At 42.7% G+C, this 60565-nt stretch overlaps 2 protein-coding genes across 5 annotated transcripts; both read right to left on the bottom strand.

The window, feature by feature from the left end:
* Positions 1-1908: 1908 nt before the first annotated feature.
* Positions 1909-9197, bottom strand: LOC141759993 (histamine N-methyltransferase-like). 3 transcript variants are annotated; one of them, XM_074622565.1, is made up of 7 exons: positions 9107-9197; positions 8853-8995; positions 6646-6704; positions 4923-5027; positions 4135-4265; positions 2752-2845; positions 1909-2648 (listed from the first exon to the last, which is right to left on the bottom strand). In XM_074622565.1, exons 2-7 carry the CDS (start codon positions 8984-8986, stop codon positions 2296-2298), a joined length of 876 nt encoding a protein of 291 aa, XP_074478666.1. In that variant the 5' UTR covers positions 8987-8995; positions 9107-9197; the 3' UTR covers positions 1909-2295. The 3 variants fall into 3 exon arrangements, with proteins under 3 accessions (XP_074478666.1, XP_074478667.1, XP_074478668.1); XM_074622566.1 differs by having other exon boundaries at positions 6646-6698; XM_074622567.1 differs by lacking the exon at positions 4923-5027 and having other exon boundaries at positions 1910-2648.
* Positions 9198-24927: 15730 nt separating this feature from the next.
* zcchc2 (zinc finger, CCHC domain containing 2) lies at positions 24928-59368 on the bottom strand. 2 transcript variants are annotated; one of them, XM_074622562.1, is made up of 14 exons: positions 57947-59368; positions 51955-52099; positions 51440-51510; positions 45714-45785; positions 44505-44605; positions 41409-41512; positions 40793-40852; positions 37821-37881; positions 36497-36617; positions 33068-33135; positions 32581-32657; positions 30565-30681; positions 28346-30088; positions 24928-25860 (listed from the first exon to the last, which is right to left on the bottom strand). In XM_074622562.1, the coding sequence occupies exons 1-14, from the start codon at positions 58718-58720 to the stop codon at positions 25799-25801; spliced, it is 3576 nt and encodes a 1191-aa protein (XP_074478663.1). In that variant the 5' UTR covers positions 58721-59368; the 3' UTR covers positions 24928-25798. The 2 variants fall into 2 exon arrangements, with proteins under 2 accessions (XP_074478663.1, XP_074478665.1); XM_074622564.1 differs by having other exon boundaries at positions 51440-51512; positions 51981-52099; positions 57947-59367.
* Between the last annotated feature and the right edge of the window lie 1197 nt (positions 59369-60565).

Below are 60565 nucleotides of genomic sequence, written 5' to 3'. Positions count from 1 at the left end.
GGGACTCTCCTCGGTCCCAGAGGAAAAGACTTGGTCTTTCTTTTTTCTTTTTTTTTTGGAGTTTTTTTTGGAGTTTTTCCACCAGGCAGGCACATCCCTCCACTCAGACTAGCCCCAGAGAGGGACTCTCTTTCGGGCCCCAGAGAGCCCTCACTCCGGTCCTCCGGTCCTCCGGTCCTACACTCACCTCACCCCCAGAGAGGGACTCTCCTCGGCCCCAGAGGAAAAGACTTGGTCTTTCTTTTTTTTTTTCTTCTTCTTTTTTTGGAGTTTTTCCACCAGGCAGGCTCATCCCTCCACTCAGCCTAGCCCCAGAGAGGGACTCTCTTTCGGGCCCCAGAGAGCCCTCACTCCGGTCCTCCGGTCCACCGGTCCTACACTCACCTCACCCCCAGAGAGGGACTCTCCTCGGCCCCAGAGGGCCCCCGCACCGGGCTCCGGTGCTCCGGTCCTACACTCACCTTACCCCCAGAGAGGGACTCTCCTCGGCCCCAGAGGAAAAGACTTGGTCTTTCTTTTTTTTTTTTTTCTTCTTTTTTTGGAGTTTTTCCACCAGGCAGGCTCATCCCTCCACTCAGCCTAGCCCCAGAGAGGGACTCTCTTTCGGGCCCCAGAGAGCCCTCACTCCGGTCCTCCGGTCCACCGGTCCTACACTCACCTCACCCCCAGAGAGGGACTCTCCTCGGCCCCAGAGGGCCCCCGCACCGGGCTCCGGTGCTCCGGTCCTACACTCACCTTACCCCCAGAGAGGGACTCTCCTCGGCCCCAGAGGAAAAGACTTGGTCTTCTTTTTTTTTTTTTTTTGGAGTTTTTTTTTTGGAGTTTTTTTCCTCTAGGCTCATCCCTCCACTCAGCCTAGCCTCAGAGAGGGACTCTCTTTCGGGCCCCAGAGAGCCCTCACTCCGGTCCTCCGGTCCTCAGTCCTACACTCACCTTAACCCCAGAGAGGGACTCTCCTCGGCCCCAGAGAGCCCCCAACACTCCGGTCCTCCAGGCTCATCCCTAGGGACTCTCTTCGGCCCCCTCATCGAGCCCTCATCACCCACAGACCTCCTGGGACTGGGGGTCTGGCCACCGGCCCCTGGCCTCATCCCCGCTCTCAGGCCAGAGTCTCGTGCCCCTGGTAGTCCACCACTCTCTCGTGCCCCTGGTAGTCCACCACTCTCTCGTGCCCCTGGTAGTCCTCCTCTCTCTCTCGTGCCCCTGGTAGTCCTCCTCTCTCTCTCGTGCCCCTGGTAGTCCACCTCTCTCCTCTCAAAGTCTATCAGTCGTCGTGCCCCTGGTAGTCCTCCTCTCTCTCTCTCGTGCCCCTGGTAGTCCGCCACTCTCTCGTGCCCCTGGTAGTCCGCCACTCTCTCGTGCCCCTGGTAGTCCGCCTCTCTCCTCTCAAAGTCTATCAGTCGTCGTGCCCCTGGTAGTATACCAGAGCACCAGGGTGATTTCCCACACTCAACCAAGCCCCAGATATGGACTCTCTTTAGCCCCAGAGAGCACCAGGGAAGGTCGGTGGGTACTTTTTTTTTTTTTTTTTTTTTTTCTTCCTTCTTACCTTTTAATCCACCGCTTACTTCGTGCTCCTGGTAGTCCACCTCCCTCCTCTCAAAGGTTCCTGGTCATCGTGCCCCTGGTAGTACACCAGAGTGCCAGGGAATGCCCTCGGCCGACAAAAGCTTGGATCAAGGGTTGACTTTCATTACCTGTAATCCATGTCTTCTGGTCAAGTGGTTCCCGACCAGGGATACATGTAGCCTTGGTACTTCTGCAGTTGATAAGGTGGATGTGGAAAGATTGTGGAGTGGTTCAGCTAATTTGAAAAAATAGAAATCTAGATTTGATTAAAAATGTGACCACATATTGGTGTTAAGAGAGAAAATAACAACCAATAGGATTACAAATTTACAATTACACTTTAATACAGTATACACTTTAAATTAATACCAGTAAATACATTTTATAGGGGGCGCATCTCTTTGATGATGTTGCACAGAAACCCGTTTACAAGAGGCTAAAACTGTGTCAGTCAGTCAAGGCTTTGATATAAAGATATAAAGTTTTATAAGGCACACAGTCTGTGGCAGTGATTTTATAAATAGCACCTGAATAGATTTTATTGACCATTTCTGTACACATACAGAGTAAATGAGGTGAATACAGACTAAAGAGACTGAATACTAGGCCTACTGCACATGGTAAACTTAATCTGAGCAACAAGAAAATACACTGTACTTTTGATCAAATGGCAGGGATACAAGAAGAGAAATCAGAATATATGAAAAATTTTTCCATAGCACATACTCAAGCATAAACAAGTATGCAGCTTGAATCAGCGTTAAAGAATAACCTGCCATCTTTTTCAGTGCTGCACTTGTTTCTGAGGAGGTCTAACATGCCTGCTCTGATCTCTGGGGTGAAGGACTGGTGGAAGTGATCTTTCATTGTGAAAAAATTCAGCAGCTGTTCTCCAGTCTGGCTGCTTGGATCGAAGCACTCAGGGATGTCGACGGTAATGGGAATGACGTGCTCCTCGTATTTCAGTCCCGGGCTCTTCAGGCAGGCGGCAACATCTACCGATGTGCAGTACTCTGTGATGCGACCAACGCACAGCTCCTCCTTGTAAGTCTTCCACAGGGTGTCCCAGCCAGAGTTAGCTGGATAGTAGATTAAAAAATACATTCATTCCAGAAAAAAGATATTGGCAATAATAATTACAATCAAGAGGGCTGGTAGCCTCACCACAGCATTACTACTGACCTGTTGAAACAATGATCATAAGCCTGCCATTGTTCTTCAGAAGGCTGTGGTAGAACTTGATAGTATCGGCGAGGTTATCCACATAGTAGATCATCTGTTAAGGAGAGAGTTGTGGGGAACCTTTAATTTGACCTTTTGGGTTGAAGCTTGCTCCAGTTTGAAGTGTTTTTGAATCACTGTAGTTGTGTAAAGGACTCTTATGTCAGATTATCAACCCTGTTTCCTACAAAATGATGGTCCCATAAAACCATAAAACCAGGATGCATTCTCAGTCATTTTGCAAGGGAAATGGGTTTTTTTCTCCCGAATTAAGGTCGCCGTTTTAAAAGGTCATATCGATAACATTTTTATGTAGACGAATCATTTAAAAAAAAAAAAAATACATCAACAGAGCTTTAAGATTGGTGCCAAATAAAAGTATGGTTTTTCCTAAAAAAAAATAATGATTATGAATTAATCATTTGAAAAATTTTGATGGGTCCAAAATCCATTTTTTGTTTATCCTTGAGGAAGATATCTGACGTTCGGTTCTCACTTGTAACAAGGCTTGTGAGCCAATAGTATAACGACGTTGGTGTCACATGATATCTCTGGGTCGTCAGCGATCCAGTTGCCAGTTTGTGTGGAAAAAGACGGAACAGCAGGAGACACGCAAAATTCACAAGTGGGATTATTTAGTGATGTATTTTCATCGCAGAACAAAACGTTTAAATCTCTTCAGCTTGTGTTAACCATAGACCTTATTCCAGACATCTAACTAAAAACCCATTGACTTCCAGACGAGGGAACCAGAAGTGCTAAAATGCTAACTCACTTCTGGGTTTTAGGACTCATTCCTTCGGCACTCTATGTAGGCCTCTACTTACCTGTTGCAAAATGACTTCATTACTCTACCACGTCTGTCCGTCACTCCACTCGACCATAAAATACGCAGGTTGTGCAATGAACTGGCAACCGCTTGTTGTGAAGTGAATTCAATGGAACGGGGGAGGGAGAAATCAACATCTGGTGGCTGAATGTTATCAATGTTATCAATAGCACCTTTAAACACATGGTTATCATTGTAAATTGAAACAAAACAAAACAACAAAAGTAAAAATCACATCATGGTTTGGCTTAAAATGACTACGTTTGAAACGTTAAGCTACGGACGTAATACGTTTCCCTCCAAACGTATTTCACGATGCAGTTTGATTGTATGGGAACGCAATTTTTAGGAGACAGGGCTGCAGTTTATACAGTATTTGTGCCTATTTATAGCACTGATCGCTCCCCAATGAATGAACATGCAAAGCCCACAGGCCAGAAAGTGAACCTAAAACATGATTGTCATTACATCATTTTTAAATTGAATGTCCAAGAAGCAAAGTCATGATACCGTACATGAACCATGTGTATGAGGTCGAATGTCTTCATGCCTCTGTTTGCTTTGACTTCCCTCTCATAGTTCTCACTTCTCATGAAATGCCAAGCAAATGGGATCTTCTGAAGGTTGGTGGTCTTTGCTACCAGAGCTATAAGTTGGACAAAAAACAGGGAAGGCAGAAAATAACATTGACATATATGTACTGTATACAGTGCATCAGAACATTTTATAAAACAAACCATGACCTAAACTCAGATTATGATCAGAAACAAAACCAATACAAAGTTTAGCTGCTAGCAATCCATTAAGAGCATGCAGTTCAACAATTTCCCCACAATTTCTAAGTGCTATCAGATCTGTTCCCACATTATGTGTGCTGATGTTTTTTCTCCCTTTTTACGCAATCACCAGGCAGTGTTAACATAGCCTAAGATATATATGTTCAAGCTGATTTTACAGTTACACCTGATTTTTTTTTTTTTTATTAGGAATATAAATCACAAATTCTGTGTAAATCTGTTTCATGAGTAGAAACTTTTGAAGCTTTTGAAAAAACAAAAGAAATGAAAAAATGCTGACAGACCTCATGGGTTTGTAAGTGATATGTGTGTCAGGTGTTAAATATGTAATTATGTTAAATGTGTTATTTTCCGACATATAAAACCTTAGTCATCTGACAAAAAGCAATGCTACTGCTAATAATAATAAAAATGTTTCACAAAAGATTCAGAAGAAAGATGATAAAAATAAAGAGAAAAATAGAAATGTAACAAAAACACTATGTGGCATTTTGAATTGTTGATACCTTTGAAGTCTGTGAGCTGAGCGCTGCCCTCCACAATGTCAGCTGTGATCAGGACAGCAGGGAATGTAGACTGCAGTAGAGCGAGCAACTGGACATCCAGCTCCCCTGGAAGACACCAGGAAGTCTTTAGACTTTAAACCTCAGTGTAGTGCTGCTTCAATGTGAAAACCTCATGCACCAAAATTGGAATATTGCAAACATTTCTTAAACATTCAAAACTAATTTTGGGTTGACCTGTCAGATATGAACAATGACTTCAATGTTGCCGCTGTGCAATAATCCATGTATGATCTTGATTGACCTTTAGTGGGGCACAGTCCAGACTACAAGAGCTTTGACCAAAGTGTCCTCCTAACCCATCACTGTCCCATCTCCTCGTCCCTAACTTATTATTAAAGGACAAATGTCCAAATCTGTCATCTTAAACAAATACCAGGACCCTTCAATGGGCTTCTAATGTGAGTGATGGGGGACAAAATCCACAGTCCTGTTTCTGTGTAAAATGGATTCAAACGATTATATTATATGCAGCCCGGTCTCACGGGAAGGCGAATAAATTTCACATTACACGGACGCATTTTAGCCTTTTTGCACGTCATTTATAACTTAGGTTCAGGCAAGAAAACCACTTAGTTAGAGTAAGGGAAAACGTCATGGTTGGGCTTAAAATAAGTAAATAAACTAATTAAAACACGTATGGAAACAACTAAGGAAAACACGTCACAAATGTCAATAAAAACCACGTGATAAAAAAATTAAATAAAAAAACGTCACAAAACAAAACAACGTCTCCAGCACGGGTCTCCTGGTTAAAAGTCTGGTGTTCACCATAAGTGGTCTTTTTCCCTTTTTATACTATGACACTAATTCTTACCGTAGCATTTATTCACGGATGCATTTACATTGCAGTCGTTACAGGATACATGGCGTACAAATGACATGCGTAAACTAAGAAAGGCGTACTTATTGCACGCTAAACGCCTTGTGCATTATCGTGGCATTTATACGCCTTTTTGTGTGAACGGGCTGGTGTATTATAAGTAAATATGAGGTTTCAGCAGTCTGACTCAGTCAAATCAAGTGGGTATCTCCAGAGTTACAGTGTTTTTAGTACATGTCCTCCTTGTGTTTGCCCAGATAGTGTTTCCTTACGAAACACAAAGAGGGAATTTTGTACTAAAAACACTGTAAGTTTGGGAGACAAGTAATTTGATTTGTTTAACTGAGACAGTCGAAGCCTCACATTAGGCTTCAGATAGACTTTTGAATATCATTTTGCACAGAAAAGGGACTGTGGATTTTGTTCCTCATTACTTATACTGGAAACACATAAGGAAATGATCTCTTCAGAGCCAGTATGAACAGAAGGAATGATTACAGCAATAAAAATGGTGTCAATGTTCATATGGGCAACTTTGATGAGTAGATAAACTGATTTATACATAGGGTATTTACTATATGTACATTTGCATAGTTCATGATTACAGTAAATCTGACTGGGGAAAAATTCAATCATTTTTAAAATCATGGAACAGTGTCTCCTCTGGTCTTTAAATAAAGCTGCTTCTTTAAACCCGTAAAAATCACACAATAATGCAATTTCTTGCACTCGTGGATCTTTCCCACTGCGCTACAATGAGTAACTACAATGAGTAACTACAATGAGTAACTGAGCCAAAACTACTTCAACAGGTGTTCATAGTTAATGTTTCTCATCACATACCTCCACCACTTCCAACACCAAGAACATCCAGGCTGCTTTTGCCTGCTCCAATTCTGCATCTAGACATGATAGATGATAGACAATACAATTGTTACTTGCAACTGAAACTGTAAACAAATGACAAGTTGAAATGGTAAAAAAAAAAAAATAGACAAATAATTACATTTGTATTACTCAATAGCACATAGCAAATATATGTGTTTCATTATGTTGTTGATTAATGCCAATTATTTGTCATTTTTTTGGTCTGATTGTTGAGAATTCGACTTTAAAGGTCTCATATTATACTCATTTCCAGGTTCATAGATGTATTTTAATGAACATGTTTACATGCTGCAATATTAAAAAAAAACTTTATTCTTCTCATATGTCAGCCTGAAAATGCCTGCCTAGAGGCTCTGTTTGACAGAAGCTGATTCACAGCCTGTCTCCTCCCACTCTGCTCTGATTGGTCAGCGTTTTCTGTCAATCAAACGTCCTCAACAACACAGTGTTGTTGAGGATGTCCCCCCCAGAGAGAGAGAGAGAGCTACCTGTTGGTCTGACTGCAAGGAGAGGGAAAAGAAGCAGGGAAGAGTTTATAAACTACTTTAAAGTTTATAAACCAGAAACTTCACCCAGCGCACGTTACCGGAGGAATCCGATCAGAAATCGGCGACAAATGATGAACATCTGCGGTCAAGACTCGAGGTTTTCCTGACGATTTCTCTCCGGTAAATAATGCTATTTATAGCTCTGTTAGTTAGCTCAGTGTTTACCTTATGCATCAACTCTGTAAACCATAAACACACACTCTGTTTTACGTGTGTCTTCACAGGTCCATCTGTGAGAAATGACCGACAGAATCATCCCAGAGGAGAAGAAAACATTAGCAGTGAGCAAATAGTTGTTTACATGGAGATACAGAGCTAACCCGTTAGCATGTGGCTACATGCTAATGGGTTAGCTACATGCTACCGCTATGAGACGGTGTGTAAACACAGCGAACATCAGGGTGGAAAATAGAAGATGTGAAACAGTAGTCAGTTCATTATTTCTGGTAAAAGACACCTGATAAATGTGTGGAAGATAAGAGTAATAGTGTTTTAGTTACAGTAGGAGCTGTCTCTGTGTTACCATGACTACAGACCACCGGAGCTTAGCTTACCAGAGCTGAAAGACTTTCTCCTGTACCATGTCAACATAACTGCAGGTGAGATCATTAAAAATGCTGTGTATAATTAATATTGTCATCTGTCTACTCAAATAAAGTTTGAGTGTGAAACAGAAATGTGTTGTGTTGCTTTCAGCCACTATTTACTACCTGTACTCTTCTACATGCATGACATCAAATATGTATAATATATAAATATCAGCTGTTTAAACAGTGTGATTACATAAAGCCTTTGTGAAAGAACATATTATATTTAGTTGATGGGAGTACATGAAGCCTGTTCTGCTGGTTCTTGCAGACTAACAGTAGGAGCTACTTTGGTCATAGCTAGGTTGCGGAGGACTGAGTGACGCTGTGTGGGGCGGGGTCAGCTAGCTTGACTTCTTTCTGGTTCCACCAACCCATGGCTTGCAATTCTCGTCAGAAGAGAAGGAAAAGCTGCTCAGTGATTTTCCACACCCATTTCCGGACAAACGGAGCAGGAGAAAAAGAGAGAGGATGTGTCTTTTATGATACTATGGTGACTTGTAGACACACTGGGGACAGATATTGATGTTTAAAAGACATGGAAAAGTGCATTTTGTATAATAGGTGACCTTTAAACAAAAAAAAAATCTAAAAACATTTTAAAACTGTAGTGTCTCACTCCTCCAATACCAGTAGTCTATAATATGATGTATTATTTACCTTACATGACTTTCAAATAAACTCCTGTGTATTTATGCACAACACATCCTTCCAATTAGAGACTAACACAGTGCAGTACCTTAAAATCTGTACAAGATTAAAATTCATCAAAGTCAAAAAGCCGTGAACAAAAAAATCATGCCAAAGTGGTAACAAAATTGAACGGTGTTGCCTGTTATTGTAGAACTATAATGCCAACTTTGTACCTGCAATAATCTCATCTCCCTTTGAAAGAAATATTTTCCAACTTTTGAGAGAAGTCATGAAGTGAGAACTCTAAATTATCTCTGTCTTCAAACTGCACAAAAAGACATAAAGAAAGCACCCACAAGTTGCAGTGTAGCCTTGCCAGCCTTTCTTCTTATACCTTTTTAATTCTCCTGGCAGGATGTTACGAAGACACTGGAGAATGGCCTTGTGCTCTCCTGACTGTTCCAGGTAGACCTGAAAGTTTTGGATGATACTGCCCTCATAACAAGTCTGCTTTGCTTCTACAGCCATGACTGATTCCTGCAATGCATTACAAAATCAAACAAATAGCAATGACTTAAGCATGAAAAAAAGCAACTATTCAGAAACTAACTTTAAATCAGTCGTACATTGTAAGTAGTCAACAGTTACCTTGAAGATGCGGGAGTAAGGACAGAGTGTTCTCTCACTCTTAAGAAGAGTTACTGTCCCCTCCCACTACCTGTCCTTACATGAACTTGTGTTGCATAACTCTTGAAAGAGATATCTGTACGGCTCTTTTCAGTCAGCCAGATTATTTGACTCGGCTCACCAAGAAGAGCCGGCTCTTTCGGCTCCCAAACGGCTCTTTGTTTTACCACTTGTCAAGTCAAGTCAATTTTATTTGTATAGCCCAAAATCACAAATCACAAATTGGCCTCGGGGGGCTTTACAATCTGTACAGGATACGACACTCTCTCTCCTTTACAGTACGACCCTCTCATCGGATAAGGAAAAACGTAAACAAAAAACCCTTTCAACAGGGAGAAAATAGAACGAAACCTCAGGAAGAGCAACAGAGGAGGGATCCCCCTTCCAGGATGGACAGACATGCAATAGATGTTGTGTCTACAGATTAACAACATCATGAAAATACAACATAGACAATCCATATGACAAAAACTATTACATATAATGTGAACATGTGTGAGAAGGTGGATCCAGGAGGATGTCAAGCAGCTTCCCGGCGTCGCCTAACAGATAGAGCCAAAGCAACACGACCTCCTCTCCACACCAACCAGATAGAGCCAGAGCAACACGACCTCCTCTCCACACCAACCAGATAGAGCCAAAGCAACACGACCTCCTCTCCACACCAACCAATGTTGAGTCTGGAAATCTCAAGCCTTGGGCCAAGAACGGCAGAGATCCCAGCTCAATATTCTTCAATGTTCAATTTTAATAGTGTCAGAAAGTCAACACAGGTTACTCAAATGAATCACATAATGCTGTACAAGTATTTTGCAAAAAGCAGAGTTTTCATCGTGTTTAATCTCAACAGACACAAACACAACCAAAACCCGAGCAGGTCCGGACACGTCTGTCCGGACTCAACTGCTCGCGGTCTTTAGATCATAACCTTATATACTTGGAACAAAGAACTCACCTCCTATTTTCCTGTCATCGTAAATTGTAGTATTCCTCAATTCTACTGGTCTCTGTCTTACTAATCAGCATATAACCTCTGCCATACATATGATCTTGGTACTCTGCCAGATTCCCTGTTTTGGGCCCCCTGCAGCTGCAAGGTTGCTTGGATCAGCATTACATCACTAGAGCTGTGAGCCGTTACAGTGGCCAGTGTGAGTATTACAGCACTGGGATCAATACAGCAGCACTATGATTGTATGCTGTTTCAGTAGTAAAAACAGTGTTATAGGATTAATACTTTTATCATTGTTTATCACATTTTTATATAGTTTAAAAGGGATTGCTTCCACACCAGATAGAGCCAGAGCAGCACGACCTCCTCTCCACACCAACCAGATAGAGCCAGAGCAACACGACCTCCTCTCCACGCCAAACAGATAGAGCCCGAGCAACATGACCTCCTCTCCACGCCAGATAGATAGAGCTAGAGCAACACAACCCCCTCTCCACCCCAGATAGATAGAGCCAGAGCAACACAACCTCCTCTCCACCCCAGATAGATAGAGCCAGATCAACACAACCTCTTCTCCACGCCAGATAGATAGAGCCAGAACAACACAGCCTCCTCTCCACGCCAGATAGATAGAGCCAGAGCAACACAACCTCCTCTCCATGCCAACCAGATAGAGCCCAAGCAACATGACCTCCTCTCCACGCCAGATAGGTAGAGCAAGAGCAACACAATCTCCTCTCCATGCCAGATAGATAGAACCAGAGAACACGACCTCCTCTCCACCATGGAACCTAGAGAGAGGACCTGATTTTTGTTTGAAATTAATTTTAAGTTGCTTAGTAATGTAAACGTATGTTACCCATGTCAATAAGCCTGCTTAGACTGAGGTAAATTGACAGAGACGCTAAATTTCCTGGAGGACGGAGGTCCAGGTCTGTCATGTGGATTGAGGCACCACCAGCCAGGAGAGGCAGAGAGACGTCACAGAACGGCTGATAGTCCAGCACAGAGAAGCCTGAGTAAAAAGAGAGAGAGGGGAGAGAGAGAGCGAGGCACACAGCAGTGCTGTGGGACATAGACAACAGAGGGTTATTAAGAGGCATTGGCTTAAAATTAATAATGTTCTCGTTGGCAGGACTACTAGGCTGAAATTATACATTGAGACTGAGAACGACCCACCAGCTAACTAATTGAAAATTAGGGCAAAAAGATGGGTTTTGAGTTTGGATTTAAAGACCTCCACAGAATCAGACTGTCCGATGTCTATAGGGAGGTTATTCCAGAGGAAAGAGGCTCAATAAGAAAAGGCCCTTTGGCCTGCTGACTTATTTTTTACTCTAAGGGACAGACAGGAGCCTTGTATTCCGAGAGCAACCTTTTATAATTCAGACAAATTTATCTCTCCTCCTCGTAAATTCGTGAGCTTGGTTTGATAGCTCAGGGCCTATGCCCTTTTCTATCCATAGGAGATCGTTGGAGGGAGGAGAGAGGAGATGGAGGAGGAGCCCAGTTGGTGCTGAGGCATAATGGCCCGGCCAGTTGAGGAGTTTTTTTTATTTTTTTTTATTAGTTTTTTTCTTTCTTTTGTTCCCCTTCCTCATAACAAAATAAAATAAAATGAAATATGGATAAAACAAAATGGAAAGAAAAATAAATAAAAAAAATAAAAAAATAATAAATAAACAAACAAATAAACAAAGAAATGAAGAAAGAAAACTTTAAAAACAAAAAAGTTAAAAAAGCCAACATAACTGGGCAAGATCAATATCATGTGACTGTGAGTGTGCTGCTTGAGAGGGGTGGGGGGGCTGGCTGTTAGTCAGGGTGCAAATCAAATTCAGGCAAGATTAACAAGAATAAGATAAAATAAAGTAAAATAAATATAAATAGGTAGATAGATAGAAGTAAAAGAATGGTGGCTAAAAGGATGGTGCTTCAAGATTCAAGATTCAAGATGTTTATTGTCACGCCGGTTGTACAGGTACAAACGTGTGAAATACTTTTCGCTAGGAAGCTCCATTAAATAATAAATTATATTACATTTACATTACAATTATAAAAGGAAATACTTTATACAAGGGCATATTAAGAACATATGTATTAACAATATATACAGTATATACAGTATAAGAAATATTTTTGTGTAAGAATGTGTCAAATTAATTATAGATTTAATCCACGATGACCTCCTTGGTCTTTGAGATGTTCAGGGAGAGGTGGTTGTTCTGACACCACTGTTCCAGGGTGGTCACCTCCTCCCTGTAAGCCATCTCGTCGCCATGGGAGATCAACCCCACAACTGCTGTGTCGTCCGCAAACTTCACGATGGTGTTTGAAGCTCTTGTTGCCACACAGTCGTGGGTGTAGCGGGAGTACAGGAGGGGGCTGAGAACGCAGCCCTGAGGCGCTCCTGTGCTTAGAGTCAGTGAAGTCGAGGTGAGGTTGTTGATTCTCACCACCTGGGGGCGTCCCGTCAGAAAGTCCAGGATCCAGTCACACAGTGGTGTGTTCAGGCCCAGATCCTTGAGCTTACTGACGAGCCTGGAGGGCACTATGGTGTTGAACGCTGAGCTGTAATCCACAAACAGCATCCTCACATAGGTATCCCTTCCTTCCAGGTGGGAGAGGGCGGTGTGTAGTACATGGGCGATGGCGTCCTCTGTGCCTCTGTTTGGGCGGTATGCAAATTGTAGGGGGTCGAGGGTGGGGGGAAGCATGGGGCAGATTAGGGATTTAACCAGTTTCTCAAAACACTTGCTGATTATGGGGGTGAGGGCTATGGGGCGCCAGTCGTTTAAGCTGGTTACTTTTTGTTGTTTGGGGATGGGGATGATGGTGGTGGATTTGAAGCAGGTGGGGACAGTCCGGAGAGATAGTGACAGGTTGAAAATTGTTGTGAAAACCCCCGCCAACTGGTGTGCGCAGGACTTCAGGACGCGTCCAGGAATGCCATCTGGGCCGGCCGCTTTGCGTGGGTTGATACGCAGGAGGGTCCGGCGAACATCAGCCTCTGTGATGGAGAGGGGACGGTCCTGTTCTGCAACAGTCATGGGGGAGGGGTGTGGAGGTGGTGGGCAATCCAGGTTTTCAGCTGAGGTGGGGGTAGAGGGAAGGGGGTTGTCAGTGTTGGATGGTAGTGGTTGTAAGGGGGGGTTCTGATTGTCTGCAGGGGTGGGGGTGGGGCAGGACATGACACAGGGTCTGACAGAGGAGTCAAACCTGGCATAAAAATGATTGAGTTTGTCTGGGAGGTTGGGTGCTGTGTCTGTGATCTGTTGTCTGGGTCCTTTAAAGTCTGTCATGGTTTGGAGTGCTTGCCACAAGTGCCTTGGGTTGTTGGAAGTGAGTTTGGACTCCACCCGTTGTCTGTAGTCTCTCTTTGCCTGTTTGATTACTGTCCTTAAAGAGTAACGTGAATGTTTGTAGTCGTCTGGTGAGCCTGAGGTGAAGGCTGTGTTCCGTGCATTGAGGGCTGCACGGACATCACAGTTTATCCAGGGCTTTTGATTTGTCTTTGTCTTTATGGTTTTTGTGGGGACTACTTCCTCCGTGCATGTCCTGATGAAGCTGGTGACTGTGTCTGTGAAGCCACTGATGCTGTCGTTTGCAGTCCTGAACATCTCCCAGTCCACGTGATCAAAACAATCCTGAAGGATGGCGTCTGATTGGTCTGACCAACAGTGAACGGTCCTGTAGGCGGGGGCTTCACGTTTCAGTCTCTGCCTATAGGCGGGGAGAAGGAGGATGGAGGAGTGATCCGATTTGCCGAAAGGTGGGCGGGGGAGGGCTTTATAGCTGTTTAATAGGGTGATGAATAAAAAAGATGATGTTTTAAAAGAGAATGATGGATAAAAATGTGGTGTGGTATGTGGTGTGTGAACTGTAACTAGAGTTAAATGTAATCATGGGTTAATATTGGTGGTGGTGGTGGGGGGGTTTGATAGTTATGGTGGTTTGTTTTGGAGTATTATGGAGAGGGGTGTGCTGGTGGCCCGTTGTCCTTCATGGATTAACTGTGTCATGGCAGGGTTATGGATGGCTCTCTGTAGATATCTCTGGGTGAGGATGGTGTTTCTTTCTTGGATGGGTTTGAGTCCGGACATACTGTGGATGTAGTGGGTGCTGATGTATTGAGGGAGTCGGTATGCCAGTTTTACTGCCTTGTTCTGGATGATTTGTAGTCTGTTGAATTGGTGTTGTGAGGCCTCTTTGGCCATGGTGAGGGGGGTGTTGTGGAGGGTGAGGTGGATCGTTGCTTTGAGTTGGGTGTTTCTGGTGAACAGGATAAGCTGGGTTTTGTTGGGGTTGAGTTTGATTCTCCGTTTGTTGGACCAGATTTCTATTGTTGTGATGCATGTTTGGAGTTTTTTGGCAGCCAGTGGAATTGATTTGGAGTGGGTCCAGTAACAGAGGTTGTCGGCAAATTGTGAGATGTGTCCTATGGTGGGTGGGGGGTAGTAGACGTCGGAGATGTAGATGAGGAAGAGGAGGGGACTGATGACTGCACCTTGAGGGACACCGGCTTCAGGAGTGAAAGGGGTGGAGAGGGAAGTGGAGACCTTGACCTTTATTTGTCGGTTGTGAAGGAAGCTTGAAATGATGTTGTATATTGGAAGTGGTATTTGGAGTTTTGGGTCTTGTAATATGTAGAGTAATCCGTTGTGCCACATTTTGTCGAATGCTTTTTCAATGTCGATGAATATTGCCAGGGTGAATTCTTTTTTGGTGAAACTGCGGGTGATTGATTCTGATAGTCTGAGGATGTTGTCGGTGGTGGATCTGTTTTTGCAGAAGCCAGCTTGGTGAATGCCCAGGAGTCCCATGTTGTCTGTGTGTTGTGTGAGGCGTGCAGTGATGATTCGTTCAAACATCTTACCAATGTGACTGAGGAGGCTGATGGGTCTGTAGCTGGTGGGATGTTTAGGATCTTTGCCTGGTTTATGGATCATTGTGACTATGGCTGTTTTCCAGGGTAAGGGGAAGTGACCGGTGGTGAGGCAGTTGGTGAAGAGGAGGGAGAGCAGGTTGAGGTAGGTGTCTGGTACTTGTTTGATCCGGATGGTGTCTATGTTGTCTTCTCCATGTGCTTTATTTTTAATTTTTTTCAGGTGAGTTCTGATTTCTGGGGGGGTGATTGGTTGTGTCAGTGGGTGGTCATCTGCTGAGGTGTGTGATGAGTGGGGGGGGGGGGGGGGGGGGGTTGGTTGTGGCCATGTCGACAGTTTCTTTCCAGTTGTGATCAAAGTGTGGATCTGAGGGACAGGAGTGAGTGTTGTGGAGGTGGTTTTTGAACAGGGTTGCTTTTTCTTGGTTATTTTCAGTGTATTTTCCTTGATGTAGGAGAGTTGGTATGTTGTTTTTGTTTTGTGCAACGTTCATTTTTTTAAATTTTCTGCCAAAAGCTGCGTGGGTTGGATCTGTAGTCGCTGTCCAGTTTATTGTAGAATGATTTCCATTTTTGCTGTGAGTGCAGAGTGAGTTGTTGTCTGATCTGGTTCTGGAGCCAGTTTATTTCTGTATTGGTATCCGGTGATCTGTATTTGATGTAGTGCTCCGTAGTTTTCTTTTCCTTTTGATCAGGTGTAGAATGTGGGGTGGGAGCTGTTGCTGTGGTTTAGTGGCAGAGTGAAGTGGGATGGATGTGTTACGAGCCTGGGTGAGTAGGGATCCGATGCGTGTAGCCAGGTGGTGTAATGAATGGTGGTCGAGGGGGATCTGAGTGATGTCCGTGGTGTCTTTGATGATGTGTTTCCTGTAGTTTTCCCAGTTTGCTTTTTTGTAGTTGTACCGTGGTTGTTGTGCAGGTGTAGGAGTGTGAGGGAGAAGGTGGCGAGGGTGAGGAGGTGGTCGCTGCCAATGTCGTGGCTCACATGGAAATTGTGGAGTGTGGCTGAGAGGTCTGGTGAAGAGAGGGCCAGGTCCAGTATGTCCATGTTGGAGTTGGCAGAGTGGATGTGTGTTCGTTCATCATTGAATATAGTGAAGTTGGTGGTGTCCAGTATTTCTTTGAGTGTTATTTCTGATTTGTTTGGAGTGTTGCAATTAAAATCCTTGTGTTTGGCATTAAAATCTCCCATTATGAGCACGTTTCTGTTATTGTTGATGATGGTCTTGATGAGTTTTCCTGAGGGCTGTATTCCAGGGGGACAATATATTAACGAGATGAGGAGAGTGGTGGATGTATTTAAAAGCAGTGTGGTGGCCATGTATTCATTATGTGCAAGTACTCCTTGTGTCAGATTAAAAAGGGTTTCCCTGTATTCAATTCCCTGTTTGATTAAAAGTGTCACTCCGCCCCCATGGCCTGTTGGTCGCTCTTTTCTTAAAATATTAAAACCATCCAGTTAAAAGGTGTTTCTTTTCTGAGGAGAGTTTCATTAATGGAGGATACTGTAACTTGCTTTTCAGTTAAAATTTATTTCACTTCACTTTTGTTTTTCCTTATTCCTTTGATGTTTATGTGTAAAAAGGTGGTAGCCATAAAACGGGTTAAAAGGATTGGATAAAAAGACTAAACAAATAAATTATGAGTGGTTTAAAACATGGGACTGTTTAAAAAAGTTTGTTTTTTCTGATGCTTTCCAGGATTTTCTGTACGGTAGTGTCGTCTTTGCATAGGAGTTTGAGGTCTTCGTGAATCTTGTCGAGGTTTTAGCTGGGGTCCTGGGGGGTCGGGATGGTGTCCTGGGGGGTTGGTGGGATGTGGGAGTTGGGGGGAACTGGAACCTTGGACAATTTTGTGGTCGGGAGCTTCTTGGTGCTGTGGTGGTGAGGGCTAGGTAGGTGGGGCAGTGTTTGGAGATAGAGGAGTGCTTGCCGCCGCAGTTGGCACATTTACAGTCTGTTCTGTCCTTGTTGCATTGTTTGTGCTGGTGGTTTCCTGAACATCTGAGACATGTGACCGGGTTCTTGCATTGCATTGATGTGTGGTTGAATTGTTGGCATTTGAAACATTGTTGGGTGGATGGGGGTGGGTGAGATTTTTCAACTCTGTAGTGGAAGAAGTTCATATAGGAGCCTTCTTGTATGAGACCAGGTGCGTCTGCTGGGTTGGTTATGTGGATCCTTATGAAGGTGGTGGGCTGTTGAGTGGCTCTGCTGATGATGCGGTGTGCTTTGGTTGTGGAGATGCCTTGTTTTTCCAGTTCTTCTATTATTTCTTCTGTGTTTATGTCGGTGTGGATACCCTTGATAATCAGTTGTTTGGTTGGTTGCAGAGTGGTGGCTGGTGTGGCTTTCTTGCTGGGCGGTATGTGATCTCTGAGTGCTGAAATGAGTCTTGGTGCCAGGGGGAGAGACCGGAGTTTATGGAGTGTATGTCGTGTGTGAATATGAGAATGCCTCCTTTCCTCATGCGGATTAACTTTTTGGTTTTGATGTCAGGTTTGCAGCGCATGAGTTCTTCGTAGATGGATTTGTTGGTGGTAAAGATGTCGTGGTTGATGTTATTGATGACCAGTGGTATGAGTGAGGGGCTTTTGGGTGAATCTGTGTCTTCTTGTTCTTTCCGTGCTCTCTTCTTGGGGTTGGTGCTGAAACGTTCGCTGTATTTTGCCATGTTTTGGTTGACGGTCTCTGCAAAGGTGGCTGGATGGGGGGGTGCAGCGGTGGGGGCTGTTGGCGTAGGTTTGCCGTGCATCAGGGTTGTGCTCATGAGTCCGATGGTGTTTTAGAGTTGTGGGATGAAGTGGGCAAGTGGAGTTGAGATGATGTTTTTATTGAGTTCGGTGAATAGTTGTTGGATTTTGTCCAGTAGTGCTGCCAGGACCTGGGTTTCCATGGGGGTGTTGGGTTGGGGGGTTACTGTTTCATTATTGCTGGTGGTGGGAATAGTGAGGAGGGAGTGCAGTGCTGCTGTTTCCTTTGGTGCTTTGGTGTCTTGTGGTTTGTGACTGGTAGTTTGTGGTGCAGTGGCTCCCCCTGGTGGTGTGATGGGCTGTAGTGAATCCAGTTCCTTGAGGGTTTCTTTGATGAAGCTGTCTACTGAGGGTGATCAGTTTTGGATGGTTTTGGATTTGTTGTCAAGCTGCTCACGGCGGTACAGGCGTGGGTCTTTGGGGGTTTTTGCAGGTGGAGGTTGGGGCTGTCTGGGTTTCTGCTGGTTGTCTTGTTCCTGTGATGGTTTGGTCCTGTTGGGGTCTTTTTGTTGGTGTTTTTCGGGTTTGGGGGGATGGAGGGGGTTTTGTGATGGGTGTAGACTTTCTCCTTCTATTGAGAGTTTCTTTTGTTGCTTTTCTGATGCAAATGCTGAGGTCCAAATGTTCTGCATCTCTTCCTTTGATGGGGGTCCGGTTGCCATGGTTACTGTGTGATGTATGAGTGTTTATTGTGTGTGTGAAAATATATAAATGAATAATTGAATAAATAAATATATAAATATATAAAATAAAAAATAGAACAGAAGGTTGCAACAATGGGGCTAATATGCCAGAGTGCAGTGTTGTGGAGAGGGACAAGGAAACAGCATTAAAACAGTTGGCTAGGCTGCAGTACTGGACTGAATAATAAAATATAACAAGAGGATTAAACTAACAAGTAGTAGTAGTGGTGGCAATTAAAAATAAATACAAAAACAAGTGATTGTGCTTGGTGCACTGAGTTGTGGTGTCGAGTGAGGGGGGAACGTGATGCGGAAGTGAGAATCGTGTCTGGAGAATGATTTAGTGATGTGTGAAACAGGTAAGTGTTGTGTGAACATGTAAGTGTAGAATGTGCTTAGTGCTGCTGAGTGAGGTGAGTGAATGTGACTTGGTGCAGTGATTTAATTTCGTTAAAAGACCATGCCCATGTTGGCTTAAAATAAAGAAATAAACAGATAACAGATCAATACAAAACACTTATGTATGTCACAAACCGGTCATACAGGTCAATTACAACCCTTCTGTAACAAGATCGACAAGACAAACAACATATGCCAGGTGATGAACATCACACAAGTACATAGCCAGGGAAAATATACATTTAGATAAATATATTAAAGGAGGTACATATTAGCCTTTTCGTCTTTGGAAGAGAGAATCGGTTTAACGGATTGTTTGGTTTCATGTTCAAATACAAAAAAAGAAAAGTTTAGATTTACTAAATTCGGTTGCTAAGAGAATAATCTGATTAATAATATGATGTTCTTTGATTTTACTGTTACCTTTATGGAAACCAAACAAAACATTCTCTAGACATAGAGTAAAATCAGGGTAAATATTATCAATTATGAATCTACTCAAGTCCTCCCACAGCCTTTTGGTATGGTCACAGTGCCAGAGTAGATGAAAAAGTGTTTCTGGGAGTACACCTGGCTCATCTTGATTGAGCAGTCTCAAGGCTCGTTGGAGATGAGCCAGGCCTGCGCAGAATCGATCATCGGCGATCGCAGCGCAACGCATGCCCGTTAGATTTGTGTTCGACTTGAGCCAGATTTCCTCTGATGCCAGTGTGGACGTAAACCACTTTGGTCGGGCTTCCTAAAATTTGGTGGCAGTGGTCGGATCCAGGCCAGTAGGAGGCAGTGAAGAAAAAATGTCAACAAGACAAAAGAAACATGAAGTAACTGAGTGGGTGCATCCCAAAGCTCTTATTTGTCATTTCCTCGCTCCTCGCTCCTCGCTTGAACCAGAGGTTGTTCTGTTGCGCCATCTTGAAGACCGTCCCAAAGCTCTTATTTCTGCACCGAGGAGCGAGGATTGAGATCGAGGTTCGAGGCTGTCAAGCCGGCAGCAGACACAACCACGATCCAGCTGTAACCCCGATCTATGGATACCTGCGAGACGAGAAAGCACAAACACTCCGGGGATGAACTCAAGTTAGTAACATGCATGAATGGGACGTGAATATATACAGAAGGAGAAGGAGAGAAGGAGAGAGGAGTTCAGTGTGTCATAGGAAGTCCCCCGGCAGTCTAGGCCTATAGCAGCAGAACTAGGGGCTGGTCCAAGGCAGCCTGAGCCAGACTTCGACCAGCCCTAACTATAAGCATTATCAAAGAGGAAAGTCTTAAATGTGGAGAGGGTGTCTGCCTCCCGCACTGAAACTGGGAGCTTGATGGCTGGAGGCTATGGCTCCCATTCTAATTTTGGAGGAACCTCAAATAACCCTGCTGCATTCTGGGAGCGCAGTGCTCTAGTGGGGTAATAGGAAGATATGATGGGGCCTGACGTTTAGCGCTTTGTAGGTGAGGAGGACGATTTTAAAATCTATTCTGGATTTTACAGGGAGCTAGTGCAGAGAAGCTAATACAGGAGTAATATGATCTCTTTTTCTATTTCTTGTCAGTACACATGCTGCAGCATTCTGGATCAACTGGAGAGTCTTAAGAGACTTATTGGAGCAGCCTGATAATAAGGAGTTGCAGTAATCGAGTCTAGAAGTAACAAATGCATGGACTAATTTTTCTGCATCGTTTTGAGACAGGATGTGTCTGATCTTCACAATGTTACGTAGATGAAAGAAGGCAGTCCTTGAGGTTTGTTTTATGTGGGAGTTAAAGGACATATCCTGATCAAAGATAACTCCCAGATTCCTTACGGTGGTGCTGGAGGCCAGGGCATTGCCATCTAGAGTAACTATATCATTAGATAATTTGTTTCGGAGGCGTTCAGGGCCAAGTACAATAACTTCAGCTTTGTCTGAGGTTAATATCAGGAAATTGCAGGTCATCCAGGTTTTTATGTCCTTAAAGCATGCTTGAAGTTTAGTTAACTGGTTTGTTTCGTCTGGCTTGATCGATATATGTAATTGTGTATTATCTGCATAAGGAAGCATATATAAGGTGAATAGAATTGGTACAAGCACAGAACCTGATCCTTATGGCTACAGTTCATTTAAAACAGTGGTCACTGCTTTAACAGTACAGTTCAGGAAACGTGACTGGTGGTACATGCTGCCCAACCCTGTGAAATAACCCAACAATAAATCAAAAGTACAAAAATTGAATTTCCATTTTTATATTTATTGCTTTTAATTACAGGGGAGAAAAAAACAGATCACCAAGTTGCATAAAATCCAAATTCCGCTCTAGAAATATATTTGACCTTTCCAATACGTAGATATAAAAGAGTACAGTAAACATTACAAAGGAGGGTGGCAGCAGAGTGACCCCTTTGCAAATGTACATTACAGCATTTTTCAAACCATCGAGGTCGACCCAACTACACTTGGGTTGTTTGGTGCATCCTCAGTATATACACTGGACTTCCCTCTGGGCCACATCTGCTCACGGCTTGTGATCACTTCAAGTGTCGAATGAAAGGAAGAACGTTCTGGGAAACATTTCGGGACACGCACGCACGCACGCACGCACGCACGCACGCACGCACGTCTCTTCTGGTGACCACCATGGGACCTTATTTCAGAAAAAAATATGTACAGTAGTCAACAGCGAGAGACAAATACATTTGTGATCCTGTTTGAATCGCTCCATGAATCACACAGATGATGTTTGTCTATTTAACACATCATTTTGCAAGTCAAGAAAGTCTCAGTTTGTTGTAAAACTGTTGAAGTATCAGACTGTGAAAATACGTCATTAGAAAGACTATTCACCCAAAAGTGGCGCAAGTGACGTCTCTCTCTCTGTGTTTTGTCAACGGGTCCGATCGTTCTTTCTCTTCCCGGCTAATATAAAGAGCAGGAGTCGCTGGATAAAACACATCAGGTCAGATAACGTTTCATTTGTCCGTGGAACATAGCTAAGTTAGCTAGCTAGCTAGTGTTGGTGACGTGGAACCAAGGCCTATGGAAAGGAGGCTGGGTCACGGGCGGACACGGGTCTTGGGGTATGACACATACGCAGTGTAACTGAAGCTGCGGTCGTGTGTTGCGATTGGCTCAATTTCGTCGAGTGCAGACCAGATTTGACTGCGCATGTGTTGTACCCTCAAAGATATGACGCGTGACCCAGCCTCCTCTCCATAGGCCTTGCGTGGAACATAGCTAAGTTAGCTAGCTAGCTAGCTAGCTAGTGTTGGTGAGAGGAGAGATGTAGTTCACGGAGCGGTTTCACACTAAACTATATGAACTATACTACGACAAACTGAGACTTTCTTGACTTGAAAACTTGAAATGTTTCAAATTGTCAAACATCATCTGTGTGATTCATGGCACAATTCGAAGGGGATCAAAAAATATTTGTCTCTCGCCGTTGACTAGCATTCACATTTTGTCATATATGTCTCTGTATGACTTTACCTCTCACTTTCTCACATGGAACCCTGAAGTGTTCAATATTAAATGCATAAAAAATATATTATGAAATAAACATTATGTAAAATATATAAACCATCTTAATACTATTAAATTGTATTTCAGTATGAACATTTGTTTTTCACAATAGCCTTTTTTTCCCACATTAAATATTTTATTTCATGTCGCTTTTCTTTGCTCAGGCTAACAGATGCTATCTATCTAAATCTGGTAGCAGTTGTTGAGCTTGCTAGCTTAAAGGAGCACTGTGTAGCATTTAGCAACATTTAACAGAGAGGTTGCAGATTGCAACCAGCTGAATACCCCTCCGCTCACCTTTCTCCCTTTCCAAACGTGTCGGAGAACTACGGCGGCCTTCAGGTAATGTAAAAACTCTAAAGGCTCTCTCTAGAGCCAGAGTTATCAAGTGATTATGAAAACATAGTTATGGATATTATATTCCATTTCTGCCGATAAATCCCCCTAAATCCTACACACTTGACCTTTAAGAGACAGGGGGCATGTGATTGGCTGAAAGATGAGAGGGTGGTGACAACACCGCTGTCATGAAGAGTGACTTTATGAAATAAATATTTATATTGTCAAATAAATACCTAAAAAAAATACCTATAAAACAGGGCTGTGAAAGTTAACGCAAATTAGTTTAAATGCCACAAACTTCTTTAACGCAACTTGCGATCTTTAGGTTGTAGCGGCTCAGTTTTAAAGCTAGAGTGAAGATACTGGTATCATATGAAACTAAAAAATCTAAGGAAGCCATCGGTACCAACCATGTCATACTAGCTGGGCAGGAAGGAGGTTAAATAACGCTCCAAACTTGCGCTAAATTTTGCTGAGGAAAAACTGGCATGGCCGTTTTCAAAGGGGTCCCTTGACCTCTGACCTCCAGATCAGTGAATGTAAATGGGTTCTATGGGTACCCACGAGTCTCCCCTTTACAGACATGCCCACTTTATGATAATCACATGCAGTTTGGGGCAAGTCATAGTCAAGTCAGCACACCGACACACTGACAGCTGTTGTTGCCTGTTGGGCTTCAGTTTGCCATGTTATGATTGGAGCATATTGTTTTATGCTAAATGCAGTACCTGTGAGGGTTTCTGGATAATATCGGTCATTGTTTTGTGTTAATTGATTTCCAATAATAAATATATACATTAATTTGCATAATGCAAGCATATTTGCCCACTCCCATGTTGATAAGAGGATTAAATACTTGACAAATCTCCCTTTAAGGTACATTTAGAACAGATACAAAATGTGTGATTAATTTGCGATTCATCACGATTAAGTATTTTATTCAATTGATAGCCTTAATATAAAAGTGACATTTCATAATAACGAATTGAGCTTTAATTTAGTGTCTTAAATTATTTCACCAACTATGTTTCATTTGTTATTATTTATTTATTTAATACTGTACACTTTGGGGCTCCATATTCTCACACACTGCCTCCAATCATTATTTCAAATGTTTCCCAAAATACTTTTTGAAAACCCTCAAAGAGCGTTAAAGAGTTTGTATCCACATAGAGGGATCTCAGTTCAGAAGGTGTAGTCAAATGTCAATAATCAGGTTTGTCAGACATCGTAGGTCAGTTATCATCAATTTTGTGAAAAAACCCCCCCGATATTTCAGATTGATTCAATTAACAGGTAAAGAAAAAGTCTGTTATTGCCCTGCTCAGTGTTTTAGCTTCAATAGACGGTATACACGTGCAGATTATCACAAACAGGGTAGGAAAGTAGTGTTTATTTTCCTATAGACATGTCTTTCTTTGACAAATGAATCCACAGAATAGTTTAGACGCCCTCTGCAGAATTGTGCCTTGAACACTGACGAAAGCAACAAACACTAAGCTTTACCGTCTAAATCCTCTCTGGAGACCACAGCAGGACAGGTAGTCCACATATCTTGCCCGATCCCAATGTCCCCCTTAGGGCCTTAAACCCTGAACCCTCTGACGTCACCTGGTAAATGGCTGAGTGTGACTGCAAGGGGCTTGAAATGGTGTATAGGACGGCATTTTGCAGCAACGAATCCCGTTACCTTGACGATGCCAATCGTGGGTTTTTATTTTAAGTTTCTTACTATCTATTTGAACGTCTTCCAGGCCATGCCTTATGAGAGGAGACGTAATTGTCAAAAAATCTATTTGTTTTTGTCAAACTTCATTAAGCAAAATGAAAAGAAATGGTTGATGAATAAACCAGGTCTCTGATTTCATATTTTTAAGTACAATCTTAAATCCGTAATGTCAATGTTTCTGTGTATATTTAAATATGCCAGGCTGAACACCTATGTGCCGTCCTCCTCGTTTATCAAGGTTTTTTTTTACGCCTCCCGGTTTTAACGTCACAACGCTATGAATTGTGGGTAATTCTCTCAGGCAAAGTCTGCAGAATACGGACTTACAGAAAGAGTTTGTAAAGGACTCAAAATGTCTGTGAGAGAGCCCTCAAGGACTTGATGATTTGACAATGGGACAGCCCTAAACCCTCACGGACTTTGTGGGATTGCGCCTCAAAGTCTGCGAGTGTGGACACTGGGATTGGTCCGGGGTCTGGTTTTTATGCAACTGGGATGGGGGTAGAATGATTTTCTCTTTTGTTGTATTCCTATCTGTAGTGTAGATTTACAACACTGAGATGTCACCCTCTCCAAAATGTTAGCCATAAAAAGCTGTTTCACACCTGAAAACGACACTAAACCTGTTGTATTAGTTTTGCTATTTCACGTTAATTTGGAGAGTGAAAATAAATAGATCCTTACATCTGCTTGGTTGTGATGCGGACTGTTTTAGTGCACTTCCTGCTTCGCTGTAGTGCATTTCACCGAGTATTTAAAAATATGAAAAACAAAAACAGAACATTACAAAGCAGCAATTACCTTCCAAAACAACATATATATCAAGTGGCAAAAATACACGAGATCCATATACTTTGATACGCTCAGATTCCTTAAACGAGAAGGTGTACATTCAAAAACCTGACAGCAAAATTGAAAAACTCTTTTGATCCGATTTTTGAAAACTGCTGTACAATCTGTCCGCAGATAAAATCCTAGGTGAACAGTAATAAGGAGGAAAAAGCATAAATACGCTGTTTTAGAAATAAGTGTGTAAGAACTTTTTTTCAGCCGAGACTATTCTCTGCTTTAATGTAAAATCAAAATCTCTTCCTAATAATTAAGTAATAAGTTAATCGTTTCCAACCCTCAGTGCAAAAATATCAAAGACAAACTAAAAGGGAAGGGACCGGGAGTCACACTGTTAGTGTGCACGAGACAGTGAGTCATCTCCATGGGAACAAGATTCTCTCAGGCACAAGTACTTAGGCTTTGTCCGCTGAGCCCTTGGCAGGTTGCTTTCTTTTTCAGAATGTTTTTCCTGAAGTACACAGAAGCTTCAGCGCACTGCTCACACGCAGCGCCCAGGGAAGAACAAATGTCCGTCACTGTGGAAACGAGACCGGAGGAACTCCTCTTCCTCCTTTCTTCTTCTTCTTCAGTCGGCATTGTCAAGTGCTTCTGAAATGTGGGAGGCTGCGTACTTTAACCGGAAGCCACCTGCAATGTCAACACCAACACACACATAACCACATGCACACATAGAGAGATGCATCCAAACACACAGAGGATATACAATCAGTGGACAGTAGGGAAAAAGTGCAGTCTGAACATTCCTGATGCTCAGTGAGGGCCTAAACATGTGTTTGATGTTCTAAATTCACCTCATTCAAACCAACTTCAACTATGAATATGTGGTACCACCGTGGCAGTCATTGGTTTGATCAAACTGCTATTGTCAACCTAATGCTGTGTTCAGACGAAGAGCGAAGGGAATGTTCACCTCGCTTTACTTGCGCTAGTTGGGTCATTTGTGTTCATTCGCGCTAGACGCGGCGGAGAGGGGGAGGAGCTTGTCTCCATAGATACCAACAACTTTTCTTTCTGCCATTTCCTCCATCAACCATGGAAGAAATAACCACTGTTGCTGCTTTGTACATGTTGGTGAAGTCCCAGATATGTCAGGAAACCAAACGCCATCCTGTCTGGGTTCATAACGTCACCCGGCGGCGAGCTGTTTTCACATACAGCGCCACTGAACTGACTGTATCTAGCAAGCCACACGTCGCTCCTGAGGTATGAACCCAAGATAAACAGACTGTGCTGTGATTTAATTGCAATAAGCGGATCAAAAGGATGCCGAAATAACTACATGATGATGCCAATTTGTAAAAAGTCTAAATTCATGACGACAAGCAAACAACTTTTAAAATGCTTGTTTTCCAAACGGAGTTCGGAGGGATCAGTGCCAGGCTATGATAACATTGTAGCTGATCCATCAACACTCAACATAAAGTCATCTAGGCATAAATACGGCAGCAACGTTGTTGTTTCTATCATAGACAGTCTATCATATTTGCACAGAGGCTGGACAAAACTCTGTGTAGAAACCACATACTATCGTAGCTCTGGGGGACCACAGACAGCTACAATACTTTTTCCATTTCTGATTCAACAACGTCAGCATGTGTCGCTAATCGACGGGGAGAGTTAAGTACTACCACTGGGACTGTGTCAGCCACCGCATGGGAGACATGCTTCCCATAGAAAAGCTTAGGGAAGCACCTCTGTGCAGGTAGTCCGAGGTTGTTTTCAAGCACCGCTGCAACTTGTAGCCAAAAAACAAAACCATCAGAGAGCTTTGCAGTGGGTGTTTTCAGGGGTCAAGGGATGAGCCCATTACGGCTCGGTGCACCAAAATGAGGCAAAGAAGACATTGCGCTCAAACACAAAGGTGACATTTATGCATTTATGAAAATATTTAAAGGAGGAAGACTCCGATCAAGTGCAGCCCACAGCCACTTCCCTATACCTTTCTATGGGAACCGTCCAAAACTATCCCTGATAGCTGTGTGTGACAAATGTGTCTGCTTTTTGCCATGTTTTCCCTTCTCTGGCATTTACTCCAGGTGACTCCTACTACACTGCAATACAGGTGTCCCGGAAGATAACCCACACTAGCAATTAAAGCTGCAGTAGGCAGAATAGTTTTGACATCATTGGGCCAAAATTCCATAATAACCTTTCAGCATATTGTAATTCAACTGAGTGATAACTAAGCTCATGGCTCGGTTTTCAGGCTTTAGAAAGTGTAGCCCGTGACGGGAGACTTTGGCCAGGTCATTTCAGAGAGAGCGCGTTCCTATTGGCTGTTCTACAATTGCAGATGCGCGTGCACGTTCCTTCAGATAGTGAAAGATCGATTCAACAGTGGAAAATCCTGCCAGAAAAGTTGCTGTTCCAGCATTGGCAACAACTGCCTAAAGGAAGACTGACTTGTCAAAAAGAGTCGGACAATATCGGCGAAGCGTTTCAGAAATGGAGAAAGGATGCTAACGGCCTGGTTGCGGCTAATCGTAGCCGTGAGCAGGCCACAGCAGGCTGAACTATTAGCAACATGATCTCTCCATCTCTGAAACGCTTCGCCGATAGCCTCGAATCACCATTCGTCATCTCAAAGGGCTTAACAGAACCACAAGAAAACAGAACGGTAATTCTCATAGAATTGCCGCTATATATCGGCATCGAGATGATGTTTGAAATGAATGACTAGCACTCTGACTAGTTAGTGAATGAAGCGTTTGACCGTGGTCGTCTGGTGGGAGAGGAGAGCTGCAGGATGAGGGTTGGATTTTAAAAATCTGGTTGTTTTATGGCTTTTCCAGAAAACTGTTTACCCTTGGCTACCACTTGAATTACAATAAGCTGAAAGGTTATTATGGAATTTTTGCCCAATAACTGCCTCCCCCCTGCTTTATGCATTGTAGTGCTGTTATTTGGTGCAATATGAATATTCCAGTGGCACAACTTCTCTTCCGGCCAAATAAACCAAACTGAATGAGGTAACCCATCAGAGCTCACATTAAACTGCTCAAAATGGTGAGGATGAGCCTTAACGTTTTACGGGCTGAATGTTGGACTGGGGTTGTGGGGAAGGAAAACTAGGGAGTCCTCTGTTTCTCCCTGTTGCGTGTAGCTGCGCTACCTTGCTGTGTGGAGTCTATGGAGGGTTGGTTGCAGTCCTGAGCGTAGTGGCCACTCACACCACAGTTATAACAGGACACATTGCCGCTCTTCTTATTGACTCCGCCTCCCCCCAGTGCAGCAGCAGGCAGCATCCCCAGGGGATTTGGGTACACATGCTGGTAGACGCGCTGGCAGAACGACGCCGCCGGCGCCATCTGCTGCTGGAGGTTGTAGTTTGCGGCCGCGGCGGCTGCCACTGCCGCAGCCTGGGTGCCCAGCATGTGTGATGGCACGTCTGCGTGGCTGTGGGAGTGAGTGTGGAGGGGGCCGTAGGGGGACGGGTGTGCGGGAGGCGGAGCGGTGGGGAAGAAGGGGGCCAGGGTGGCGGCCCCGTTGGCCTGGTGGGGAGGCTGGGCCTGGGTGAGGTAACTGTTGCTGCACAGGCTCGTGAGCTGGAAGAGAGGCGGCGGAACGCTGAACACCTGCCGCGCTGCTGCCATCTGGTGGGAAAAGAATAAGGGTGCTTGGCAGCTGGGGGCAGCGCTGACACTGTTGTTGTTACTGACGCTGCCTCGGCCGCCGCAGTTGTTATGACAACCACAGGTCCCGCAGCCCATTGGTTGCTGCTGCTGCTGCTGCTGCTGCTGCTGCTGCTGCTGCTGCTGCTGCTGCTGCTGCTGCTGCTGCGGTTGCGGTTGCGGTTGCGGTTGCTGTTGCTGTTGCTGTTGCTGTTGCTGTTGCTGTGGTGTTGGCTGCTGGGGGAGCAACTGATGCTGCTGGGTTTGCTGAAGAGTAACGGGGTTACCAGGGGCACTTCCACAGGAAGCACTGCTGTTGCTGTAGGACGTACAGTCACTGTGTGCCGTGCTGTGAGTAAGCGCTGGGCTGGGGCTGGGGGCGGATCCAGGGGTGTGGGTGGGCACAGCTGGAGGAACAGCTGCTTGTACATGTCCAGGAGATGGAGCTATTCCAGTGGCTGCAGGTGCTCCTACAGCAGGCATGACAGAGGTTGGGACGGGGGGCAGCGTGTAGGGAGAAGGCAGGCCAGACGGTAAGGTTAAGCCGGGGTGCTTGGCATGTGAAGTCTCCACATGTGGCAGACAGGAGGACAGGCCTGAGCTGACACTGGCCGGGTCTTGGCAGGGCAGAGACTGTAGAAGAGGAGAGGGGTAGGATGAGGTGCCAGGAGACATGACACCGATGGCTCTTACGGGAGCCTGGTGTGAAGCCTGCGGAGCAGCAGGATTAGAACCACTTCCCGAAGCTCCATCACTGCCACCTTGGCTGTGAGACAAAGCTGTTTTGAACCTCTGAACCAGAGGCTGCACAGCAGGACTTCCTGACGGGTGGAGGCCAATAGGTGGAATCCCAAAGGTTGGGAGCATGTCCCTCTTCTCTGGGTCTCCCACGATTCCAGGGCCTAGGACAGCTGGAGGCACAAGGGGCATCTGCATCATCAGGGTCCCAGACGAGGGCTTCCCATCGGGGACGATGCTTTGGCTGGGAGGAGGGACCAGTGGAAGTGGAAGTGGAGAGTCACCTGCGCCGTTAGGGAGCACATAGGGCAGAGAACGCATGAAGGTGAGAGGGGGGAAATCTGTGCTGGTCTCTTGGCGGAGCGGCTCCGTCTGGGCCTGGTGGTTGTTGGAAGACATACGGTGGCCAGAGGAGACATCCCCCACAACAGCTGGATCAGTCAGGTGAGCGAAGAACATGTCAGGTACCGGAACTTTGCTGGACTCATCAGAGTGGCTGTCTGTATCTAACAGAGAAACAAGATTAGGTAAGCACAGGTTCAGTCCATGTTACACCAACATCCTTGTGACAATAAGAGAAGTAGCCCGGTACAGGTACATGCTTCACTACAAAAACTTGAATTCCCCAAGTACGTAGTATATGGCAAGCTGTTTTAACATTTAATAGAACATATCCAGTCTAGCTATTAAATGTTAAAACGGCCACTTATACTTTTTAAGGATTAAAGATATCTTAAATTGAATTTTGAATAGGAGAAATAACGTTTCAGATATCTTGGAAATCAATTTCCACTAATAAGAATGTCATTGTGGATATCTCTAATTGCCATTGTGACTAGTGAGAACACAATTTAGACTAGGAGAAATGCTATTATGGATATCTAAAATGTATTCACAGATAGGGAGTGTGGTTTGATTAAATGTTAAAGCAGCTTATCAAGCATATCCAGTGTACTTTGTACATAGTGTGTGCTCGTTTTACCTTTGTTGTTGTCGTCCTCACTATCCAGGCTCTCTGGTCCTCGGTGTTGAGGGCTGGATGGGGAGCTGTAGCTTTCTGATGATGTTTCACCAAACGTATCTGGACCAGAACCTCCATCTGCAACAACATCTGTGTGTTAAACTACAGCCACCAAACATCAACCTACAGAGCATTCACTTAATGTAACTATTGTACCTGTTTAAAATGGGGTTATTTAATCTAAGTGGGGCCACTGTTGCACAGGTTCTGCTCTGTAAAGCAGTTTGGAGCTGTGTAGAATGGGGTGTGACATCATCTTATGCAGTAAATATTGAAAAAAACATCCCTTACATTACGTCCACTTAAGTTAAAACCGTTTTATATTTATTCTGTGATTGTGTCTGTGTCAGATTTGATTAGATAAGCAAACCATTTATGTAGATAAGGAACTTTCTATAACAAGGGTTGTCAAAGCCTGACGCTGTTGCACACAAAATTACATTTTGTCAATCCTATTATTATTCTTTTTGTCAAATTGGCACCATTAAATCTGCAGTAGGCAGAACGTTTTTGTCATCATCAAAAATTCCATAATAACCTTTCAGCATATTGTAATTCAAGTGTTCTGAGAGATAACTAGACTTCTGCTCCTCCTCATGGCTCTGTTTTCAGGCTTTAGGACATCTAGCCCGTGACGGGAGACTTTGACCAATCACAGGTCATTTCAGAGAGAGAGCGTTCCTATTGGCTGTTCATTCAACGGAGGCATCTGTCAATCACTCACAAACTCCGATCAAACTAGGCAGTGCTGATCAAATATGAATCAATATTCTGTTACTGTAATGCCTATTTCTCTCCTCAGATGCTCTCAGAATCATCTTGTAGTGTACTGTTTAGCTAGAGAAACATTACAGTAACAGAATATTGATTCATATTTGATCAGCGCTGCCTAGTTTCACCGTTTGATTGGAGTTCACGAGTGATTGACAGCTGCTCAGAGACGGCAGACTCCAGATCAGCTCTGATTGGTTGTTTTCCTCCGGTCTGTGAGACCTTGCAGATGCCATTAGGAACACCGGAGGACACCAGAGGACACAGAGGCATATCATTTTTTTTTTTATATATATAATTTTCAGCATCAAAACCACTATAGTTAGGTTGAGGAAAGAAATACATGGCTGGACTTAAAACTACTCCGTTTGTACAGTGAAAAGGACACTGAACGTTGTGAACACGGGACATGAACCAACAGCTGATTGTAACGTGATGCACGGGACATAAACAGCGGTCTCCTGGACGAAAGCTTTGTGTTTGTTGGACACCTTGTGTCTCTTCCACTCTTTAAACTACATCACCACACTCCCGGCGCACTTTCTCGGAGTGTTTCCCGTTGCCGCGGATGGGTTTACATTATAGTTAATGGAACGGCCAGTGTGTTTCATACCTGCTCTAAAGGGTGACTTCTGCGGCGGTACTGAACGCCGCCGGCCGTGACAAAGCCTCGGTATGTAGCGCCCTGGGAATGAGAACGGGCTGGCTGGCTACACCGGAACCCCAGAAGTCAATAACAGGCTTTTTGAGGATCATTTCATGGCCATATCAGAGTTTTCTATCTCCATGGAGTAACAATCCTGCTATACTCCAAAGTGGACCTTGATGGAAGCAGCAATGGGGACAGTGGACGAGCATGCCATTCTGTTCACACCACATCGAATGTGGGCGTACGGGAAAACATTCCACATGTGCATGGCATTGTGATAGTAATCTGGCATTCTTATTGTGCAAATAATTGCCTTGTGAGTTTATTCTGAGAGGCAGGATGCAGCCAATACAAAGGCTCAGTCTTTAGGTTCATAATGTTAATTGTGTTGAGTTCTACCCTCCCGCAGCCAGTGACTAATACTGCTTCTTGGAAGCAGAATCAATTTGAAACTTTTGAACATAACGCATTCTATTTGACACAACGCGTATAGACTCACAGGAGGATTGACATGTAACTTCTATTACAGGCTTCCCAACAGCCGTCCAGACACTCACCTTTCCTCTGAGGCGACAGAGCTGGTACCAACCTACCGTTGGCTACAAAGGCAGCACCCTTCCCCTTCCCCTTGTCCCTAAAAAGGGACAGAGATGGGACACAAGGGGATAGAGCAATTTTAACAGAGAAACACCGTAACAAAGAATACAGATGTGGTATGTGATGAGTAGAGTCAGTGGAGGATTCTAGACCTTTAGCAGAGTGCTGTAGTCCTGCCACGGTCCAGTAACATGAATAGCTTTAATATCAGTGACACTACACTCTCTAAAATGTCTACACAGATCACAGACATGATCAAGTCAATTCTCATCTGCAGACATGTGACTGTAACTTTAAAAAATCCACTGATGGTTGTCCTAAGCAATGAAACTTATTTTATTTTATATTTCACAGAACACTTTCACCCTCTAGCACGGATAACGTACAAAGTCACCACAACACTGTGATCAACTTGATGATGATGGTGATGGTCCGTCGCTGACCTACCTGTCTGTAGGGAGGCCTCTGCTCTTTGTTTTAGTGACCGGGTGGCTTCTCTTCTCAGAGTCCTGGTGCTGTGAGGACGGAAGACACCGAGTCAGAACAGATTCACAATTTTAACCAAAACCTTTAACACAACATTACATTTCGTATTCAATTCCTCCAGAAGGCGGGTGATTCTTGCCACCACTGTTGCATTTTCTTGGTGATTTAAGCTTGTTTTCTCAGAACTACCGCCTAATGTGGTCAAAACCACAAATCACGCCGTTAAAGAGATGTTACAAAGTCACTAAATTACTACCATATAGTTAGAACAAATGTGAAGACAATAGTGAAACAAAAACACTTCTTTTTCAAATTCAAGATATTAACATTACACTCACATTTTTACAAAATAATTAAATAATTCAGACAAATGATTCTACAGTATATTACTCCATGTAGGGTACATCATTTTGTTTTCCAAATCTTTTTTTTTTTTTTTTTTTTTTGCAGACATGGCAAAGGGCATCTTATCAAATGTAGAACATAACTCAGTGTCTGTGACATGAAATAAATAAACAGTAATTAAATAAAATAATTTAAAAAAGTAAATAGATAAAAAATAAAATAATAAAAGGTAAGGTATATCATTTTGATCCAAATATCCCTGAGCGGTGCATCAATGTAAGGAAGATAGAGGGACACTATATCATTGTTCTTGGGAATTTCCTATTATCAAAGATGTGTTATGTTTTATATGTACTCTGTATGCTGTACACATTGTATGTAACTTGTAAAAAGAGATGGTATACTTTTGTCTTCATTCCAAATATATAATGGCTGCCATCTGTTCACACCCGGCATTAGAATGCGTCCTGAGTGACCACTTGCGATCCGATCACACTTCCCCGCTCTGTATGCAAATAAACACGCAGTAAACACACGGCTAATACAGCAGACCTCGCAACGTAAGATTACAGGAATGTCTGTAGAAATATCGGTCGAGGAACTTAAGTATAATCCGTACATTTTATTAACATCAAAATATAAGTAAATATAAAATAGAATTATTGTACCGACGGTCCCCGGAGACCTCCATGCTGCCGAACCCGCCGCCTTAGCCAAGCAACAGCGGCGTACAGAGCTTCGGAGAGCCGGGGATGAGAGCGAGAGGGCGTCAGTACATCTCCGACAGTATGATAATAATGCACTTTGCGTGCCTAGTCTGATAGTCTGTAGATCTGTAGCCATAAATATGAGCGCTCACGTCTTCCTGTCTATTTAAATGACGAATGCAGAGACCCGCGGATCCCAGCGGGACGTCAGTTTAGTAGGCGGTCCTTCATGTGGTCCAGGACACATTCACTACACACTGCTACAAGAATGTGGCCCAGACCACCTCTGAATGTGGTCTGAAAGATCCGATCTCAATGCGTCCTCAATGCGTCTCGAGTGTGTTCACACCTGTACTTAGAGCTGTCCACTAGTGATCGGATCACTGAGGACGCATGTTAATACCAGGTCTGAACAGGGCTCCAGGTATATTCTAAGGAAAAAAATTCACTTGCAATAAAGACAGGATTCTCAGAGACAATCCCACGGAGGACTTCTAACATTTAGAACAACAAACAAATGTGGGGTAACGTCCAGCAGCGCAGGAAGTCAGTTGAAATGTATTAAGCCTCTATTGTGACAGAGAAGAGAGAGAGGGGGTGGGGGTTGCTTTGTCAGCTGCCTCTCTCTCACACTCACACATACATGTAGTCTTGACCTATATCAGTGAGATTAGCGGTGAGTACTCCCATTCACGTGGCAGTGTGTGACACATCCAACCACACACCCACACGAGGAACGGCTCTGGATCGACTACAGGCCTTCATGTAACTATCTAACAGCAACCTGTAATGATTAACTAGTGTTCGAGGAATTGTCCTGTGAATTGTGACTGTGAACTGTGCTGTTGGGGTTTACAGTTGTGTTAATCATTAGACTAACGCTGCTAAATACCTCTGCTGCTGGAACACGAGAGACAATCCAAACATCTTGACCCAAACAGACGCACAAACAGCCATCATCTCTTTACCGTTGAGCTTGTTCCTTTTTTACCGGTATGTTTAATTTAAAAATGAAACAGTTTCTAAACTCCTGTTGAGAGTATTCCTACTCCTACCTTTGTGTCACACCTGAGGCCTGTACTATGAAGTGAGTTCAACATAAACTTCACTAACCCTAACAACCGTGATCTCGCTAAGCGGTCCTACAACGCTGGTTATCAACTCGGTAAATCAACAGGGTTTCTCAGTCTGGCTGTGAGCGCGTTCACATGAACGGGGCGGTGTTTGCAGCATCTGACCAATCACAGACATGGACAAGACTACTGTCAATAGACAGACAGGCAGAGCGGCACATTTTACAAAGGAAGAGCAAACTATATTAGACAAATACGAAAAAGTTAAACACTTAATCCAGACTAAAAGTAACACAGTTGAAGCTGCCAAATGCAGGAAGAACAGCTGGTGAAAGAAAAAACTCCCGATGTGTGAATGCGTAAATTAAGACTTATTAATTTAATGGAACACTCAAAAGTCAGATATAGTCATCTAGATATAAATAGCTAATAGAAGTGTAATGGATGGATGGATTATACTTCATTATGCCCTTTGACAACGTTGTGGCGTGTATGACTATTTAAACCTTCTTTCAGCTGCGTCCCGTCTCCGGCGGTGTGAAACGGACTCAAGAGCAAGTAAAAAAATAAATGTAAAAACATAATTCAAAGCGGTAAACACCCACAGCATCCAGCCAGCTGTCCTTCCTGCATCAGTCAGTTTAAACTGTGTTGTTTATAGTCTGATTATGACGGTAACTCCTTCATATGTGTGTAATATTATCATACGATCTGCTCACTGAGCTCTGATTGGTCAGTAGGAGGTGCTTTTATAAGAGTTGATCTCTTATCTGGAACATAACCTGCTCTGGAGCAGGTTAGCTGTTCAGCATCAGTTACCATGGCGATCTACCTCGGTAAGAAGTGATCCACCTTCTTATGACCGAAAACCCTGAAGGGTTAAACCTGAAGTTAGCTGGCTAACCCCGAATCCTGTTTCGTAGTTCAGGTCTGGGCAGGTGACACCATGATCATAGATGCTCCTATCAGTCATTTTCACTGATTTTTGCCATCAATTTGAAAACAAGTTGTCACCAACACGGTTTGAAGCAGACATTTTCACTCCTCTCACACAAATGTGTTAAAAAATGTTAGTTTTGTAGGCAATGTCTTGTGCGATGACTGTTTTCCAGCTTATTAGTGCTAATAGATTGGTACTGGACATTAGAACTTTGAAGGACAGCAATTGTCCAAACATTTTTATAAGAATTATTATGACAGGAATCCCTGTACAGAAAAAGTAGTGCAGATAAAGAGAAGGAACGTGTTCAGCCCTCAACCCTCACCTGCTCAGACTCCTGGCTGCTCCTCAGTGTACAGCTCTTCCTCCTCTCTACTGGACCATTGAGCTCTGCAGCGTGGCCTCCCCTCCGACTGTCCCCCTGGGGGCCCCTGGCACTAGAGAGACTGGTGGACAACAATGAAATATAAGTGTTGTCTTTTTAAATGGCTATCAGATCATAAAAAATGTACTCTCAGCATGTTTCACAGCTAGTACTGAACTTAGTCTGCTCTAGTAGAGCATAGTAGTATTATATTATTATCAGCTTAAAGGGATGGTTTGGATTCTCTGTAGTGGGGTTGTATGAGCTACTTCTCCAGTCAGTGTATTACCTGCAGTAGATGGCGGTCGGCTAGGGCTGTTGCAATAACCGCAATATTGACAAGCCAACCGCAGGGAATGGTAAGCAACCGCCACAACCGCTATGTTCACGTTTTCCTTTTTTGAATTCTTTGCAATGGGAGCGCCAGATTTTTATACTTTGATGTTTTTTTTCTCCCCATTGTGATATTCCGTATCATAGCAACCAGACGCAACCAAAGCATCTGCGTCTCGTTGCCCTTCTTTGTCCTGCATTTAACAATAAACAAGGATTTCATTTGTTTTAAAACTGTCATCTTTGTCATTTAAAAAAAATCATTGGGGTAAGTCAGGCTCAGCTTACTGACATCTCTCATCAACAGGTCCTCAGGAAGGGGAGTTTGAGCTATTGCTACTGGGACAACGCTTTAGGATGCATGCAGGGAGGACTAAGAGAGCTAAGGCATCCTTTGTTCCAGTAGCTATTGGTCTGTTGAACTCTTCTAAGGATCACTGATCTCCATATAGTGATCTATTTTAAGCTATTACCTGTTGTTCTGCACTTTACTTTACAGTGGTACTGCTGGGGAGTTGTTTTTTATTAACAAGATCTTGTACTGTTTTGTCTGATTTGTATTGTCTGCTGTTTGTTTTAATTGATGTGACTGTGAAATGCTCGGTACATTGTGGCTGCAAACCTAATTTCCCCTAATGGGACAATAAAGCTGAACTGAACTGAAGCTTATTTATACAGCACTAAAATCAAGATAGTCATTTGCAAAAAAAAAAAAAGATGCAATAATGTTGCATGTCGCACTGTTGAGCCAATCATTATCACCGCGGGGGGGGATTCCTTCACCGCGACATGCCCCCAGTGCTGAGAAAGCGTCTTACTGCTGCCCCCGTCCACAGCAGTACATTGCTTTTGTCCCGTCCTGGTACTCTATGGAGAAGTACCTCAAACAATCCCACTTCAAAACTCCTGAACTATCCCTTTAAGTGATTTCATAGGCACAGATCAGACTTACCTTTGACATGGACTCTTGGTCCCGTGCTTTTTCTTGTGTCCCTGAGCATACAACCCTAAATCTGAGAGAAAAAGCAACACCGTTACACTGGCTGTTAATCCATGTCCAAAAGACTACTTGTCACAGTGAGGAAATCATCTTAAAAGCACAAGGAAAATAAATCGGCAGGGAATCACTTTTTGATGACAAATTTGGAGGCATAGAATATAAAAACGGATATTGAGGATATAGAAAATTAGCAATCCTATCAGTATCATTAGCTCTCTTAAAAAGACCAATTAAACCTTTAAACAAGACATACTATACCATACTTAGGTATGGCCAAGGCAGCTGTTCAAGTGACGCGTTGATGTATGGAAATGCAACTCATTGTTAATAAAAAACAGATATATCCTTTCTATGGCTGACCCGAATGCTTTGAAGCTTCGACCGTAGCCATGGTAACCAACCTCCAAATCGGTATTCCAATACTTTATTATTACATACTTCTTACAAACAAAAAACAAAGTATAAACCCCAAAATAGCCCATGAAATAAGGAATAATCCCACAATTTATTCATTATTCATATTCAACATTAATTATTGTTAGTTATTCTCAGATGGATATCTCCGTTTGTAATGTGTAGAGGTGCGTGTGTGTACAGTAGTGCGGCAGCTGCACTGCACCTTCAAATATTTCTCACCGAAGCTTCGACGCCCAAAACAACGGTACTCACTAGGGATGTTCATAATTAACCGTTTAACCGTTAACCGACATTAAGCATTTTAATCGATTAAAAGAAATGTTAATATTAACTCAAAAGCTGAGCGGCTCGTTTCTTTAAGGAGAAAAGCTGGTCCACCTTAACAGTCCACCTTAAGAGGCGGAGCCGGAGTTGCAGGATACAGGAAGTCGGCTCCGGTCTCTGGCTCGCTTGAGCGGAGGAGTTGTAATTTCGTAGCATTTATTCACCGACAAATAAACTGAACACACACTGCTACACCTACGTTCACAGCTAGAACACCACCACCAACACACACACACACAGTCTGTTGGAAACTCACTAAAGTTCCGCCGGGCAGACACACAGCTGACAACCTGCTAAACTAAACAAAATGTGTGGTGGAGACTTTTACTGGGAAAGTGGCTGCATGTCCGCGACACTACACGCAGCATCGTAGCTGCTAAGTTAACGCTCCCGGACGGTGAACTGGAGACTCCCGTCAACCATTATCTGTTGTGCTCCTGCAGCTGGTACGAGGCACAAATCTTGTCGGTTAACGGTTAATAATGGGTTAACGAGGGTCGGTTATCGGTTAAGAAAATGTTTCAAAATGAGCATCCCTAGAACTCGCAAATGGACAGCCCAAATCCTTTCAAATGAAGTCAAAGGTCGTCTTACTTATTATTCCTATTATTTCTAATGTGAAAGGGGGCAGGAAAAGACAAGTCTGTTTAGTTACCATCAGCAGGGGCATCAATTTATTGTCATAGCTGCTGCCAGAGCACCTTTGATCTGGAAGTGGCATGTATAGCAACCTACAGCCAGACTCTGGTACAGAGCATTACATATGCAGTAAGAATGTGGTGTTATTGGGAGACCTATTTAATCACTTTTAACGGGGCAGTGCTTTCACTCTTTGTGCTACACTAAGCTGAACATGGCCCTGACCTCTCTCTGTACTGGACACACAGATATGAAATGATTTAGTTCTAAATTCCCGGGAAAAGGTCGGAGTACGACTACTAATCATATTTCCAGTTAAACACACACCCATTGAGAAACTATTCAGAACAAACTGATTTTTATTTTTCTATCTCACTGTACCTAGTTCCTTTGCTTTGACACTTTGTCCAGTTACGTGCAGCCCTGCACACATTAACCCCTTGTATCTCACTTTAAAAAAGCAGCTCTGATGTCCTCAGAGGACAAAAATGTCTGCGTCAAAGAACTGCTATAAAATTCTCCATTGTTTGTGCTGTGTCAAAGTAAAAAAAACGCCCACCTGTTACCTTAGAGGACATAAATGTCCCCTTCCTAAAACTGCTATAAATACTATATTAAAATAATTTTCCACTTTCACTGAGTTCATATTTTAATCAACTTCAGTCCTGATCATCGTCAAATATTCATTCATTTGAACCCTTTATACCAGTTTGTTTACATAATGCCACCGTTGTATTTTATCCATCTTTACTGGACTTTTGATGCTGCTGATGATATTTGTAGTTGTAAGTTATCGTTATTGGATTATATTTCATATTGTTTATATTTTTGTACTTGTATTGCTAAGTTTATTGCTGATATTTTTGTGGTTTTAATGGGTTTCAATGGAGAGGTTTTTGTCATTAAGGGTCTGAGTGTCTGTATTCTGGCCACACAGTTTATTATAGACTTATTATAAAAGCTGAGGTTGAACTTCCAAAACAAAAAAAACCTCACACCCTTGCCAAAATGTATACCATATGTATTATCAATCCAAAATGATTGAAAAAATAAAAAATAAAAAGGCCAAAATGTCTCTAATGATTTTTCCATTGCATAATTTCTTTAAGGTTAAAGGGAAGTGTGTGTTTAAAGCAGTATATCTTGAATCTAACACACACACAAGATCTTCGAGCATTAACAATTGTGCAGGTCAGGGCTGTGGTGGTTACTGCTGCTCGAGCTCAACTCAGTCCAGCACGTGATCAGGCAAATATAGCCGTGAAATATGAGGATTTGAAACAGACTCAGCCTTTCCAAACGACCTCCAAAAATAAACACTAGTTGGCTTTTCATGTTTACTATATAGCTGCTGCCAGGACGGCAGCCCCCCCGTTAGTGGCCGCACAATCAGGCCTCATTCACTCATTATACATGCTCTTGTGCATTTCTTTTGTCCTCTGTGCGGCTCTCTCCCTGACACTTCTACTCACCACAGAGGATAAGACAACATCACTGTGGGAAATGAGTGGAAGAATGAAATAAATGAGCCAAGTTCTTCTCACCTTCCTCCTGACTGGAGGCATCAGAACAGTCTCGGTAGGCCTTACCCAGCTGGCAGTTGCCTATAAAGAACAAGATCACTTTGTTTCTTACAACAGTAATCATACAGGCAAATGTGTGATTTGTGATATTGGGCTATATAAATAGAATTGACTTGACATTTTGGACACGGCTCAGTGACATGTGTTGCTGTAGATGTATGACAGTTTACTCTTCCCCACTGCATGGTACGGCTCCACTTCACTCGCTCTCTATTGGTTATCCATTGAAAAAAGTTGTGGATAGTACCTGGTACTTAAGTTGGAACCACCTCGGTCGACGTTCCAAGTGAGCTGAGCCGATACTAGAAGGTGGAGTTAAAACACTGACGAGGTGCAGATGCTCCTCCGTTTGACTGCCGATGAAAACGATTCAGCGAGGGTCGCGTTGAGGATGATGTCACGGCAGTTTCACACGGGTGCGCTATGATGATAAGCTAAGAATCCCGCCTACATTGACGGGGTACTATCGGCATTGGAAAACGAAATCTAGAAATGTACCTGGTACCAAAAGAGGGTCGAGTACAGCCGAGTCGAGCCGTACCGTGCAGTGGAAATGAAGCATTACTCTGACACTCACATCTGCAGCTGGTAGGTTTTGTAGAGTAACTGGAGTCACAATTGAAGAAGCTGCAGACCTTTCTGGTCTGTCGGAAGACTGGAGGAGCAGACAGGAACCTTTCCCTGAAGGCAGAGAGAGGGGGGGGAGAGGCTGAGACACAAACCTGGCTGTTAGGGTTTATTTTCTCTCAGGAAAATTAAAACACAACGCAGCAGAATAACTACAATATATTTGTGGCAGGCAGCTGAGCACAATGTAGACATCCTCAAATCCTACACACACACACACACACACACACGCACACACACGTATGTAACTTTACTATTAGGGCTGTCAATCGATTAAAATATTTAATCCCGATTAATCGCATGATTCTCCATAGCTAATCGTGATTAATTACAAATTGATCGCACATTTTTTATCTGTTCAAAATGTACCTTGTTACCCATGTGATTATCATAAAGTGGGCATGTCTGTAAAGGGGAGACTCATGGGTACCCATAAAACCCATTTACATTCACTGATCTGGAGGTCAGAGGTCAAGGGACCCCTTTGAAGATGGTCATGTCAGTTTTTCCTCGTTTTTTTTGGTACAGATGGATTCTTTAGGTTTTCTAGTTTTATATGATACCAGTATCTGCACTAGCTTTAAAACCGAGCCCGCTACAAACTCCGAAATATTGATTGTGTTCATGCATTTATATTAAACAAATTTGCATTAACGCCTTATTATCGCGCTCATTTTCACAGCCCTAATTACCATCCAAACATTTTTCCTTGCGTTTTCTCAAAACATTTATGTTCAGTTCCTATTCCTTGCTGCATTCACACAAGTTCTCCAAGCAACGGTCTGACTGTCATATCTGACACCTTTGAGGGTAAAATGAAAATTTAGAGCTTCTTTCTTTTACATATATTTGTTTTCGTATCCGTAAGGAGGAAAGAATCCTTTATAAGAAGCCACAGTTTCATACTTAGACAATACTGTAAATGAACATATAGGTTCATTGTTCACATGTAGTTTTTATGTGACTATGATCAAACCATAACATGCAAATGACTTCTTAATGAAAACAATGGCAGCACACTGTAGTTAAAATAATAGAACCAAAAGCTTTCCCTTGGCACCAGGTAGGCCTCGACCCATAAAAGGTGAGAGGATTGCAAGAGCAAGCAGCAAAGATGATTGCAATGCAGCTGGGTTGAAGGCAGGGCTACTGATGAAACGCTCCAGTTCAGACAGATAAGTTTCACTTTCTACAGTTTCTATTCACACAAAATGAAACTGATGGATACCATGGTGTGTGTGTCTGTGTGTGTTGTGCGTCACAAAATGGGCGTAGATGGAAAATTGAATATACGGTCCCTTTCCTAGCAGGCCTGACACAACAATGCAGTTTGACCTGCTGATTTGGCATGCTTACCAATCAGCAGCATGGAGGCCTTTAAGGTACTTTAACACCCTTTAGAGCCCGATAGCCCTAGTTTACGTCCAAAATCCACTTCTTCCCGGAGTCGGGACTCAGTCCACAGTGGCAGACTTTGAAGATTAACACTCATTTGTAAATCTCATCTAGTGTTTTCTTGGCATTGCTGCTATTCATAAACTCCCTACCAATAAAGAATATCTGCTTGAATAACACTAACTGGCTGCAGATCTTCTTTAATCACAATAAGTCATGTTGTGTGACGACTAGGTCTGTCCAAGTTAACGTGATGAGAACGTGTTCGCGCAAATTCGTTTTAACGCCACTAATTTCTTTAACGCATTAATGCAACTTGTGATATTTCGGAGGTTGCGGGGCTAGAAGATACTGACATGTGAAACTAGAAAAACTAAGGAATCCATTGGTACCAACCAGGTCATACTAGCTTGTTGAGAAGGAGGCTAAACAACGCTCCTAAAGGACAAATTAGCATGGCCATTTTCAAAGGGGTCCCTTGACCTTTGACTTCCAGATATGTGAATGTAAATGGGTTCTATGGGTACCCACGAGTCTCCCCTTTACAGACATGCGGTCATAGTCAAGTCAGCACACTGACACACTGACAGCTGTTGTTGCCTGTTGGGCTGCAGTTTGCCATGTTATGATTGGAGCATATTGTTTGATGCTAAATGCAGTACCTGTGAGGGTTTCTGGACAATATCTGTCATTGTTTTGTGTTATTAATTGATTAACAATAATAAATATATACATACATTTGCATAAAGCAGCATATTTTTCCACTCCCATGTTGATAAGAGGATTAAATACTTAACAAATCTCCCTTTAAGTTTCATTTTGAACAGATAAAAGATGTGCAATATTTCAATTGATTGACAGCCCTAGTGACAACCAATAGCCGTCACATTAAACATACTATAATGGCAGTGGTTAATGTAAATCGATGGGGAGTTCAATGCATTGATTGAGGTTCTTCTAGGTGAGAATAATGCCCTTCAAATTCTACTGACTGCTTCAAGATGCCAGAAAGCAAGGGTCTTAGTTCTGTTCTGAATGAACTGTGGCACAGCACAGTGTAAACATGTATTCCAGATTTATTACATGCAGGAAATGACCCTAGAATAGAAGGTTTTCGGGTAAAAGGAGACAGATGTTGACCTCTTGTCCTTGGAGAACTCAGAAAAAAATATGAAAAGACCCGTCTGGACTGCGGTTTATCCTCAGTAAAGACTGCACTTTGTTGTTTTCATGCGATCTTATATGGCGTGGATGCCAGAGAACACCGAACAACAGCACAGAGTCCAGATGGAAACAAAATTAGACTTGTCTGAACTCTATCTCGCCACGGACGTGTTAAACATAGCAGACTGACTGGCTACTGAAGCTCGCTAAAGGAAATCCATGGATAAATGCTAAGAATTGATTTCCCAAACGGCATTGCCCTATCTTAATCAGTCAGTTCAAAAAGCATGTCTGTACAGTTCCATTTTGTTTATTAAAATGAATTATGTTCACAATTCATCATAAATAACCCCCCAGATTTCTCTCTTCAAAGCCAGATTTATCGTAATAAAGATCAATATTGATCAGTAGTGGGAAAATATTGTGTCGTCATTCTTGCAATATCCCCATTATTTGACACAGTTGGTGTATATCTGGGTTAATGTACCTGAGGTTCTTCTCCACCTCCCTGCTCTCATTGCGGTCCCCTTGGTTCAGAAGCCTCAGGATGCTCTTCTCAAAAGATTGGGTACACTGATCCTTAGGAAGCTGCAGGGAAAGAAGGATGCATGTTGATCATCATCTGTCTTAACTACAGAAGTAATCTGGAGTTAAAGCAATTCATGTGTGAACTTGTCAAATCTGCAGTCAAATGCATTTCAGTGGTCTTGAATGAAGCTGTCGACACATCTAGCCTTACGCTGAGACGCTGGCTTCTCGACACTTCATAGTTAGTACTTGGAACTTAATAAAATCTTGTGTACACTGGAAAAGCCTGATAAGGTATTTTATTACACCCTCTCTGATGGGAACTCCCCAGCTTGCTGGAGAAATTGTGGAAATCTAAATGCACATCATTTCCATGTTTTCTGGGATTGTCCTGTCATTCCAGATTATTGGAGAGAGATTCTTGATGCCTTACAAGATATTTTCAGATGTCAAGTTCCCCTGGAGAGTAAGACTTTATTTTTTGGAATTGTGCCTCAAGGATGGCTAAAAAGAGACAAATATGTATTAAATATATTGCTAATTGCTGGTAGTTACGAGGAAGTGTCTGTCACAGGAGAGCCCAACTCTAAATACATGGATGGACATTACAATGGACATTTACAAAATGGAGAGGATATCAGCATATGTTAACCAGTTATCTGTGTCCCGCTGGGAGAACTGGGTTAACTATGTAACACCCTACAGGCCAGATTTGATTTTTGCAAATTTATGATTGTATGATAATGAAAAGATCACTCCCTATTTGTTCACAGTTTTTACTGTTTTGTTTCTCTATGTAGAATGAATCTTAAAATAAGGCCCTTTAGACAGACATAGGTAGGTGATGTATGCATACAGGATCTGTAGCTTGTTTTATGGAAATATGTCTGTTGCTAAGTGTCAATAAAAATATAATAAAAAAATATATATATCTTGTGTACACTGTGCCTCAAACTGCTGTAGGCGATGAATAGAAAATAATATTCTCACTCTTGTGTGGCTAGATTATCAAAACAGTTTGAAAAATGAAATTACTAAATAAAAACAGACTTTTTAAAAATAAATAAAAATGTCTATAATTAGATAAAATGTATATCCCAAAAAAAACTCTGTCATGACCCATAACTTAGGCTACGTTGTCATTGCACTGGACGGGTGAAGTGGATACCTTCAGAAGGAAATTCTCCAGTTCCAGATGGGTTTTGGTCACACTACTAGAAGAAGAGTCGGACCACTTCACCTGAAACACAGCAGAGGACAGACTGCAATGAGAAATCTGCAGCAACAGCAACATCAAAAAGGAAACGGGGCTGTTTGCACTTCATGGTACAATGTCGAAGTAAAGAGTAAACACACATACACCCAAGTACACACCCAGACAGACTAGATTACACCATGTTGATTTAAGGGATCTAGTTTTGGTGATCCAGTCTTGAACGGACAGACATGTCAGACAACTGACATATACAAGTCACACACCAACACCAAAATGACTCCAAACTAAGAACACTAACAAAACATAACAAGTGCTATGGGAAAAGAAAGAAGTGAGAGCAGGTCAACTCCCCCCCCCCTTCAAGTCTACACAAACATGCATCCATCTAATCCTCCTCTATAATCACAGATATGGCATTAGTTACACCCATTCAGAAGCCACATGTGTTCAAGTTATGTTACGGTTGAGACTATAAAACTTTACAGGAATGTTCATATTTATTTATTTAGCACGTTCTATTTTGGTCTTTCTACAAAACACATGCCATTGCACAGCTTCTTCTTGAATTTTGTGTCACAAGAATGCCATCACTATGACTACGTTGACTAATATGCAACTGTGGGGAAGTATCACTGTCTTTAACACCAGATAAACTGATATAAGACTATCACAAGTGAGATGATGCAGGCTGTATTTAAAGCAAAGCTCTGCTCAGTTAGGCTTTAATAAGCAGACTGTATCTTACTGACACTGGACTGCTTCTGCCCATCTTAATGTAAGGATTTCAACGCACTTTAATGTGGTACACTATGGTATTAGACTTACGCCTCCTCCTAACTGGACGCCATGTGCACGAACGAACATCAGATTGTTTCAGTTTTTTCCAATGAAGATGTCCTAACCTGCTCCATGCGTCATCAAACAGGCTAAGCGTCGTGTCGTTGTTTTACTGGCTCTATTTATGCAAAGTGTCTTGCTCCTGCTCCACCTCAAACCTATTTTCATTGGTCAAAATCTACGCTGACAGTAACTAACGTAAATCAATATCACTCTCTCTATGTAATAGAGAGTGACATCGCCCGTAGTTATATCACGACAATCTTTCGCGATCTATTTGCCAGAGTACGCTCGCTCGTTATTTGTCAGGAAGTACTGATGGAAAACATTAGGGGGCGTAACGATCCATCAATCTGAATCCATATATCGACTGAATGATCAACGATCCGATATCATCGATGCAAAGTGAAAACATCAAAACATATTACTATCTTTAAGATACACCTTTATTTTGAAATTCCCATGGCCCGTCTGTTTCACCATTTCCGTACAAGCGCAGCTCATTCCTAAACATCCAAAGAGTGCTAGCGGCGCTGGCAAGCGGCGCTAGTGACGGAAACGTTAGCGAGTGTCTGGTCACCAGCGTGTGGGAGTAGCATTAGATTGTAGCTGTGAACGTAACAGTGCAGTGTGTGTACGTTACAGTTTATTATACAGCTACTCCAGACCCGGGCCAAGTTCCCGTGTCTTGTTTGCTACCTGCTGGTTCAAATGAAGGGGGTTAGCCCTGAAGCTAGCAACAACTTCAGCTCACTCAGGCTCACTGAAGGTGGGCTGTTAAGGTGGGCTGTTAAGGTGGACCAGCTATTCTCATTTCATTGACAAGCCGCTCACCAGCATTGACCAGCAACCTGACCTCCAACAACAGGGGGTCTATTTTTAGTCTTTTTATTCAAAACAATGGATTGCTTTTCATTTAAATACCTGGAGGACCCCAGTCATAAAACTGTCAAATCATATTTTAGTTGCTTTTTGTGAGTTGATATAAACGTAACTGATCGTGTTAAATGGGCATATGATATCGTCTCATATCAACCCCTGAACTGAATCAAATTAAACATTGTATGGTGGCGGATTTTGTGATATCGCATCGTTGTCCAAAGAATCAATATAATATCGTATCGTCATGAAACTGGTGATTTACACCCCTAGAAACCATGAATGTCTGTTGGCCTGTCTCAATTATTACATATCGCCTGATCACTAATATTTGAGCTGACCGTAACCAATTTGCATGATCATTGGATTCCACAATCTGTGAATCTAAAGCCAATGTTACAGATGTGGCAACAAATAGAAAGCCAATTGCATGCATTTCCACCGGCTGGGTAAATAATCCGTCTACCTGAGCACAAGGTTCCTGACAGGAAAAAAACATGGACGTGTTACGTGACTCGCGTGAGAGGAGGTTTCACCGCGTGCACAAACAACATGACTCGTGAGATTCGTTTCCATAATTCACAGGGCAACAATGCAGGAATCAGGACACCATAGATATCATAGCTTCTACAGTTCTTACAGTTATGACACTGTAACATTATGTAACCGCGGTTACGGCAAAATGGGTTGATCCCGACATCCCTAGTTCTCAGTAAAATACCACATTACTGAGTAACTAGATGTAGACTATAGAGGTTGCAATCCCAACTTAGAAAATATGGGTGACACACAGACATGAGGCATAAATGTAGCTTTTACAGGAAGTTGTCAGGGACAGATTGGCCTGTTCCACGTGAATTAGGTTGATGATCAGTATTGGTCCCAAATAGCCTGACCCGAACATCTCTACCCTAGCCTTTTTTGTAATAGAGCAGCAGGAAACATTCATGCACTTAATGGGCACAAAAAGACCACAGAAGGCTATTTACTCCCTCCCAGTAGTACCAGCAGTAGGGATGTCTGATACCAGAAATCTAGCAGTCGATACCAATACCAGTGAATTTACACGATTCTTGATACCAATTCGGTACCACGGTAAAAAAAACAAAAAAAATAATAAATCCCATGTAATTCAACACACACTCTTTTATTAAAAACATCTGAACAATACAAAAAACAGAGGCATGTAGCCTTTAAGTAATAAATAAAAAGAAACGTCTATAAACATTGCAAAACAGAACAGTGGCATGTAGCCTTCAAGTATTTACAACAAACTATATTGTCTGGATGTCTGGATGTCTGTCTTTGAGGTGCTTTGATAAATTGGAAGTATTTCCTCCTTTGGAAAGAAAAGCACGACGGCACCGTTACTACACCGCAGACTGTTTTTTGCGAATCTATTATTACTCTTTGTAAATCCGCCTCGAATGCAAAGCACTTCCATACCCGACTCTTGCTATTTGTTTTCTCAACGAGTTGAGGCGGAGGTAGCGCTGCAGCAGCTGCCATCTTTCACGTCTCGTGTTGTTGTTTCTTTCCGTGCTGTTACGGCGTTCTTCTTCTTCCTTCATTTCACGGCAGATGAGAACACTTGTAAGCGTATACTGCCCCCATTAGAGCCGGAAGAATCACATCTCCTGTACCTCCGCTCCGGTACCAAATGACCAATAAAGGCATCGTTCGGTACCGAAGAAAACGAGTACCGTCACATTTTTAGAATTTTGGTACCGAGTTGGTACCGAAGTATCGGTTCTTGTGACATCCCTAACCAGCAGACTAATTTGGCTGCTAGAATCTTTAATAAACAGTATTCATATCTATATAATTATGTCACATGATGAAATAACACATGCCTACTAAGCTCATGGGGGCGGTGTGAATACATGTGTCACTATGTGTGCGTGTCTTTGTGTGTGCATCAGTGGTTTGGTCCAGTCCAAACAGATGGAGAATGAGAACTGCTCACTGTTGAAAGTGCTGTTGGCTGGACTGTGGAAGCTCAGCGGAGCCAACAGGACAGTCTCTCCTCTCCATCTGTCTTACTGAGTTTTTTTTTTTTTTCTGTAATTGAGCACTAAATACTCCATAAATTCTTGAAGGGACAAGCCCATTAGCAGTGATGAGCTGCCTCGCTATGACTCAGTGTGGAGTTAGAGTTTGGGATTAGCTTAGTGCAGTGGACAATTGCGGTAAAAGCAAACAAAATGTGCCCACCACAGTTAACCCACAGCCTCACAATTGTTGTCTGTAACAATATGGACACATGTAAAACCTGCATTTTTCCTGCATGGTCAAGTCCAATTTGGCTGCCACAACATCCAGGGAAGCAGCGCTGTTCACATTCTGCTCAACCTTACTGAAAATGTCACCATATTGGAGATTAAAAAAAAAGCTGGCACTGGTATAACCAGCACAATGCACCACAGGGAGAAAGTGATGCCAAAGAACAAGAGTAGCAGACACCTTTCAGAAAGCCTCTTCATGCACAAACTAGCATATGAAGGCTGTTAACTGATGGATGTGTACAGTCCGTGATGTATGTGATCTGATTGTGATTCAGCGAGGAGACAGCAGCAGCACAGGTTGTTGTCTATTAAATAACCAATCACCACATGCTCTGTTCACATTGTAAAAACAACAGAGAATAGAGCAGGGGTAAGTATGGGACTTTACATCCGTTTGTGCATGCTTGTTGTAAAGAGGGGTCTTTATGTCTATAGTAGGGCTGTCAAAGTTAATGTGTTAACGCAAATTTGTTTTAACACCATTCATTCATTTCTTTAGCGCATTAACGCAACTTGCGATTTGTTAGGTTGTAGCGGGCTCAGTTTTAAAGCTAAAGTGAAGATACTGGTATCATATGAAACTAGAAAAACCTAAAGAATCTATCAGTACCAACCATGTCATACTAGCTTGTCGCGAAGGAGGTTAAATAACGCTGCAGACTTGCACTAAATTTTGGCAAGGAAAATCTGTCATGGCCATTTTCAAAGGAGTCCCTTGACCTCTGACCTCAAGATATGTGAATGTAAATGGGTTCTATGGGTACCCACGAGTCTCCCCTTTACGGACATGCAGTCACAGTCAAGTCAGCACACTGACACACTGACAGCTGTTGTTGCCTGTTGGGCTGCAGTTTGCCATGTTATGATTGGAGCATATTGTTTGATGCTAAATGCAGTACCTGTGAGGGTTTCTGGATCAATATCTGTCATTGTTTTGTGTTGTTAATTGATTTACAATAATAAATATATACATGTGCATAAAGCAGCATATTTGCCCACTCCCATGTTGATAAGAGGATTAAATACTTGACAGATCTCCCTTTAAGGTTAATTTTGAACAGATAAAAAATGTGCGATTTATCGTGATTAACTATGGACAATCATGCGATTAATCACGATTAAATATTTGAATCGATTGACAGCCCTAGTCTTTATGTATATAGTTGGCCAGTGTAGGTCTGAACTTGGGTTTTGGACTAAAAGAGACCGTGTGGAGATACCATTGTCTCCCTGTGTGTCTGTGCCAGAGAGACACATTAAAAAGCCACTGATGTGAGTTCTTTGAAAGTTGATTTTATTGGCTCATCACCAGGCTATTACTGATACACTCCAATCTATCAAGCAAACTGTTTGCAGCATTCTGCAAATGCCGACAATTGGCCACCCCCCCCAAAGCTGAGAGCACACGTGCAGGAAGGTGTTTAGCAGCAGAGCGGAAAGCAAGTGTGTGTGTGTGTGTGTGTGTGTGTGTGTGTGTGTCCAGTAGGCGACACATAACTACACTAATCAAGACTGAGTATTTACAGTTTTACTGAACTTCAGACTACATAGACAAACACAGTATCACACTAAAAGAACACTTCCATCAGACATCTTAACCTGAAGCAGAGCAGTGTGTGTGTGTGTGTGTGTGTGTGTGTGTGTGTGTGTGCAGTGCAGTGCAGTGCTGTTACCTACCTCAAAGTTGTATTCCTTGTCTATTCTGTTCCGAGAGATGCCCCTGAGCACAATTGCCTCTATATGTACTGCTGCAACAACAGAGAGAGGTAATAAATGATTAGGACTCAGCCACATTACTCTTGTTCTGCTAAACCTGTCAGAGAGACTATTAGCACCTAGCTAATCGACTTCACAAACACAACAAGCCTGTACAACTATCAGCGCTACTATAGCACTTAATAGGAACCAATCAGCACATTCTATGTGTCCAGACAATTTAACGCTTTAGAAGAAATGTGGCGGTGCTGTACTGTAACCGCCAGCCGTAAAAAAAGCATAAAAAAACATCATAGGGTCAAGTAAATGAGTAAATACAAACAAAGACATCAAAATGCATTTTAAAAGAATAATTCTAGCTAGTTAGTTGGGCTGGTATTTGTCCCCTGCAGTGTTTATTCTAAGACTGTTTGGAGTAAATCCGGCAGCCTGGGGAAATCCAAAAAATAAAAATGCTGCCCACTTTCCTGTTGTACCTGAAGCAGATTCATTATTATCATCTTCTCTTTGTGTTGCCCAGCGGCTGGAGCGGCGGCTCTGGCAGGGAGGATGGGAGGAGGTGCATTCCCCCAAACCCAGCGCTGGGGAAGGCCGGTAATCCGCCTTCTGAACTGTCAGCTCCTGGAGACCAAAAACACACTAAGTTAGTTACTGTGTTACTAACTCACACTGGGGTTTTGACCTTTAATTACAGCAGGACTGTAATGCGTTTCACAGGTTACATATTTAGCTAATCATGGAACACACTGCCAAAATGCACCAGCCCCTTTATATTTTGCATAATCTACACCAGCAGTAACAACGATATCATGTTTAAGTTGAATTATTTGAGAGAACAAGACCCCTGTTAGATAGGTTTAATGCAAATTGATAATGCTTAAGCACTGTGCAAAGTTGGATCATCCACATCAGGAGTGGTTTTCCTAGAACTTAGTGCTTAATGTCATTTTAGGGAAGCAAATATTGGGATTAGGGCTGTCAAAATGAATGCGATAATAACACGTTAATGCAAATTTTGTCTAAATGGCACTAATTTCTTTAATGCCTTAATGCAACTTGCGATTTTAAGGTTGTAGCGTGTTCAGTTTTAAAGCTAAAGTGAAGATACTGGCATCATATGAAACTAGAAAACCTGATGAATCCATTGGTAAGCTCCAAACTTGCGCAAAATTTTGGCAAGGAAAAACTGGCATGGCCATTTTCAATGGGGTCCCTTGACCTCTGACCTCCAGATATGTTAATGTAAATGGGTTCTATGGGTACCCACGAGTCTCCCCTTTACAGACATGCACACTTTATGATAATCACATGCAGTTTGGGGGCAAGTCATAGTCAAGTCAGCACACTGACACACTGACAGCTGTTGTTGCCTGTTGGGGGTGAGGGTTTCTGGACAATATCTGGCATTGTTTTGTGTTGTTAATGATTTCCAATAATAAATATATACATACATTTGCATAAAGCAAGCATATTTGCCCATTAACCACAATTACATATTGTAATCGATTGACAGCTCTAATTGGGATTCTAGTCGAGTACCTTCTGGTATATCTTTCAGCTTTCCAAAAATTGTAATGACATTTAGTTCTGGCATACACTGGGACTTGGATTAAAAATAGCCCAAGTAAACATATTGTTGAATGTTGTTGATGAATTACAATCTACACAATAATAATATCTATACAAACCCACTTTACGCTCACTGTGGTTAGTCAGCATTAAACAAACGAGGGAAGAGACTAGCACCAAGCTGGGATGTTTTAGTTAACACTTAACTATTTGTAGTCATCACTAGGGCTGTCGCAATAACTGCAATATTGCAATACTTACAGTCAACCGCAGGGGACGGCAAGCAACCACCACAACCGCTATGTTCACGTTTTTCCTTTTTTGAATTCTTTGCAATGGGAGCGCCACGGCAACGGCGTGACGAGATATTCTGCGCTGACCGCTGCACGTATGGTATTTTTTTCTGGTCCAACTTTGGGTAAAACGCTGCGCTCATCAGTGTCACTTTTTACCCAGCCGTCCAATCACAATGGAGGAGGGTCGGGACGAATACCACAACGACCAACCGTCACATCCTACATGTAGGCTACAAGTGCTGAACAACAACAACGGAGGAGAAATGAATACACATAGACCGGCGGGTCCGTATTTTCTCCCTATGTGCTTCGGCCTTCCCTTCATCCAGAGCAAGTACTCTACTTTGTGCCGACACTTTTACTTCTGCGGCTATTCCGTATCATAGCAACCAGACGCAACCAAAGTATCTCAGCTGAAAAAATGCTGCGCCTCATCGCCCTTCTTTATTTAACAATAAACACATATTAATTAGTATCTCTGTTATTCAAAAAGCAACAATACACCTAATAATAGCCTAACAATAAAGCTTATTTGTATAGCACTAAAATCAAGATAAATTAAGTAATTCGCCAAAAAAAATAAATCACAATGATACTGCATATGGCACTGTTTAGCCAATTATTAACACTGCAGGGAAAATCCCTTCACCACGACATCCCTAATCCTCACCTATTTTGCAATCACTTTTTCTGTAAGATTACAGATTCTGGTTATTTATAATGTAAACTGCCATATGTACCACTTTACCACCTTTAGGCAGAAAGAAAGACACTCAGAGAAGTTGAGAATGATTTTCAGCGGTTGACCCTGAAGGGTGAGGGGTTTTCATGTGCTGGTGGGTGGGGAGCTCTGACACTTGATAGTCTGCTGCAGAACAGCTTTGCATTCCTAACATGACTTCAGATTAGGTAAGTGATTTTTCCATTTTTATGTGTACATACATTTCACAAATGCCGAAACAATCAGTCATCAACAGAAAACTCCTACCACCTTTGTTAAACAGTTTTCCAGGAGGCTCTATGTGGATCAGTCAATAATCCACCCTTGCCCCAAAGACATACAGTACAGTAACTGTGTGCTTATGATCCGATGTTTCAACAGACTGGAGGGTTTCATTCCAAGCAAAAACTAGAATGGCTCTTTCCACTGATTGATAACCCCAACCTGAGGAGGTGTAACCAGTGAAGGCAGCCGTTTGAATTAGTTAGGGAACTAGATGGAATATTTTCCCCAGCATCAACCACCACTGTTGAATACTGACGTTTTGTATGTAGTTTCCTAAAATGGCTACTAGATGCTAGCTCCAAGAAAGCTCAGACATTATTAAATTGACATTAAGGTGTCTATTGCTTATTTCTGTTTTTCAATGTTGTAATATAGAGGTATGATTGGAATTATGTTTGCTTGATTGGCAGGTGTTTCCCACTCAGCCTTGGAGATTGCCACTTGGTCTTCCCACCCAGGCTCCATCCACTTTGGAAAAATTGGGATTTTCTGGCTTCAGTAACTGACAAATATTTCTGCAAGCACTAAACCCAGACTCCAGGGGCCTGTTACATGGAGAAGGTTTACAGAGTTGTAAAAGGCAGAGCCATCTAAAATCTTGAACATGGACTCGATGGCCGTCCATGTTCCAGGTTAGAGGTTTAGTTAGGGAATTCAGTTCATATTTCCCAGTGAACCTACTTTGTTAAAAAGGCAGCTCACTTCCTAGTTTCCCTCCTAAGATGCTTCACCCATGCTTGTCTAGAATTTATTGGGGGGTTTTTCTAGGGCTTTACCAGAGCTGTCAAAGTTAACGCGATAATAACGCATTAAAGCAAATTCATTTTAACGCCACTAATTTCTTTAACGCACTAACGCAATCCTGGAGATTGTAGCAGGGTCAGTTTTAAAACTGGAGTGAAGATACTGGTATCATATGAAACTACAAAACATAAAGAATCCATTGTCCCCATCAATGTTTTACTAGCTTGTCATGAAGGTGATGAATTTTCATTTCATTTTCAAAGAGGTCCCTTGACCTCTGACCTCCAGATATGTGAATGGGTTCTATGGGTACCCACGAGTCTCCCCTTTACAGACATGCCCACTTTATGATAATCACATGCAGTTTGGAGCAAGGCATAGTCAAGTCTGTTGTCCCCAGTTGGGCTGCAGTTTGTCATGTTATGATTGGAGCATATTGTTTTATGCTAAATGCAGTACCTGTGAGGGTTTATGGACAATATCTGTCATTGATTTGTGTTGTTAATTGATTTACAATAATAAATATATACATACAATTGCATAAAGCAGCATATTTGTCCACTCCCATGTTGATAAGAGGATTAAATACTTGACAAATCTCCCTTTAACGTACATTTTGAGCAGACAAAACATGTGCGATTAACTACGAACAATCATGCGATTAATCGCGATTAAATATTTGAATCGATTGACAGCCCTAGTTTATACATTCACACATATGCTCCTATTCACAGGCATGTCTAAGTTTCATAATGTTGTTTGAGTTGTTGCCTGCTTTTCACACAGCTGTTTCTCATTTCATCAATTAATTTGTAATAATTACCATCAGAGCCTTTGATAAAAACTAAAATCAGTCTAGTAATTCAAGTCATCAGTACCATAGCTGATAACCTTGGTAGTTCATATTATTACTATTGACAGAAACTGAAAAGTATTGGCTGCAAAATTTCACTCCAATGTATGGAGCACCACAACACACCACATAATGTATCTCAAAACTTCTACCACAGAGGAGGAAATGATTAGTTTAATCAGCTGCTGTCCTGTTTGGTTGGAGTGAAAGCCTGCAGACACCAGTGTCATGTCACACCTGGTTTAAAAGCCACAAGTGAATCAGTACTTAATCAAACTCCTGCTGCAGCAGTTACAGCACCGAGCAGCTGGGACAATCTGGAAGCTGTAAAATAATTAGACAGTCTAACTACTAATTGAAAGCCTGTAATACTGGGTGCATGGTTAGTAATACTTTAGTGAACCATATTATGTATGCTGATGATCTTGTGGTCTTTAGTCCAACTAGCGCTGGTCTTCAGCAGCTCCTCAATGTATGTTCTGTGTATGGTGTGGAACATGATATCCAATATAATGACAGTAACAAATGTCTAAAATTTACAGACTTCAAATTGTCTGATAATCTTTGTGTCTGTAATAAGGTAAAATATTTTGGACATGTCATTACTGAAGACATGACAGATGATGATGATATTTATAGCCAATGCCGCAAGATGTATGCACAAGCAAACATCCTCTCACAGAAGTTTAGTATGTGTTCAGATAGAGTGAAAATGTCTCTGTTCAGAGCATATTGTACACCACTGTATACAGCCCATCTGTAGTCAAACTACAAAGAAAATGCGAGCTTACAGACACTTCAAGTCGCATATAATGATGCAATGAGAATATTACTCAAAAGACAGAGATGTTGCAGTGCAAGTGACATGTTTGTGTCTGCAGGCATAAATACTTTTCAAACGGTCTCAAGAAATCTCATGTGCAAATTTATATGCTGGCTAAATCACTCTGAGAATGACATAATCTTGCAGTTGTCTAACATAAGAGTTAGCACTACACGGTACCAATCACAACAGTGGAGGCTTTGGTATAGTTCTTTATCTGTAAGGCATATATATATATATATATTTCTATTTTTTAATGTCTTTTAATCATGACTTTTTATAGTGCTTTTTGTATTGTAATGGATTATATGTAATGTATTGGTTTTTTTTATCTGGACCTTTAGTCTGCAATAAAGTTTGAATTGAATTGACTGGACAATACTGCCAGAACTAGAACTTGGCATGTCATGGATGTAGCTTTAATTGGGGCACCGCTTAGCATCCAGTAAGCTTGTTAATGACTTTCACTGGAGCCTGTATAGATCCACAGTAGCAACAACTGAGACAGTAATAACATTACATCATGGGAATAAAGCAAAGGAATAGAAGTAATAGCAAGCATTTGAACAAGGCTCATGCAACTGGTAGAAGCCACCTGCCGAACTTAAGCTGCTGGCAGGTTAACCCACTAACGTTAGCTTATATATGTGTGTTAGCTAGCTGTCCTGCCATGGACTACAGCTTATATCTGTTAGCTAGCTGTTGGTGGAGTATAGCTCATGGTAGGAAAAAGAAGTCCTGCTAAGGGTACTTAGCACACTTGGCCAATATGTAATGTAACATTAGGCTGTTATCTAATCAGCTATACATGTATAATATAATTAACTTTAGCCAGCTATGCTACATACGTCAACTGCCTCCTAAGATTGAGCTAGCTTAGCATATATTGGTACTACTGTAGGTGTATTGGTACTACTGTAGGTGTATTGGTACTACTGTAGGTGTATTGGTACTACTGTAGGTGTATTTGTACTACTGTAGGTGTATTTGTACTACTGTAGGTGTATTGGTACTACTGTAGGTGTATTGGTACTACTGTAGGTGTATTTGTACTACTGTAGGTGTATTTGTACTACTGTAGGTGTATTGGTACTACTGTAGGTGTATTGGTACTACTGTAGGTGTATTGGTACTACTGTAGGTGTATTGGTACTACTGTAGGTGTGTTGCTCATTACCGTTATTCTAAGCTGACTTTGACGTCTCTCCTCCTCCTCTATGGAGAGCTCTATCTTGTCGAGCTGTCCTCGGACCATCTCCCGCTGGTGGAAGTGGAAAGCTGGGTGGAGAGAGGCCATGGCAAAGAGCAGCGCCAACTGCTCCAGAGGTCCTGCCGCTATGTCGCTAGTGGAGAAGCCGCAGGTCTGCTCCGCCCGGCCGGACACACGGCCGTCCTGACCCGGTGGATGGAAGGAGTGGTGGTTAGGGTCCCTGAAGGGAGGAAGGGAGCAGAACAAGGCCGGATCCACATGGCTCAGGATCCGAAAGAGTATTCCAGCACATTCCCTGCTGTCGGACCCGAGGAGGGACAGGCAGACCAGCAGTTTGGACCGAACCACCGGATCAATCACGTCCGTTAAAACTCCCAGATCGCTCGGACTATTCGCCCGAAACTCAAAGTCTCTTAAAACATGGTAATCTTTCCTGGCCAGATCCTCTAAGTAAGATCCCAGAAAGCGGAGCTCCAGTGGCTGGCACATGTGTAGCAGCCCGCACATGAACTCGATCCGCTTAGCCGGGTTTAGATGGAGGCCGAACCACTCAAACACCGTCTCCTTATCCAGCTGGGACGGACACACACACGATCTGGGCGGCTCGTCCGGTCCGCCGGACACCGCAGGAGGAGGTCCCGCCCTGGGGACATGTTGCTGCTCCGACAAGTCCACTGAACAGTCCTCGGCCGCTCCGTCGCCTCCGTCCTCCGGTTTCATCGGTAGCTTCATTTTCAGCATTCTCAGCGTTGAGAGGCTTCAGTGTGTAGAGACCGGACCAGCAGACATCACGGACAACCTCCACCGGGTCGTAATGCTGAACAGAGAGACAGAGAGGTGACCTGTCAGTCGGTTCACACGGTTTCTACTCTAAAGCTGATCATCTGACGCGGCGGCTGATGGTGGTATATACTACTGGAGGTTCTTTTCCTCGGTTACATTCTTCTTCTACTCCTCATTTCCGGTAGAGCAGCTATGTCCGGTTGGCACGCTGCTGCCACCTCGCGGCTGGTAGCGGGCCTGCTGTAATAACAGGAGGCTGTTTATGAAGGCTGGATATGGAGGCTGTTTATGGAGGCTGGATATGAAGGCTGGATATGGATACTGTTTATGAAGGCTGTTTATGGAGGCTGGATATGAAGGCTGGATATGGATACTGTTTATGAAGGCTGTTTATGGAGGCTGGATATGAAGGCTGGATTTGAAAGCTGTTTATGGATGCTGTTTATGGAGGCTGGATATGAAGGCTGGATATGAAAGCTGTTTATGGAGGCTGTTTATGGATGCTGTTTATGGAGGCTGGATATGAAGGCTGGATTTGAAAGCTGTTTATGGATGCTGTTTATGGAGGCTGGATATGAAGGCTGGATATGAAAGCTGTTTATGGAGGCTGTTTATGGAGGCTGGATATGAAGGCTGGATTTGAAAGCTGTTTATGGAGGCTGGATATGAAGGCTGGATTTGAAAGCTGTTTATGGATGCTGTTTATGGAGGCTGGATATGAAGGCTGGATTTGAAAGCTGTTTATGGAGGCTGGATATGAAGGCTGGATATGAAAGCTGTTTATGGAGGCTGTTTATGGAGGCTGTTTATGGAGGCTGGATATGAAGGCTGTTTATGGAGGCTGGATATGGATGCTGGATATGAAGGCTGTTTATGGAGGCTGGATATCAAGGCTGGATATGGAGGCTGTTTATGGAGGCTGGATATGAAGGCTGGATATCAAGGCTGGATATGGAGGCTGGATATGAAGGCTGGATATGAAGGCTGGATATCAAGGCTGGATATTGAGGCTTGATATGGAGGCTGGATATGAAGGCTGGATATCAAGGCTGGATATGGAGGCTGGATATCAAGGCTGGATAAGGGTGGTTCTGCAAATCCCTGCAATGACATTTTGGATTTATGTTAATGTTTGCAGTGCAACAACTGATAAATACATACACAGTAGGTAACACTTAATATTACAGGTCCACAAATTTCATGGTAATTAGCTGATAATTAGCAAGAAACCTATTTGAAGTTTCTTTGGAATTACTGCCAAATTACCCCAATATTTACCTCAAATTTATCGAAAATTACTTTATTATAAACATTATTTAATAATTATGTTGTGCTATTTCCCAATAGCTGGTGATTTATTTAATACATTTCCAGGAAAATAATACAAAGTTAATTGATATGCTTTATTTCCATGTCTGCTAATAAATAGACTCTACGACAAACGGTTCATGAGTTACAAAAGGGGGCGCGGCTAACATCTTGGGGCGGGGCTATGAGTATATTTGTGCATGAACATGTTCTCAAGACCATCATACCTGAGAAATTTGGGGAAGATCGGACTATGTACACATGAGTTACAACAACTTCCTGTTTCATGGTGAATCGCTCAAAATGGCCGCCACGCCACGGTCAGGTCGTTCAGTGAAAACTCACCTTTTTGATAACTTTTCATCCTCAAGGTCTTAAGATGGTCCTGACCAAATTTCAAGTCGATCTGATTAAATCTGTAGGAGGAGTTCGTTAAAGTACATGAGCTATAAAACGCTAGAAATGGGCGAAAATTGCATATTAAATTCAAGATGG

Source organism: Sebastes fasciatus, chromosome 21, assembly GCF_043250625.1.
Source record: "Sebastes fasciatus isolate fSebFas1 chromosome 21, fSebFas1.pri, whole genome shotgun sequence".
In the NCBI taxonomy this organism is placed as follows: Eukaryota; Metazoa; Chordata; class Actinopteri; order Perciformes; family Sebastidae; genus Sebastes; species Sebastes fasciatus.
This window is presented reverse-complemented; position numbering and strand designations above follow the sequence as displayed.

Bases quoted from the DNA above. Each gene is read 5' to 3' on its own strand.
- LOC141759993 (XM_074622565.1), bottom strand. From the start codon at position 8,986: ATGGCTGTAGAAGCAAAGCAGACTTGTTATGAGGGCAGTATCATCCAA. The intron at 5,028-6,645 runs GTATGTGATGAG...GGTGTCTTCCAG, and splicing joins TGGTGTTGGAAGTGGTGGAG to GGGAGCTGGATGTCCAGTTG. The intron at 2,846-4,134 runs GTACGGTATCAT...TCTCCTTAACAG, and splicing joins ACCTCATACACATGGTTCAT to ATGATCTACTATGTGGATAA.
- zcchc2 (XM_074622562.1), bottom strand. From the start codon at position 58,720: ATGCTGAAAATGAAGCTACCGATGAAACCGGAGGACGGAGGCGACGGA. The intron at 41,513-44,504 runs GTACATTAACCC...CTCTGCCTTCAG, and splicing joins GAGGTGGAGAAGAACCTCAG to GGAAAGGTTCCTGTCTGCTC. The intron at 37,882-40,792 runs GTGAGAAGAACT...TTTTTCTCTCAG, and splicing joins TGCCTCCAGTCAGGAGGAAG to ATTTAGGGTTGTATGCTCAG.